This window comes from Delphinus delphis, chromosome 17, assembly GCF_949987515.2.
Source record: "Delphinus delphis chromosome 17, mDelDel1.2, whole genome shotgun sequence".
NCBI lineage: Eukaryota > Metazoa > Chordata > Mammalia > Artiodactyla > Delphinidae > Delphinus > Delphinus delphis.
Genome location: NC_082699.1, coordinates 39591879 through 39663967, shown reverse-complemented (window position 1 = coordinate 39663967; position 72089 = coordinate 39591879). Strand labels below are relative to the sequence as shown.

Below are 72089 nucleotides of genomic sequence, written 5' to 3'. Positions count from 1 at the left end.
GCAAGAAGCTGAATGTGCTGGCTGGTAAAATGGTTTATTGGCTGAGAGAAGGTGTCTCATCATTTTCATTCAGTGACCCTCAGTTCATTAGTTTCATCATTTATTCTTCATTATTCATTTATTCACATTTATTGAGCCAGCCATTGTATTAGACACTGGAATTACAACAGAGAACAAGAAACAATGCCTGACCTCAAGGAGCATACAGTCCAGCGATTGTTCCCTCCCCTCATCACTCTCATGAACTGTAAACTGCTCCCTTTTATTTGACCTTCATGCACAGAGCTGTAAGCAGCTCTGCCTCTCTGGTCTCTATAAATGCCAGTTATCACTGGAGAACTCTTTTAGTATATCAGCTCCTAACTTAAGGAAATAATGAAGTCTAAAATTAATTATCATTGTATAGTTTGACATACTTTTCTTATTTATAAAACAACTCATTTGAGCCTCGCAACATATCTGAGTTGGGTAGAAATTATTGGTTCTTTATTTTGCTTTTTTTAATAACAGCTTTATTGAAATATTCACATACCATACAACTTACCATTTAAAGTGTACAATTCAGTAGTTTTTAGTATATTCAGAGTTGTGAAAGCAAACATCACCACAATCCATTTCCAAACCTTTTCATCACCCCAGAAAGAAACCCCATACCCATTAGCTAATATACTAATCAACTTTCTGTCCTTATAGATTTAGCTATTCTGTACATTTCACATAAATGGAATCACATAATACGTGATCTTTTGTGTCGGGCTTCTTTCACCTAACATAATGTTTTTATGGCTCATCCATGTTGTAGAATGTGTCAGTACCTCATTCCTTTTTATGGCTGAATAATATTCCGTTATATGGGGCTTCCCTGGTGGCGCAGTGGTTGAGAGTCCTCCTGCCGATGCAGGGGACATGGGTTCGTGCCCTTGTCCAGGAAGATCCCACTATGCCGCGGAGCGGCTTGGCCCGTGAGCCATGGCCGCTGAGCCTGCGCGTCCGGAGCCTGTGCTCCGCAACGGGAGAGGCCACAACAGTGAGAGGCCCGCGTACCGCAAAAAAAAAAACAAAACTCTATTATGTGGATATTTCACATTTTATTTATCCATTCATCTTTAGATGCTGTATTTCATTTTATATTTGAAGAAACTAAGGCAAAAAAGTGGCTGAGTTGAGATCATTCAAAGCCAGGTCTCCTGGCTCCTGATCCAGTGCTCATTTTATTAAATCCACTGGGTCCCATAACTAAAAAGTACATGTTCATTTCTATTTTTAAAATACACTTACCTAAGAAATTCTAAAACAGGGAATGAACCTCAGAAATGAAACATAGCTTCTAGGACTGCCTCCTAGGAAATCTAGGAAGTCTCCTCGTTATTTGTTATTGCTAGTTAAAGGCTTTTCCCACTTTACAGGGAAAGAAAGAATTTTGAGAGTGAAAAAGAAGTCAATAAAAAATGGTTCTTTGTAGATCCTAACCCCAGCCGATGCCCCCGTCCCTTCCTCTGATTCTATGTCTCTCTTCTCTGTTGTCTGTGTACAAGTCATAGGTCATTAGTACAGGCTTGTGGGAGCTGAGAGAAGAGGAGTCAGGTCCTCATTAAAAAGGAGTACACCAGAAGTTGACAACCATCACCCCTCAGCTTCAGTGGCTAACACACAGGCTCCAGAATCCACAGGCCATATGCAAATATGATGAAACTCATCCTGATTACTTTTGCCTCTCTAATAGTTTTACACACTTAGATAAGGCCCTTAGCAGGGGGATATCCTAATGGAGGCTACTATAATTAATCATTTTTTTCTGTATAGAGATTTTTTTTTCAATTTTAAAAGAAAATGACTTTAAACAAAGCAAATCCATCTTTAAACCGAATTCCAAGAGCAGCCAACTCCTAGTTTTCAGCAGCTGCCAAGAGCACACAATGTGCTCCACTGACATTTCTTTTTCTTCATCCCATGTGGTATAAAACAAAACCAACCTAGAGTCCTTGATAAGCTTTATGTGGTCGTTCGAGTTTTACAAATGGTTTCCCTAATGGTATGCCAAAATCATTTTTGTGTTCTCTCCAGACAGCTTTACTGTAACACGCAGCAGTGTTTAGCCCGGTGATGAGTCTTCTGTAAACAGTTAACCAGTGTTGTATGTTATGGAAACCAATCTATATATAAATGAAACAATCCACAGGCTCTAACCTGGAAATACTAAGAAAACAATCTGGGTGCATTGATCACAGCACCGTGAAGATATGTTCAGGCTGCTGTAACAGAATACCAGAGACCTATGGTATAAATAACAGAAATTTATTTTCTGTGGCTTATAAATAACAGAAATTTATTTCTCACAGTTCTGGAGTCTAGGGAATCCAAGATCAAGGCGCTGGCAGATTCAGTGCCTGACGAGGATCCAGCGTCTGGTTCATACATGGCCATCTTCTCATTGTGCCCTCAGATGGCGGAAGAGGGCAAGGGAACTCTCTGGGGTCTCTTTTATAAGGGCGTTGATTCCATTCATGAGGGCTCCACCTTCATGACCTAATCACCTCCCAAAGGCCCCACTTCCACATGTCATCACATTGGGGATTAGAATTTAACGTATGAATTTGGGGGGACACAAACAGTCAGTCTATACCATATACTAAGGATAATAAAGGTGAACAAATTAACACAGAAGATTCAGAATTAAATACCAACCTAGTAAGCCAGGCTAAGGGAAGGGGACTGATAAATTAAACAAGAAAACATTGTCAGACCTTTTTATGCAGAATACCAGTTTGAGGTTTCAACCTCACTGAGTTCTTTGCAGTTCATCTCTCACTTCCTCTTTTGCTTCCAGCTTTCCTCTCTTCATCGGAGAGATTGGAGCTTCCTCTTTGAGGACCCCAGTTAGCTAACCAGCCTAAAACTAGGCAGATCCACCGGCCAGGACTGTTCCAGCCAACAGTGGCCACTGCTCCTTTTATGAAAATGTGTGTACTAAGATCTAATTCTACACCTATTCTGATTCTAGTGCGTCTCCTAATGTAATGCTCTGTCCTGGCATGGCTAGGGACCCCCTGCGTCCCACAGATAAGCACCTCTGGACAATGGACCTCCTTCAGGAGGGAAACTCCAAGGGAGAGGAGAGAACGGTATGTATGGGTCGGGGGTTGTGGGGAGGTTTGCGTGTCTAAAATGAAAAACCCAGTCTTTTCCCCCTGTTTTAAGGGAAAATCCCAGTTCAGTCTGTCTCCTGTGTATTTCTCTTACTACTCACACAAAACACTTCACTTCTGACCCTTCTGGTCACCCAATGTGTGTGTGGTTTTCTCCACAACAATGAGAAAGTCTCCGACGCAAGCTGGGTGCCCTACAATTTAACTCAACTCTGACTATCTACCCAGAGAGAGCATCAGATCCCACAGGTTAAGGGCTCAGTCTTACAAGACTGCCCCCCTTCCCCACCCTACGCAAACACACACACACACATACACACACATACCTATACCACACTCCAGTTGAAAGCCAGCTGAAAGCCCAGGTGCTTTCTGTGTTTCTGACCAACTGGCTGTAGACTGGAAGTTTCAATGACCCTCTCCTTGGGTTCAATTAATTTGCTGGAGTGACTCACAGAACTCAGAAACACTTATGTTAACCAGTTTATTAAAGATACAGATGGACAGCCAAATGAAGAGACACCTAGGAAAAGGTCTGGGAGGGCCCTGAGCACAGGAGTTTCTGTCCCTGTGGAGTTGGAGTATGTCACCCTCTCTGAAGCCTGTCCTATTGGAATTTTATGGAGTCTTCATCATGTAGGCATGATGGATCATTAACTCCATTTTCAACCCTTCTTCCTTCTCAAGAGAATGGGGGTGGGAGGTGGGCCGGGCTGAAACTTCCAGGCTTCTAATCATGGCTTGATTTTCTGGTGACGATCCCTCAACCAGGAGCCATCCAGGAGCCTATCCAGAGTCGCCTCATTATAACAAAAGACACTCCTTTCACCCAGGAAACTATAAATATTTCAGGAGCTCTGTGTCAGGAGCCAGGAGCAGAGACCACTGTATATTTTCCATTATCTCACAGTGTTCCACTGTAATGTCTGAAAGGAACTAGAAGCAAGACATCAAGGCATGCTACTTAAGTACTTGTAAGAACTGCGCCTCTGTTTTGGGAGGGATGAATGACCAAGGGCACCTGTAAGGGTGAACGAACCAAGAATAACCAATAAAATTTACTGCATTGGCTTAAAAATGTTTAACTATATGTCCACCGAGATATACATAAATTTTAAAAAAACCATAAAGAATGATGAACATCAAATCCTGAAGAGTTGTTACTTCTGGGTGACAGAAGCAATGCATTCAGGGAGAGACACACAAGGGAATTCAACGATATTAGGAGTTTTATCTCTGAAACCGAGTGGTGGGTACACCAGTGTTAGTAGCACCATCTGTTCACAACAGTGTCTGTTTTTTTAAATTTCTTGGTTTTAATGACTAGTAAACATTAATAGATATAACCCACATAATAAACAAGAGCTCTTTTCAGTCCCCAATTTGTTTGTTTGTTTCATGTGCCAGGTTAGTCTTTTTTTTTTTTAATTGTGGTAAAATATATATGACATAAAATTTATCATTTTAACCACATTAGGGTTCTTTTAACACCACTGGCTCACATGGGATAGATGCATAGGGAAGGGTGTCAACATAACACAGAAACCAAGTTGGTTTACGTGCGATTATTCCAGTATGTTGATATTTTGAAGTCATCGAGGCAAGCTTTCTCACAAAGAGAAAGCCTTCATCATATTTGAGGATCATAGGCGGAAGCTGAAAATCCCACAGACGTGCCTTCCTTAATGCCTGATTTAGTAGCTTCAAGATCCTCTACATTTTTCACTATATTTATCTAGGGAAGTTCAGAGTACAGATGAGAAATTATGAAAACTCTTTTCCTTAGGTTTAAATAGAGCAACTTAAGAAAGCTCCCTCTAGATTGTATTTTTCGTTTTGGGGAAAACAGTCCCTTTGGAAGCAAATGTCTTTAAGGACCCTCATCTCTAAGGAGGAAACAGGCTATAAGGCTACAAAGAAAGGCCTAGCCATGTGGTTGGCTGCAAATGCTAATGGAGAGTAAACTGTGCCAGGATATTTATCTGAATGGTTATCATTTTTATCAGGGCTAGGCTTACAAACCTCTTAAGATTTTGAGTGGCCTGTTCCTAACTCTATTTTTTCCATAAGCCATTTTACTTCTTATGCACGATTTGGCTAGACATTTTTCAAGAATATAAAAGAATGGGCTTCCCTGGTGGCACAGTGGTTGAGGGTCCGCTTGCCAATGCAGGGGACACAGGTTCGTGTCCTGGTCCGGGAGGATCCCACATGCCACGGAGCGGCTAGGCCCGTGAGCCATGGCCGCTGAGCCTGCACGTCCGGAGCCTGTGCTCCGCAGCGGGAGAGGCCGCAACAGTGAGAGGTCCACGTACTGCAAAAAAAAAAAAAAAAAAAAAGAATATAAAAGAATTGTTATTACTCTCTATACATACTTGTATGTTCTAAATATTTAATTTAAAAAATTAAGGCTGCAAAGGAGAAATAATCTAAGTTGGGGAGTTATTTACAGTCAGCCTTCCATATCCAAGGTTCTGAAGCCACAGATTCAACCAACCGTGGAGCAAAAATATTTGAGAAAAAATTCCAGAAAATTTCAAAATGCAAAAATTGAATTTGCCATGCACCAGCATTTACATTGTATTAGGTAATATAAGGAATCTAGAGATGATTTAAAGTGCACAGGAAGATGTGTGTAGGTTATACACAATCTGAGTATCCTCAGATTTTGTTATCTGTGATTGGGGAGGTGGGGGAGTGGCAGGGTCCTGAACCAATCCCACACAGATACGAAGGACAACTGTATTTTCTTTCCTGATTTCTGGGCTGATGTTAACCCAGGGATTAAGCAAATCAAAACAGCTTAAGGAATAAGGAAAATGTGTTAATTTCATACAACATAAAGTTCCAAACATAGGGTGGCATAGCTAGAGTGACATAATGATGTCTTCAAGGACTGAATCACTTTTCATCTTCCTCCTCTGCCATCTTCAGTACCTTGGCTTTCATCCACAGCTTGTGCCCTCCTGGTCACAGGATGGCTGCCACAGCTCCAAAGCTCACACTGTCATACAACTCTGTTCAAAGGCAAAAAAAAAGTTTTTGCTTTAGAGTCATTTTTTACTAAGAGGGAAACTCTTTCCAGAAGTCCCCTAGTCCAGAGTCTGTGCTCTGCAACGGGAGAGGCCACAACAGTGAGAGGCCCACGTACCACAAAAAAAAAAAAAAAAAAAAAGTAAAATGTTAATAATTGTTGAAGCTGGATGAAAGGTACATGGGAATTCATTACACTATTCTATTTTTGTCTATGTTTAGAACTTCTATAAATAAAATTAAAAATGAATGGTTCTCGGGCTTCCCTGGTGGCACAGTGGTTCAGAGTCTGCCTGCCGATGCTGGGGACACGGGTTCGAGCCCTGGTCTGGGAAGATCCCACATGCCGTGGAGCAGCTGGACCCGTGAGCCACAATTACTGAGCCTGCGTGTCCGGAGCCTGTGCTCCGCAACAAGAGAGGCCGCGATAGTGAGAGGCCCGCGTACCGGGATGAAGAGTGACCCCCGCTTGCCACAACTAGAGAAAGCCCTCGCACAGAAACGAAGACTCAACACAGCCATAAATAAATAAATTTTTAAAAAATTTAAAAAAAAATGAATGGTTCTCCATGTTCAGAAACTTTGAAGCCAACGTTATGAATTTAGGAGAAAGCACAGTAAACATTCAAATGGGATGTTACACATGGGAAATTAATTTCCATTCAATCTAGACACAAAATCTGCAGGCCCTTTGGTAGGGTTTTCTTCTTTGCTTCCCCAGACTCAATGAAGCTTCAGTCTTCCATTTACTTTGGACAAAAGAGTGCCAATGTATTGTGGGAACTTATCACAGCTCATCAGTGACGGTAAAGTTCATTTCTGATATGCACTTATTTTCTTTTGATTACATATTCAATACTTGCTTGGTTATTTGGGTCTTTGTCAGGCGGGTTCCACATTTGCTCAAATAAGCCACAGAACATTCATTTTAAAAACTAATAATAACTTTGACTCAGCTGACACCAAAATTTGCCAACAGTAGTTAACCAGGAACGAAATTAAGCAAAATTGTTTTAGTGAGATAACTGCTCAAGTGATCTCAGTAAAATGCATTTTCAGTTCATAAACAGGGAACTGCAGAGGTTGCATTTTATCACATTTTTTTGTACAAGATATACACAGTGGAACTTCCTCCCTTGTTTCCTCTTTGAAAAGTTCTGTCTGTTCTCCATGGCTTAGTTTAAATTCTGCCTCCTTTGTGAAACCTTCAAGATTGAGGTTGCTATTATCATAAAAACTATTTTTATTACAATCTTAGCCAACCTGTATTGAACCCTTATTATATGGAGGCAACAGGCTGAAAAGCAATTATCTGCTTACTCACCAAATTCATTTGGGAGGAATATTAAAAATAGATTCCCATTTGGGATTGACATGTATACACTGATGTGTATAAAATTGATGACTAATAAGAACCTGAGGTATAAAAAAATAAATTAAATTAAATTCAAAAATTAAAAAAAAATAAAAAAAGATTCCCAAGTCCTTTCCCTAGAGATCGATCCTATTTTGGTAGCTCCGTGGTGAGCCCTGAATCTGCACTTTAATAGGGTTTCCTGGTGATTCTTCAACCCAGGCAAGTTTGGGAAACCAGGTAAAACCATTAAGCCATGGACCGTAGACACCCTTGGATGCAGACTGCCTGGTTTGAATCCTGGCTCCACCACTCACAGTGTGGTCTTAGAAAAGTTACTTAATAGCCATAAGCCTCAGTTTTCTCATTTGTAAAATGATAATAACAGCAGTACCTATCTCATAGCATTGGGGTGAGGTTTAAATGGGATAATACCAGTACAAGATTTGGGGGACCTGATTTAAGATAAATAATTGCAAACATATCTTAAATTTGCAAATGTTATGAAAACATATGACCATGTGAACACATTACCAGAGTCCCTCCCAGGGCCCTGAAGTTTTATGAGCTTCCTGGAAAATCAGTTGCTAAGTACCTATTCTTTTATTGTGCTCAGGCTTTGTGTATATCGCTCGATTTAGTTTTTGCAATGACCCTTTGAGAAAAGTATTATTGTCTCCACTTTAGAGTAGAGGAATCAAACAGAGGTTTAGGGGGACGGTATCCTGCCCAAGACTATACCAAAATCAGGGGCAATCAAACCCAGGTTTACCGTGTCCCAGAGCTCACTCGTATTGTCAGGACCACATACTGGATATGCACAGTCCGCCCTTATTAACCCTCTTTTTATGTGAATGACCTTGTCAAAGTTAAAAAGAAATATAAAAAGACTTTTTTAAATTTATTTTTTATTGAAGTATAGTTGATTTACAATGTTGTGTTGATTTCTACTGTACAACAAAGTGACTCAGTTATATACACATATATACATTCTTTTTTATATTCTTTTCCATTGTGGTTTATCCCAGGATGTTAAATATAGTTCCCTGTGCCATACAGTAGATACAAGGAGACTTAAGTTGATTGGCTTCTCTGTGTCATGGTGGGACACCATGGACCTGGGACTGTTCTCAGCCCTGTAGTCAGAATCTCAAGATTAAGCAACTAATTGCTTAACCAAACTCACGGGAGGCTGACCAAGCACACGTCATGCCAGTGTGTTCATGGACAATGGGAGGGTGCCTACCTAGTCATCAACCCAGTCAAGGGGTAAAGGACAGGTCAGAGGACAGTTTAGTAAATCTGGAATCAGAAATAGGAGTTGAGCGCCATGGTGAAACATTTTCATCAAGCTAGACTAACCGAATGTATGACTGTTTCTCCATGGGAGAGATATTAATGCATCTGCCCAACGAATAGGAGTGGAGGCCAGGAATCAGAGCATCAGCTCTGTTAAGAAAGCAGTGGATAAAAGGCAACACATTCTTATTCTCTAGCCCTCCTTTTAAAGTGAATCTCAAGGGACTTCCCTGGTGGCACAGTGGTTAAGAGTCTACCTGCCAATGCAGGGGACATGGGTTTGAGCCCTGGTCCGGGAAGATCCCACATGCCGCGGAGCAACGAAGTCTGTGTGCCACAACTACTGAACCTGCGCTCTAGAGCTCGTGCTCTGCAACAAGAGAAGCCACTGCAATGAGAAGTCTGTGCACCGCAAGGAAGAGTAGCACCCACTCACCGCAACTAGAGAAAGCCCGCGAGCAGCAACGAAGACCCAATGCAGCCAAAAACATGAAACAAAATAATAAATTATTTTTTAAAAAGTGAATGTCCATAAGCACAGTTTGTAGAACTATTTTGGTTATAAGTGTCTAATAGCCCAACTCAGCCTGACTTAGGAAGTGTGTTGGCTCACATAAATGAAAAATCTAATGGCAGAAGACCTGGCCTCACCAAGGCCAGACTGGGGTTCAGATCATCTGCTCCTCTCCATATGTTGCTGAATTCTCAGGCTCCACATGAAAGCAAGACGGCTACAGCCACATCAGGCAACAAGGTGCAAATTCAAGTACATGAAAAAAAAAGAGCATCTTTGTAGTGCCTTCAATTTAACTGTCTTACTTACTTGCTCACTTTTGGCCAATCATGAGGCAAAAGGAATGTAATGTGCTGACTGCTGTAGGCCTAGATCATGTGCTGTGGCTCTTGAGGCAAAGGTGGAGCCCAGACACTTCATGGGTTGTTGAGGGGTTGGATGCCCAAACAACTATAAGTCACTCTTGCTGGAAAAATGGGGAATAGAGGTGAACAAATATCTAAACCAGGGCTTCATACCTGATATATTACAGCACTGTTGACAGTGTTCGTTTTCTTCTAACAATAACCACATTCCATGTGCATCTTCTTCTTCCTTCTTCTTCTTCCAGGCACATCCCAGTCAGCTTCTTTGAGCCCAGGTGTCTCCCACAAACAATTTCTTAATGTGGACATCTTCTGCAGTTGACTAAAGTCCTTTAACATGAGTGGTTCAATTTTCCCACCCATTATGAAAAAAGTATGCTTTTTTCAAAAAAGTATATATATATATATATACTATATAAATATATGAAGAACAAAAAAGTAATTATACAGTCTCACCATGTAAATAAAACCACTATTTTTATGTATTTCATCCCACTCTCTCTTCCACGAATAAAGTTTGGTTTTTGTCATTGTCTTATTTTACACTGTTGTCGTCCTCCTGCCCATATTTCTACTTTTTTCCTTAGCATTTCATCATAAACGTTTTTCCAGATTATTACCTAGACTTTATGAATATAATAACTTTTCATAAAAATTTTTTTTATTTATTTATTTTTGGCTGCATTGGGTTTTCATTTTTGCATGCAAGCTTTCTCTAGTTGCAGCGAGTGGGGGGCTGCTCTTCACTGTGGTATGCAGGCTTCTCATTGCGGTGGCTTCTCTTGTTGTGGAGCATGGGCTCTAGGCACGTGGGCTTCAGTAGTTGTGGCGCACGGGCTGTAGAGCACAGGCTCAGCAGTTGTGGCGCATGAGCTTAGTTGCTCCGCGGCATGCGGAATCCTCCTGGACCAGGGCTCGAACCCGTGTCCCCTGCATTGGCAGGAGGATTCTTAACCACTGCGCCACCAGGGAAACCCCATAAAAATATTTTAAAAGATATTACAAAAGTAATACCTATGTGGGGAAATAATTCAAATAACACAGAAGTGTATACGTTTAAAAAGTAAAATCACCAGATTTTAAGAATGTGGACTAAACTCACGCTGAAATCCACTTCCTCATAAGACCCTGAGAAGAGATTTTTAAAGATATGAAAAGGAAGGAAAGAAGGAGGTAAGGCAGGAAGGGAGGGAAGAGAAGGGAGAAAACTGAAAGATAATATAGTCACTCTTGAAAGTGAGAAAGGGCACTCTCCATAATGGCTGGAGACGGAAACCACGTGGTAAGCCGAGACACCCGTCTCATAACATCCACATGGGAATAAGTGCAGCCAGGCCACAGGAAAAGCCCGGGGTGTAGGTAGAGGTGTAGCCCAGGTGGCAGAAGGTGAGCTCACTCAGCCTCTGAAAAAGGCCAACACAAGGAGGAATTTGCACCTGAGAAAACATTTACCAGATCAACGAGAACTTGAAAATTAGGGATTTCAGATCCTCATAGGCAATGGTCCTCAGTCCTAGCCGCACGCTGGAATCACCAAGGAGCTTTCACAAGTCAGGTGCCCTCTGATCCCCAGACCAGACTGCTCCCCAGATTTCGCTAGCCCCAGTTAAGTCAGAATTTCTTGGGATAGGATCCAAGCATCGGTATTTTTAATGTTCCCAGGTGATTCCAGTGTGCAGCCAAGATTGGTTTCAGCTCTTCAGTCGGGAATCATTTCCATGAAATGAAAACAAGAGGCTATAACACAATACATGATCATAAGAAAGAATCAGCTAAAGATGATGAAAATAAAATATAAATCATTGTTGACAAAAAAAAAAATTGATAATGGCCTGAATATCAGACTGGACATGACCTTGAAGGCAGTCTCTTCAGATGTGTCACTTCCCAGAATTCATTCAGCTTCTTTCCTCCCACACGCCCTCTCTCCCTCACTTTCTCTATTCCCAGCCCTATCACCTGTAAATGTAGTCAAAGAGCACCATACAAAAGTCTACAGAAAAGATCAACAAAGAAACTTTCCAGGAGACCAGCAGTTGCAGGTCACGGGAGTTCTGTGAATGTGCTCTTTCTGACTGCCCTGGCTCATCTCTGCCTGAGCCTTGGCAGGATTTGAACTCAGGGCCTGGGAGGCACACCTGGAACTTTCTATGAGGGTACACCTGGAGAGGGGGACCTTGGAAGAAGGAATAGTTCAGTAGACATCTCACTGTGCCTTCTTCTCTCTTTTCCTTCCCCAACTCCCCCCTAGGAAGGTAAAATCTGGCTGAAACGATCAATTCGGACAGCTTGCGAAGGAAAAGTAGACTCAAGAAAGCCACCTGCAGAGTGTGAATGAAAGGGGCCCTCCATCCCACCCAGCTTCCTGTCTCTGCCTGACCCCAGCAGCTATGGGAGGACAGAGAAAGACTTGCCCTCTCCTAGGGGCAATTCAGCATTTGGATGACACAGCTGGGGCTGCCAAACACCACAAGTGGTGATCTTGGTAGGCCAGGAAGGGTAGCAGCAAGGAGCTGGCATTTTGGAGACAGACCTAGATTTGACTTCCTGGCTGACTTACTCCTTTTTAGCCTATAATGCCTTGGGTTTGAATCTCAGGTCAATTCTTGAGGCAAATGTCTTCACGGAGGCACTCAGAGACTCAGTGTCTGCTCTGGGGGTAATATTGCCCACCCCCTAGTATAGGGCTAAAGATTAAACTGGATAATGTAAAGCCCCTAGTGCAGGGGAGGTGCTCAACAGATGGTCACTCAATCTGCCCTCCTAAAGGAACCAGCCACTAAAACCAAGTCTCAGTTACTAACCGGAAGCTGCTCTTTCTCTCTCTAGGAACTGAGAGCTGAAACTCACAGGTGATATATTCTCCAAGCTATTTTATAAACATGCGCTCTTGCTACATACATATACTTTGCATATTTACACTACCCTGTTGATAACCACTTTTAGGGCTGTAAAATCATCTGGATTTATTCAACTTTCTCCAGATATTTTTGGATTTAATTTTGCCAATGATAAAAGGAGTAAATTTAGTTTTGGAAGGCCATTAGCACTTTCAATCTACCAAGACCTTCTGAAAAAGATAGTTCCATCCACCAGTAAACTGGCATCTGGGGGATCCTGGGCCGGGACCTCACTGATAACCTATTAATCTGCATGAGACTTCTATCTGAAAGTATAGCAGACATTCCTTGCAATATTTTTTTTTACTTAAACTTTTAAATTTTGAGATCACAGACAGTTTTAAGGAATAATACAGAGAGATCTCAGGTACCCTTTACCAGTTTCCCCCAATGGTAACATCTTACAAAACTATAGTACTATATCAGAACTGGGATAGTGACATTGAGACAGTCAAATACAGAACATTTCCATCACCATAAGTAAGGGTCCCTCTTGTCCTTTTAAATCCATACCCACCTCCATCCCCTCCTTAACTCCTGGCAACCACTTATCGGTTCTCCATATCTATAATTTCATTCTCGTCATTTCAGGAATGTTTTACAAATATCATCAAAAACTTACAAATAATAAATGCTAGAGAGGGTGTGGAGAAAAGAGAACTCTCCTACACTGTTGGTGGGAATGTAAATTGGTATAACCATTATGGAAAACAGTATGGAGGTTCCTTAAAAAACTAAGAGTTACCATATGATACAGCGATCCCACTTCTGGGCATATATCCAAAAAAGATGAAAACTCTAATTTGAAAAGATACATGTACCACAATGTTCATAGCAGCACTATTTACAGTAGCTGAGACATGGAATCAACCCCAGTGCCCATCAACAGACAACTGGCTTAAGAACATGTAGTATATGTAGTATATATATATATGTGTGTGTGTATATCTATATATCTATCTATATATATATATATATATACATATACACAATGGAATATCACTCAGCCATAGAAAAGAATGAAATATTGCCATTTGCAGCAACATGGATGGATCGAGAGAATATTATACTTAGTGAAGTAAGAGAAATATTAATAGTATATGATATCACTTATATTTGGAATCTAAAAAATAATGCAAATGAGTCAATATACAAAACAGAAACAAATTTATGGTCACCAAAGTAGGGAAGGAGGGACAAATTAGGAGTATGGGATTATTAGATACAAACTACTATGCAGAAAATAGATAAGCAACAAGGATCTACTGTATAGCACAGGGAATTATATTCAATATCTTGTAATAACCTATAATGGAAAAGAATCTGAAATATATAGATATATAATTGAATCACTTTGCTGCACACCTGAAACTAACACAATATTGTAAATCAACTATACTTCCATTTTTAAAAAGGAATGTTATATAAATGGAGTGATACCATGTGTAATCTTCCGGGGTTGGCTTTTTTTACTCGGCATAATTCTCTGGAGATTCATCCAGGTCATTGCCTGTTTCAATAGTTTATTCCCTTTTACTGCTGAGTAGTATCCATGGTATGAATGTACCACAGTTTGTTTAACAGTTCACTCATCGAAAGACATATTCATAGTTTCCAGTTCTGGGCTATTAAGAAAAAAGCTGCTATAAAGGATCGTGTCCAAGTTTTTGTGTGAACATAAGTCTCCCTTTCTCTGGGATAAATGCCCGGGAGTGCAATTGCTGCGTCATATGGTAGTTGTATGGTTTTTGTTTTTTGTTTTTTTAAAATTTTTGGCTGCATTGGGTCTTCGTTGCTGTGCGCGGGCTTTTCTCTAGTTGTGGCGAGTGGGGGCTACTCTCCGGTGCACAGGCTTCTCATCGTGGTGGCTTCTCTTGTTGCAGAGCGTGGGCTCTACGCGCGCAAGCTTCAGTAGTTGTAGCACGCAGGCTCAGTAGTTGTGGTGCACGGGCTTAGTTGCTCCGTGGCATGTGGGATCTTCCCGGACCTGTGCCCCCTGTATCGGCAGGCGAATTCTTAACCACTGTGCCACCAGGGAAGTCCCAGTTGTATGTTTAATTTTAAAAGAAATAGCCAAACTGTTTTCCAGAGTGGTTGTACCATTTTAAGTTCTCACCAGCAATGTATGAGTGACCCAGTTTCTCTGCATTCTCACCAGAATTTGGTATTGTCACTATTTTTTATTTTAGCTATTCTGAAAGGTGTGCAGTAAGTAATATCTCACTGTGGTTTTAATTTGCATTTCCCTAATAACTAATGAGGTTGAACATCTTTTCATGTGTTTATTTGCCATCTGTATATCCTCTTTGGTATATCTTCATGTGTTTTTCCATTTTTTAATTAGATTTTTTTTTTTACTGTTGAGTTTTGAGAGTTCTTTATATGTTCTAGATACTAGTCCTTTATACAATATGCAGTTTGCAAATACTTGCTTTGATTTTGTAGCTTCTCTTTTCATTGTTTTGTTGTTGTGGGTTTTTTTGCGGTATGCGGGCCTCTCACTGTTGTGGCCTCTCCCGTTGCGGAGCACAGGCTCCAGACACGCAGGCTCAGCGGCCATGGCTCACGGGCCTAGCCACTCTGCGGCATGTGGGATCTTCCCGGACCGGGGCACGAACCCGTGTCCCCTGCATCGGCAGGCGGACTCTCAACCACTGCGCCACCAGGGAAGCCCTTTTCATTGTTTTAACAAGGTCTTTCTCAGAGCAAGTTTGTAGTTTTGATGAAGTCTGATTTATCCATTTTTCCCTTTATGGATCTTACTTTTGGTGTTAAGTCTAAGAACTTTTTGCCTAACCCTAGAGTCTGAGATTTTTCTCCTATGTTCTTTTCTAAAAGTTTTGTCGTTTTACATTTAAGCCCATAATCTATTTTGAGTTAATTTCTGTACAAGGTATGAGGCATAGACCCAGGTGTTTTGGGTTTTTTTCTTTTTTTCTCATTATGTCCAATTGTTCCAGCATCCTTTGTTGAAAAGGTTATCTTTCAGCAATTGAATTGCTTTCTCATCTTCGTCACAAAAATCAGCTAGACCAATTTGTCTCGATCTGTTTCTGCATTCTCTGTTCTGTTTCACTGATCTCTGTGTCTATCCCTCCACCTGTACCATACAATTTTGATTACTGTACCCATATATAAGCCTTGAAGTTGGTTAGACTGAGTCCTCCTACATGACTCTTCTTTTTCAAAATCGTTGTAGTTATTCTAGTTCCTTTTGCCTTTACATATAAATGTTTGAATAATCTTATTTGTATCTATAAAACATCTTGCTGGTATTTTGATAGGAGTTGCATTAAACCTGTATGTCAACTTGGGAAGAACTGACATCTTTACTAGGTTGAGTCATCCAATCTATGACCATGACGTGTCTCCATTTATTTAGATCTTTGAGTTCTTCCATCAGCATTGTGTAGTTTTCAAGATATAGGTCCTACACGTGTTTTGTTAGTTTATTTCTAAGTATTTCTCTCTTTTTTTTCTTGAGCATTTGTAAATGATATATTGTATTTTTAATTTTGGTGAATAATTTGAGTAATCCTTAAAAAAAAATAAAACCAGAAGAGAGTAAGATCTTACTGACTGTTCTGAGAATGTAAGGCTCAGCATGTCTGCAATGTTCTATCCACAGTTCTATTGAGAAGAATCCTTAGATGGTTCTTCACACGTTGCTTACAACTGTGACCACAGAGGACTGGGCCAAGGAAGGCACAAGAACTACTGATCCCCAGGCAACCAATGGCTGATGAGGTCGGCACCAATGAGAGCCTTGCCCAGTAGGGACAAGTTACTAAATGAACCTTTTAGATTCTTTCTCTCTGAAAGTTAAACCGGAGATATGTGGAAAGAGTTTCCAGGCTATAGTAGAAGCAGAAGTGAAGAAACACACAAAGAAAGAAAACAGAAGCTAGGAGGCATGCATGGGAGAGAGCAGTTGGTCTTGGGAACAGAACCCAAAAGACATGCAGAAAAGAAATGCATTTGGCTCCAGGTGGGCACCAACAACTCCTGGTGCAAAGGGGCGAGGAGGTGACCCAGTCAAGAGAGCTGAGCATTGTCCCAAGTGACCTTCTAGTTCCTGACCAATGACAGCCTCCACAGGGTACAGAGCCGCCAGTGTTCCTGTTCTAACCCTGAGGACTGATGGAAGGGCTTTCCAGAGTTCCCATGAAGATATTTGCTTTCCTCACTTCCATGAACACCCTTAAAATAAATCTTCTATTAAAATAACTGCGTACACAGGACTTCCCTGGTGGTCCAGTGGTTAAGAATCTGTCCTGCAATGCAGGAGATGCCGGTTCGATCCCTGGTCGGGAAACTAAGATCTTACATGCTGCGGGGCAAATAAGTCCACGTGCCACAACTAGAGAGCCTGAGTGCCACAACTACAGAACCCATGAGCTCTGGAACCCACACACCACAACTAGAGAGAAGCCCATGCACCGCAACTAAGACAGAATGCGGCCAAAAAAGAAATAAATATTTTAAGAAATAACTGCACACAGCCCAGCCCAGGTGTATAAGAAATAAATCAACATCTACAAAGTCTAGTGTATAAGAAATATCACCTTCTACATCCCCTTTAAATCAATCTAAATCTGATTCCCAAACCCTGTCCCGCTGGGTTGAGAGGAAATCCCAACTCAAGCTTTGCTTGTCATCGAGTTTTTTACTGTCTGTCCCGCCAGCGCACCCACCACGTAAGCTCCACAAAGCAGGATCTTTGGTTTTGTGCACCAGGCATCCCGGGAGTCGACATGAGCACCTGGTACAGTGTTTCCTGACCTTCTCATCACCCCTGGTGTTTCAGCAGATTTTTCATGGAGTTCCTAGGCCAAAAGAAATACCTAAAAGTTCTGTTTTATTAAGTAGTTAGGTCCAAACTATAAGCATTGTATTCTAAAAACAGCAGTCGTTTGAAAGAAACCATCACACAAACTAAAAGAAAAATATTTTTAATTCATTCTTTTTTAAATTTTTATTGGAAAATAGTTGATTTACAATGTTGTGTTATTTTCAGGTGTACAGCAAAGTGATTCAGTTATACATATACATGTATCTATTCTTTTTCAGGTTCTTTTCCCATTTAGGTTATTACAGAATACTGAGCAGAGTTCCCTGTGCTATACAGTAGGTCCCTGTTGGCTATCTATTTTAAATACTGCAAGGTACACATGTCAATCCCAAACTCCCAATCTATCCCTCCCGCCCACACTTCCCCCCTGACAACCATAAATTCGTTCTCTAAGTCTGTGCGTCTGTTTCTGTTTTGTAAATACGTTCATTTGTATCATTTTTTTAGATTCCACATATAAGTGATATCATACACTATTAATATTTCTCTGTCTGACTTACTTCACTAAGTATAATATTCTCTAGGTCCATCCATGTTGCTGCAAATGGCAATATTTCATTCTTTTTATAACCACCATTACTTACCAATAGGACATGCGTACCAACCAGGCACTGCAAACTCCTCCAACTTTGGAGTTAGATTGGACGTTGCCACCCTCCTTTCCGTTCCACATTGATTTTCCTGTAGTACTTGAGCTTTTATCACAGCAGCTGCTGGAAACCCAGCTTCGCAAAGATGAACAGCATCTAAAGAGGAATGTAGCTTGGCCTAATATTGAAATTGATCCTCCTTGAGTTAGCAGTGCCTGGTGTTCAACACATGCTTCCCTCAAAAATGTAGAACACTCCTTGAAGCCTCTGTGAGTTCACTGCAGCTAGGATGCCTTAACACACATTTTGAGAATGACAGCCCTAGCACATGGTAGGCGTTCCATAAATATTTGTTGGGTAAAAAGTTCGGAGTCCCCTTTCCCAGTCAGAGTCACACTAGAATCCAGGAAGGCTATGTACAACCAGGAAAACAAGAGAAGAGCCTCTAGCCTGGCCTGTCCAATATGGTAGCCACCGGCCACGTGTGGCTATCGAGCGCTTGGAAATGGGGCCAGTCCGAGTGGAGATACACTGTTAAGTGTGAACTACATTCAAGCTTTCATAGACTTGATACAGAAAAAAAGTAAAATACCTCAGTAAGTTTTTATATTGATTACTTGTTGAAAGGATAATATGTTAGACATAAAATATATTATTAAAATTAATATCACCTGTGTCCTTTTATGGTTTTTTTATGTGGCTACTAGATTCTAGTAGCTAGAAATTTTGGAATTCCAAATGTGGCTCAAATCATACTTCTTCTTTTTTTTTTTTTTTTTTTTTTTTTTTTTTTGCGGTACGCGGAGCAACAGGCTCCGGACGCGCAGGCCCAGCGGCCATGGCTCACGGGCCCAGCCGCTCCGCGGCATGTGGGATCTTCCCGGACCGGGGCACGAACCTGTGTCCCCTGCATCGGCAGGCGGACTCTCAACCACTGCGCCACCAGGGAAGCCCTCAAATTGTACTTCTATTGGTCAGTGCTGCTCTATCCATTGCATTCTCATAGTCAAGGCTGACCGTGTCTTAGTCCATCTGGAGCTCCTTGCTTCTGGGCCACAAGGCATGGGAAGATGGGTGCTACCTTCCTTAGCACACAGCACAGCCATCCCTCTGAGGGGCTGCCACCACTTGGGGCCCTGCACGGGCTCCCAGCCCTAAGCCTTTCTCAGGAACGCTCCCCGTCTCTCCTCTCTTCTTATACTCGTGGGCCTCACCCACCTCCTCCTCTCCTGGGACACTCAGCATCACTTCAACGGGCTTAGGCTTGCCTTAAAGACTAGAAGAGCCCCTGGCTTCAGGCACCTGCTCCTCCCATGGGCTTCCTGCTTCAAAGGAATCCCTCAAGACACAGACACAAGACAGCATGGCTACCTGCTTGAAAGGGGGAAAACAGGACAACTAGAGGAAGAAGAAACCTAGATGAATACTTCAATACATTGTCACTATCGAACTATTTCATGTGCTTGTTTTTACTGGTGGTGACTGCTTTTTTTTAACAAGTGATAGCAAGAAAAAATAGCATTTACTTTTAGTTTATTCATGGTTTTATTTAACAAACACTTAGCGGGTGTCACATACCAGGTACTGCTGAGAGCTGTTTACAAAATACGATCTCATCTGATTCTCATTACAACCTTATGAGGTAGGTCCTATCATTGTCCCCATTTTACAGGAAAAAACTGAGACACAGAGAAATAAGTAACTTGCTCAAGGTCACACAGCTAGTAATTGGAAGAGCCAGGATTTGAACCCAGGCAGTCTGTCTTTAGACACTGCAGTCCTACTTACATGGTAATTACTGAGAGTTCCTTTTGAGAATTGAATGTTTTAAATGTAACTTATTTTTACAATCAAAAACTCATTTTCCTTTAGGTTGACCATTAGGATCTCTTTTAAAGATCATGCCTTTGCTCTCTAAATCAGTCTTGCTATGCCATTGACCAAAACACCTAACCATTTGAAAATAACCTCTTTCACCTTTTCAGAAAACAGCTTTCCAGGAGAGTTTTCTCCCTGATGCTATCAGAGCCATTATTTTTCTTCTTTAGCAGTTGTCAAATAGTTGCAATTTGATAGGTGAAGGACTCAAGGTTGAGGTGGCCCTGCCAGAAATTAAATAACACGGTTGGTTTCACAGCCAATGACACCATTCTTCAATTTGCTGGTGAGTTAGAATTTCTTTGAAATATATGTAAAGGACTCTAGAAATAGAAGTTATGGTTCTCTGTCTTCTCCATTCATGAGAAACTTGAAAACAGAAGCATTCCCAGCAGGAATGACCCTGACAACACAGCAGGAACCTCCAAGCCAGTCTTTGCCAAATAGGTGGGATGGAGAAGCAACCCCAGAGGGAAGAAGAATAATGACTCACCTTTGGTTTCAGGTGCTCCTGGGCACCGAACCTCTTACAGCAGGAAGTTAGATCACAAGTCCTGTTAAGAAACACCAGCTTCATTTTCCAATTCCATTAGCTATTCCTTGACTTTCGTTCCTTTGGGGTCAAGGCCACATCAACTCCAGCACTGGGGTCTCCATCAACTGACCACCCAATGCCCTGTCACCTTTGACCCTGGGACTGCAGGTGTGGACAGGGCCATCAAAGGCCCAGCTGTGCGGCTGAGGTTCAGTTTGTGGCTGGGCTCAGTTTTGCTGTTTTTTGTTTTTTTGTTTTTTTGGTCTTTTTTGGCTAAGTGATGCATCTTGTGAGATCTTAGTTCCCTGACCAGGCCAGGGATCAAACCCAGGCCCTTGTCAGCAGAAGCACAGAGTCCTAACCACTGGACCGCCAGGGAATTCACTCAATTATTTTTATATCTTTTGAGATTTTTAGAACAGTTTTTCAAATTTTATTTAGATGTAAATTCTTCAAGGGCAGAATTTTTGGAATTATCTTTGTAGTCCCCAGATTTGGCACAGAGAGATCAGCATGGAACTCAGCAAAGGTGTGCTGCAGGAAAGAAGGTAGCCAGTCTTCCTCTGTGACCTGCAGGGAACACTGTGATGGGTTTCCTTTTGTCTATAAATATTTTTCCCTTAGGTGAGAATATAAGACACCATTTACAATCCTACTTTTTTTTCAGTTACCATGATATAGGCATTTTCATGTGTGCTACAGTCTGAATGCTTGTGTCCCCTCTCCCCAAAATCCATACATTGAAAACCTATGCTCAAAGTGATGGCATTAGGAGGTGGGTCCTTTGGGAGGCGATTAGGCTCTGAGGATAAAGTCCTCATGAAAGGGCTTAGTGCTCTTATAAAAGAGGCCCTGAAGAGCTCTCTTGCCCCCTGCACCATGTGAGGATACTATGAGAAGTCTGCGACCATAGAGGGCCCTCACCCAACCATGCTGGCACCCTGATCTCAAGCTTCCAGCCTCCAGAAATGTAAGAATTAAATTAAACTACTTAGTCTCCAGTATTTTGTGTTAACAGCCCAAATGGACTAAGACACTGTTACCGTAAATTCTTCTCATTTTTGGTATTTATATGTGGTTGATTAATATTCCATTTATGAATGGAATTTTCAAACCAAAAATTTTCAAACCAAAATTTTCTAAGCCATTCTTTTGATGTTCAGCATTTGGATTATTTCCTCTTATTAACTATTATAAATAAATCTATGGCCAGCTCTTTCATCTGCATTTTGGCTTAGTTTCTTAGGATTCCCTGAACTGGAATTACTGGGTTAAAGGGTATGAACAGCTTTTTGCTAATTTGATAGTTTAAAACATGTCATCTTGCTGTTTTAATCTGTATTTCTTTCCTGGATAATGGCACCAAACATTTTTCTTTATCTTTGTTTACTAGTTGTACTTCCTCCTTTGTGAATTGCCTGCTCATGTCCTTTGTCCTTTGCTATTCGGGTCTTCGTATTTTTCTTATCAATTTGCATGAGTATTTTTCCATTATGAAGATTCTAACTCGTGCTATATTTACTAAGAACAGTTTCCCTCTTTCTGTAGTAAGGGTTTTATTGTTAGAGTGTTTGTTTATTGATACAGACATTTACCAATTTTTTTATAACTTAATAAGTGTTTTCCCGCATGCTTTTATTGTTTCTAACATTGAAATTCTTAAAAGAGAGGCCCATACCCACTAGGTCTCTTTCTAAACTTCATTCTCTCCAAAATTCACCATCATCCAGCTCTCGACTCCAGGACGCTTTGCAAACTGCCCTTTCTAGCGTCACCAATGACCTTCTACCACCTTTCAAGTCCCATAGCCCCACTGGACCCTCTGGAGGCATCTGGGAGGTGGAGAGCACCTCTCCCCACGGCCTCAAAGGTAGAGCCTGTTGCCTGCCTCGCCGGCACCATCCACTGTTTCTTGTTGGCTGTTCCTTCTCAGTCCCCTTCACCAGCTCTTCCTCATCCTCCCATTTCCAAAAGTTCTGAGAGATGTCTTCTCTTATCCATTAAGACATATTCCCCAGGTGAGTAATCACATCTAGTCCTTTGGCTTTAAATGTCAACTTGACACTGATGACTCCCAAATTTCTGTTGCCAACCTGAACCTTGCCCCTGAGCTCCAGACTCCAGCTTCCTCTGCAACATCTCCACTTGGATATCTTACAGGCATCTCAAACTTAATGTGGCCACAAGACCAGAGTCAAATCCTTGATTTACTCTCCCAGATTTGCCCTGCACATCCCAACAAATGGCGACCTCAGCCTCTCAGGTGCTCGCGCTAGAAGCCTGAGTCGTCTTTGACTCCTCTCTGTCATACCCTAAATCCAGTCTATCAGCAAGTTTTATTAAATATGTCTGGAATCCTATCCCTTCACTTCCACGCAATCCAAGACTCCATCATCTCTCCCCTGGGCTACTGCTGTAGAATCCCAACTGGTCTTCCTGCTTTCACTCTTGGCCCTTGTATCATCTGTTTCCCACACCACAGCCTTTTAAAAGTAAGGTAGGTCGGGGCTTCCCTGGTGGCGCAGTGGTTTGGAGTCTGCCTGCCGATGCAGGGGACACGGGTTCGTGCCCCGGTCCGGGAAGATCCCACATGCCGCAGAGCGGCTGGGCCCATGAGCCATGGCCGCTGAGCCTGCATGTCTGGAGCCTGTGCTCCGCAACGGGAGAGGCCACAACAGTGAGAGGTCCGTGTACCACAAAAAAAATAAATAAATTAAAAATAAAAATAAAAATAAGGTAGGTCATGTCACATCATGGCTCAGAACCTTCCAATAAAGACTTCACTGTGTCCTATAAGTCTGTACATAATCTGACTCCCACCCCACCTCCCTATCTCCTCCCTTGCTTACTCTGCTCCAGCCATTTTGGTTGAGTGTTTCCTTAAAGACACCAAGCGAGCTCCTGCCTCAGGGAGTTTGCACCTGCTCTTCTCGCCACCTAAAATGCTCCTTCACACATACCCATGGCTTACTGCCTCATCTGCTTCAGATATCTCATGAGAGACACCTTCCCTCACTCTGCTTTATCTTTCTTCATAGCACTTATTGTCACTTAACATATGATATGTCTGTCGTCTGTTTCCACTGACTAGAATATAGCTCTGGGGTAGAGCGCCTCAAAGTGGTTCCCCAGGGCCCCCGCCTCCTGGTATACATGCCCTGATGTAATGCCCTCCCCTTGGGTGTGAGCTTGACCTGGCAGCTTACTTTAAAACAAATGCAACCTGGAAAAGGTGATCGAATGCCACTTCCAAGATTAGGTTACAGAAAGACTAATTTCTATCCTACCTCCCCGTAACCTCCAGCCAAACGGTAAGGCCCACATGGCCATGAATTGATGTCTCTGGCCAACAGCCAGTGAGGACCTGAGGCTAACAGCCACGTGAGTGAGCGGGACACAGGTCCTCCCCAGAAGGCCTTGGTATGATGGCAGCCCCAGCCGATATCTTAATTACAGCCTCAGGAGAGTCCCCAAGTCAGGCCATGTCCAAATTCCTGACCCACAGAAACTGGGAAATAATAAAGGTTAGTTGCCTTATGCTGCTCAGTTTTGGAGTAATATGTTACGCAGCAATAGATGACTAAAACAAGGTCCAATGGGGGAAGAATCCCTGTTTGTTTTATTCACATTATCCCCAAAATCTAGAAAAGTGCACATAGTATTACCCAGCGATGTTTCTGAGTGAGTGAATGAATGAATGAATGAATTTCAGGACTTGTGCTAAGTCCTGAAATTGCTTGCTCTGGACAATGTGGCTTGCATATATGAGTCCCAGAACTACTTCAGCCATTTTACTACCATTTGTGAAGCCAACCTGAAGGCAAGGCCAACACAGAGGGGGCAGAGCCAGGAAAATAGCAAAGTTGCAAAACCGGAGCCCCAACTAACACACCTGCCCTACCTGCAAAGTTTTTTGGTCATCTGAGCAAAGTTTAAGCTAGCTTGGGCTAAATTTTCAATAACTTGAAACTAAAAGCATACTAACTGTTACATTTTTTATGGCATCTTTTTCTCCCCTGCCCCCATATGTTCTGCTTTACCTTTTTCTTTCCTCTGCCTACCCCATTATGGTGGAGATTACAGCTGTCAACCCAGGTTCCATTCTCCCTTCTTCTCTATCAGAAGAACCACGATTTAGTTGGAGCAGTAAGGGGCCTAGCTAAAGAACTACATCTCCCAGCCGCCCTTGAAGATCAGTCATGTGACTAAATTCTGGCCAATGTAAGCAGAAACTATGGAGTGGGTCTTCTAGAAAGACTTCCTTCAAAGCAGGCTCACTTGGCGGGCAGATACACTTTTCTCTTGGCCTCTTCCGTTTTCCTTCTGCCTGAAATGGGATGGTGGGACCTAAAGTGACCATTCTGTGATTGAAGTAAATTTGAGGAGGAAATACATACACTAAATATGGTGAGGAAAAGAGCCTGGCTCTCTAATGAAGCCAACATACTAACCCTGAGGACCCCACCTCAAAACTTCTGTGATGAGAGAATTACAAGTCCTAAGCTTATTCCTTGTTTTTTCTGTTACCCGTAGTGTAACTGATGTAACCCTTAAACCCAGAGTCTGTCCTTGTCTTCTCTTTTCATGCCACACACTTCTCCCGGCTGATCTCATCTGCTCCCGCAACTTCAGGAACCATCTACATAATAAAGACGCCCAGACAGATGCCTGCACCTCCTGCCTGTCCCCCAAGCTCCCAAAGTGACTCCTAGATATCCCCACTGGGTGGCACTTAAAAGCACGTTAGGGGACAGCATGGACTGTGGAGTCAGGTAGATATCGTTTCCAACCCTGACTCTGTTACCCTCCAAGAAACCTGGGGTGAGCAACAGCACCTCTGAGCCTTACCTGTGAAATGAACATAATAATACCACCTCATAGGGCTTCCCTGGTGGCACAGTGGTTGAGAGTCCGCCTGCCGATACAGGTGACACGGGTTCGTGCCCCGGTCTGGGAAGACCCCACATGCCGCAGAGCAGCTGGGCCCGTGAGCCATGGCCGCTGAGCCTGCACATCTGGAGCCTGTGCTCCGCAACGGGAGAGGCCACAACAGCGAGAGGCCCGCGTACAGTAAAAATAATAATAATAATACTTCATAGGGATTTTTTTTTAGAGATTTATTTTCTCTTTTTGTAATTTATCTTTTTTTCATCATCTTTATTGGAGTATAATTGCTTTACAATGTTGTGTTAGTTTCTACTGTATAGCAAAGTGAATCAGCTATATGTATACATATATCCCCATATCCCTTCCCTCTTGCGCTTCATAGGGTTTTTATGACAAAAATATATGTGAAAGAGTGCCTGGCATATAACCAGTGCTAAATATGTTTAGTTCTCTCCTCCCATCACCCCCTCCACCCTCTCCTCTGTCTTTTGTTCTCTCACCTTCAGGTAAATGGCTTTACCAACTACCACATCTCTCAAGCTAGCAATCTTGGACTCTCAGCTTCTCTCTCTGTCGTTCCCCATAATTCCCTCATAGCCAATCAATGACCAAATTCTGTTGCTTTTATCCCAGAACTGTGACTGTGCTTTTCTATCTATCTCCATTATTACTCCCTGGTTTAAACTCTTTTCTCACTTCTGTGGCCTCTCCCGTTGCGGAGCACAGTCTCCGGACGTGCAGGCTCAGTGGCCATGGCTCACGGGCCCAGCCGCTCCGCGGCATGTGGGATCTTCCCAGACCGGGGCACGAACCCGTGTCACCTGCATCGGCAGGAGGACTCAACCACTGCGCCACCAGGGGAGCCCCCTGGTTTAAACTCTTACTAGCCCTTGTCCAGCTTATTCCTATGGTCAACCACAGGCTCTTCACAACTTACCCTCTATCAGAGTTGCCCCTTTAAAAAAAAAACAGGACCTTGTCTAAACATATCATATCAACCTTTCCCGAATTCTGTTGCCTACAGAATAAAATCCAAATTCTACAGATGATTATCAAAGCTGTCCCCTCCAACACCTTGCTCCTCCCTCCCCAGGTACTCACCATTCTCCAAACATATCAGGCCTTCCCTGACTCTCACTTCACACCTCTTGGGATGTGTGTGTGCTGCCCCCCGTCACTTAGACCATACCATCGTCATCAATATGTGGCCCAGTAGTTTAAACTTTTCTCCCTGCATTTCCCCTTTTGCCTTCACCCATTCTAAAAGGATCTGTTCCTAATCTCAGGGGAGGTGGACAGCAGCGTTGCATTGGAGACACTTCCCTTCCTGGCTTGTATTTCCCCAGCCCTAAGCTCGTTGAGCTGACTAGGGCTTGAGGTGAGGGAGTGTATCTCTGGTGGAAACAGGACCAGAGAGAGATATTTCCCCCAAACCAAGAAGAGATGTCTGGGTCTGGGGAGAGGAAAGAGAGGCCTCTGGGGCCCACCAGAAGCAGGGACTTGAGGCCTGCTTTCTAGAAGCACCAGAAGATATATCAGGCAGTTGGTGGAAATAGCCATGATACGTCAGGGTGATGGGATCCTCTAGCCAGGGTTGCTGTGTCAGAGAAAGTGGCACAGGGGACTGCAAGGCCCTGCAGGCTGAGTAACACACCAGAATATTAGCACGGCCTTGGGGGCAGCCGGAAGCCCCAGGAAGGACTAAGACTGAATTTCCTGCAAGCCTAACAGAATGGGGGCTGAGAGTGAAAATGAAGTTGAATAACAAGAAATCATGAAATGGGGTATATAGCGCCCTGAGTCCCTTACCTGCTTGAGAAACAAGTCTCCACCCATCTTCTTGGGCTCCTGCCCTGCTCCTTCCCATGTGCCCTCTGATCTCTTGCTCTTGTCTTTCAGCCCCAGATTTCTGCCTCCCTGGACCGCTACAGGGAGTTCTTGCCAATCCTCACAACTTCCCTCCTGGTTCCTTGGACTTAGAGTCTCCTGCATAGCTGTTGACTCTGCTGGCTGCTTGTCCCAACATGCCCCCAGCCAGGCCAGCCTCTGGCCCTCCAAGGGTAGGAGTGAGAAGGGACACAGTGAAGAAAGCTTCTTTTTTCCTCTTCTCTATCTGGCAACTTTATTCATCCTTCAGGACTTTGCTAAAATGTCACCTCCTGGGAACCTTCCCTGACCTCCCTAGGTAGCGTTTCCTTCTCTGGGTTTCCACAATATTTTGCTTCTACCTTTGTCCTTGTCACATGTATTATTATTTGTGTATCTACATGGTGGCCTTTTCACCTTGACTATGAACACCCTAGGGGCGGGAACCATGTCTCATTCACCTGGCACAATGTCAGCTACAGAATAGGGTCTCACAAATGCTTGTTAAGTGCCACTTCTCATGCACCTTTCTATCCTCCTTTTTTCTCTGTATCAGGTGGGCATGTATTTGGCTGCAAGTAACAGAGAACCCAACTACACTGGCTTAAATAAAGATTTACTTTTTTCACTCGAAAAGAAGTCTGGAGGTAAGCAACTTAGGGCTGTCAGAGACCCAGCCTCTTCCTATCTTCCTATCCTGCTAGTTTCAATATGTTGGTCATAGATGCTGTTGTACCTCCAAGCATTACATATGAGTTCTAAACAAGAAGAAGTGGGAGGGGTGAAGAGCCAACTATGTCCCTTTTCATCAGGAAAGCACAGGTTTTCCCAGACTTCTGCTCACATCTCACTGGCCATAATATGTCACATGACCACCCGTAGCTGCAAGGGAAGCTGAGAAGGGGAAGGCGAAGGAGAAAGTGGAGGAGCCTGGGTGTGAATGAGAACATTTTGGGCCCGAGCCCAGACCTACTGAAGCAGAAATGTTGGGGGTGGAGCTCACAGTCTGTGTTGTATCAAGCCCCCTAAACAATTCTGATTCAGCTGAAGTTGGAGAACCATAGTCATATATGGTGGCCAGTGTTCTCAGAGGGAAAAATCCTAGACTAGAATTCAAATCACCCATTTTTTACTATAAATTTTGCTACTGGCCAGCCAGGAAATGTTGGGTTTTTGATCACTGAGTTGTTGTAAGGACCAGTTTAAATATCGTAGATGAAAACATCTTGAGAGCTGTAGGTCATTGGACAATTATACTAATTTTGAAATTATAAATTTCTTAGTTCACAGTTTATGTAGCTGGCATGTTCAGCAGACTGTAAATGCCTGGGAAAAGAAAAACTACCCATAAATGGTATGAAGAGATTGAAAAGTTACGACAGAAAGGGACAAAAATAGAAATTGAAACCACAGACGTTCAAAATACACTGTTATCAAAAACAAATGTTTGCAGCAGCCCCAGTGGTTGCTGCTACAGGTGGTTTCCATGAGAGGAAGGAGGACATACGTGGTTTCAAAACAAATACTTTGGAGGATAATGCAATGGAGCATTTAGGGGAAAGGGTTGGTAAGAAGATGTGGAACAAATACAAGGGATTTGGTGTTCTGCCATTTGGATTAAACATACTAAGACCCCATTGTCTGAGTTCCAAGTAGAGTGTCCATCCCTCACTGTAGTAAAACCTTCTCACTCGGTCTATTTACTCCACAGCAGTCACCCAAGTAACAGACACTGAGTGGTTTTCACTGGTGAACTTGGCGGGTTCATCAGCTACTCACTAGGCCCCAGGGAAGTCATAGTCAGATCTACATTTGCCTTCAGATCACATTCTCAGGTTAGGAACTGGCCATGACTGAAATAGCAGAGCTCTACCAACACTGGGACCGTGACCTGTCTGCTCAGGTGAAAACCACAGTGTCGAGAAGGAAGTGCTGACAACTCTGTGAATACACTAAAAATCAATGAATGTACAATTTAAATGAGTGGATTTTATGACAGCTGAAGTATATCTCAATAAAGCAGTTTTAAAAAAAATGAAGTGTTTGCAGTCAGAGACCCTGTGACACAGAGGCAGTGAGCAACTCAGAGACTGTGTGTCCATGTGTCAGTTAACTTTGTACAAAATGTGAAGCCAAGGTTTATTTACTGATTGATTTAACATCTGGGCTCCAACACACACGTGCTGTGATAAGAGAGCTTATAGAAGCAAAATCACAAAGCCACGTGCTCCTTGGCCTGGTGAAAGAAGGTAGCGATCTGCATGTGAAAAGTTGATGATGTAACCAGCTGAAACCGGTGGTGACCTGGAGCCCAGCTCAGTTCAAATAAATAGGCCAACGCTGGGTCACAGATTCCAAATATTCCACCACTTTTGGAACTGGACTTCCTGGGGGTGTTTCCGTTCACCAATCAGTCAGATAGAGCCTCACCTATTTCTCCTCCTTCCCCTTCCGTGGACCCAAGTCTTCCCTCACCCCAGCAGAGCCCTGAGTGCAGTGCTAGTAGGTAGCCAGGACAGCTGTAATTCCATATGTGATCGTGTTTCCTCTGCTTCTTTCCTGGGGAATTATTACAGTTATTGCTGGTATTGAAACGGAGTTGGTGAGACAGTGAGTCTCAGGGTCAAGTTAGTGACCTGGTTACGTTAGTGACCTGACACTTTAACACCTCTCGATCCCATACCTTCTCAGTCTTCTTGGCTGAATAGTCCTTATCCTTCTACCTTCTAAACGTCAGAGGCCCAGGCTGGCTTTAACTATTGGTAAAAAGCTGACATGTCACACATTTGCATCAGCAGCCCCCAGCTGTCCCTCGAGCTCCAGGCTCAAATATTCAATTGCCTGGAACATTTCTCCTGAATATCCCAAGAGCATTTCAGACTCAACACGTCTGAAACTCCAGGTTCTAATTTCCCATCACATTTAGAATGAACTCCAGGGCTTCCCTGGTGGTGCAGTGGTTGAGAGTCCGCCTGCCGATGCAGGCGACACGGGTTCGTGCCCCGGTCCGGGAAGATCCCACATGCCGTGGAGCGGCTGGGCCCGTGAGCCATGGCCGCTGAGCCTGAGCGTCCGGACCCTGTGCTCCGCAACGGGAGAGGCCACAACAGTGAGAGGCCCCCGTACCGCAAAAAAAAAAAGAAAGAAAGAAAGAAAGAAAATAAAAAAGAATGAACTCCAAATTTCTCGTCCCTGCTTGCACGTTCCCTCATTACTCTTTGGATCTCATCTCCTTCCGCTGCTCCCTCCCTCACCACCCTCCAGCCACACTGCTGGTCCTCTACGTACAGCTGGGGTGGACTTTACACTTACTGTTCCTTCTGCCTCTCCTACGAGTCACTGGTTAGAGCTTCACAGAGCCTATTTTGTCCTGTACATCACTCAGGGCTTGACTCAAAATTCACCTTCTGGAGAGGATTTTCTTGACCCACTCTCTCAATATCACTCTCCTGAAGGTTGTAGAACCCAATGTTACACTAATAACATTTAATAACATGTTATTAGGTTACACTAATTATATTTTAATAAGCTCATACTATAGTACCCAGCATTATATTAAATGCTTTACATGCATGATCTTATTTAATCTTCAGAACCACCTAATGAGACATCCTTATCATCCCCATTTTATAGGAGAGGAAACTGAGGCTAAGAGAGGTCAAACCCAACATCATATAGTTTGCACTAAGGTCTGATTCCAGAACTGTGCTCTTAACCATTAAATTCAGTTGCTTCTCTCTTTAAATGCTGTTCTTTATTATGGACAATATGGCTTCTAGGAGTTTACTTTCCAGGATTAATTAGTTTCAATTGCACTTGTGTCTGAGGAGGTAAAGTAACTCTGGTGTATCAGTGTGTACTAGGGAAGGGTTTATTTTCCAAACTCTGGTTTTAAACATTCAGCTAATACAAAATGCAGGCTTCATAGGGACAAATTCAAACATGGGTTCAGACCACCTCTGTGGTTCTTGCTTATAGACTTATTAAAGAAGATGAGGGTATTTGGCTCTGAACTTTGTTGTTTGGGGCCACTCAAGTTCTCCAAAGCTATTAATGCTTTTAAGCTTAGGTTTTTTCTTTTTAAAAAATCTTATTTCTACAAGGTGATTATAAACAAAATCCTTAAAGTAAAATCCTTAGAAAAAGGTCAATGTGCTGATGAGAACAAACATTATCAAAAACTTTTACGTGTCCCAGGCACTTTCCTGCTTTCACTGTGTCTTACGTAGGTATTATTTCCCCTCTTTTACGATGGAGGAAACTGAGGCACTCAGAAGATAAATAACTATCCCCACTACAGCACAGGAAATCTGCAATTTCCTGTTCCTTCCTTCTTTACCAGACAGCACATGCCCCAAAGTGGTTTTGCCTTCCCAGGATGCCACACAATTGACTACCTGAGAGCCATTCTCTGACACTTGTTCTTAGGGCTCTGAAATTTAGTTCTGTGATATAATGATAAACACAAAAATTTACTTCTCGGGGACCTATATGCCTTTGTGGAAGTGTGGCCAAAACCCAAAAGACTACAGAGGAATTTAAAGTTCTGGGCCAGTCCTCTTCAACTCAGGTAACCATCAGATACCAGATCGTGCTAAATTCTCAGTGACACTGTTTAGTACGAGAACAACGCTATTCCTTGAGCACAAGGACTCTCTACTTGCAACCTTTGCACTGGCTCTTCTGGCTGCCTGGGCTGCCTCTTCCCTCATGTCCTTCTGTCCTCAGAGAAGCCCGATGACCATCCTGCCTCCCCACCAGCCTCTCTCTAATCCTGTATCCAGCTTTGTTTTTCTTCACGGCACTCATTACATTCCATACTTATCAGCTGATTGTATCTCCTCCATTAGAGGGAAGCTTCCTGAGGGCTGAGACTGTTCACTGCAGTATCTCCAGTGCTTGGCATAGAGTAGGTGCTCATTAAATAATTACTGAATGGGGGCTTCCCTGGTGCCGCAGTGGTTGAGAATCTTCCTGCCAATGCAGGGGACACGGGTTCGAGCCCTGGTCTGGGAAGATCCCACATGCCGCGGAGCAACTGGGCCCGTTAGCCACAGCCGCTGAGCCTGCGTGTCTGGAGTCTGTGCTCCCCAACAAGAGAGGCCGCGACAGTGAAAGGCCCGCGCACCGCAATGAAGAGTGGCCCCCGCTCGCCGCAACTAGAGAAAGCCCTCGCACAGAAACGAAGACCCAACGCAGCCAAAAATAAATAAATAAACTAATTAAATTAAATTAAATTTTAAAAATTTTAAAAATAAGGTGATTAAGAATGTAGGTTCTGGAGTCGGTTACTGAGATCGTTAGCTGTGAGTTCTGGGGAAATTTATTTCATTAAAAAATAATTATTATGATTACTGAATGAATGAATGGATGTTGTAAACACCGCAGGCCTGAATGAATGGGTGGGTGATGTTCAGTCTTTATGGGGCTATACTATTCACATCTCCCTTCTGTCTGAGCTACAAAGGGAGAGATATGACTACTCCTTCCAGAGGAGTAAACAGGAAAAGAGACCCCAAAAGAACAGAAATCAAAAACCCTCCTGCCTCTGATGAGCAAGGTTTTCATGGCCAAAACCATAAAAAACGTGGCCATTTAAGAACACGAATTAATCTTGCAAAATGTAATGGATCTTTAAGGTAGTTAATTCCAGCAAAAAGAATAACCCAATAAACAAGTTTTCCTTAAACAGGCAGACTATGCAGGCAGTGTGCGGCTTACATAAGCAGCAATCCCATTGTCTGCATCACCCTTTTGAGAAAGGCAGCAAGACACGTTCTGCTCAAGCTGTCCCCAAAACAGAGTGATTCATGCTTACAGACCCCACCTGGGGCTGCCTCTGGCACATGCAGGCTGTTGGGCAATGACCCAGAAGTAGCCGTGTGAGTGAAGAGGTAGCTTTAGCAGCAGAAGCTACAAAAGACCTCTGCTCACACACTTCAGATAACGGCTGCCACTGCCCTGGGACTGGTCGTGACTGCCCCACCCAGAGGGTCTCTTCAGCTTCATGGCTCCCTGGGGTGTGTGCTGGCGTACGGAGGGCCATTCTAGATCATAGATCTAGGCCACATCCATGAAGGGATGACTCACCTTCTGCTCTGCTGTAAGGATGAGTTTTAATATAATTTTAAATAACTGGACACTTTTCTGTGCATTCACCTAGAAAATAAAAAGCCTTTAAAGTCAGGACTTTACAGAAACTGGAGAAAGCACACTAGGTCTGGGGAACTGTTGTCAATCACTCACAATCCAGCACATACCACCACAGCTCTTGGGAGCTCTTCTCCCCAAACACTGGCTGCTGAGTGAGGTGGTCCGGCCTCCCTTCTCCTTTCTGGAGCCTCAGCCAGAACACAGACCCTTTTCATTTTAAGGATTTTATTTCTAATCACCATGTGGATACAGGGTTTAAAAAACCGAATCTGCCAGAGTTACAAAGGTTCCAAAGTCTTGAAAAGCTAGGACACAATGGCCCTAGTATCATTTCTGACTTCTTCCTGAGATGGCAACTGGCAGCCCAGTTAGATTTCTGTTGCCTGTTTTTATTTCAGAAAGCGGAGTTCACCAAACCTCTCGCTTTCTTCTGTTCCAGGCTTTCTGGAGACCAAGACAGACCCTTTTTTTCTTTCTCTTATGACAATAGATTTCACTGGAATTCCAAATGATTGTTTTCTCCAAATTCACCAAAAAAAAACCCCCAAAACAAAAAAAAACTTCTGTCTTTCCCAGATACTTGACAACATGCTGGACGGATGGTAGAAGCCCAGCAGACCATATGTGTTGATGGACAGACTGAAAATTACCTGGGCACACTTCATTTTTGGAGTCTTCTCAGTACAGACTGAACGACTTGTTGCTTTGTTGCTCCAAGGTTGCCCTGAGCAGCCAGCCTATGGGGTTCTCCATGTGCAGCTTGGTAGGAAACAACGTTCTTCAGCAGCCTTGATGCAACTGGCAGGGTAATGGCCATAGACTCCCTTTGTTAACAGGAGGCAGGGGTATTAGCTGTACTGTTTCTGGATGTTGGCAGAAATGTGGTCCTGCCCTGTGGTCCTTCAGAGCAAAACTTGAGGTTGAATCTCTTTTGTTGGGGTAGATAAGGCAGTGTATTGAGCTCCATGGAAAACAGACAGGAGGACTCTGACAGATGGGGAAAGGGTCACGCCCACAGCAGGGGGTCAGTCTAGAAGTGGGTACTATAGCAACCCACTGAGAATTACCCTGTGGATTAAAGGATGGTTGGATTCACTGGGTCTTCCCCCGCTGAGTCTTTGTCAGCCAACAGACAAGAGGCTGGTTTGCAGCTGTGTGATTTGACAGTTTGGTTGGGTTCAGACAGCTCTGTGCTGTGGAGGTGACATTACCCCTGAGTCTCACTGCATGTATGTATGTAAACCAGGGGCACACCAAGGAGAAACGCAATGGGAGCCGCCCACTCTACATGCAGTCAACAAGCAGTGAATTTCTGTGTGTGTGCGTGTGTGCCTCTGTGTGTGTATAGAATTTAAAAACAACTAAAAAACTGACTAAAATTCAGTTTGCTTTTTATTATTTTCATGCTCCAACAGTTCCAAACAATGTACAGTGATAAAATACTCCTCCCTCATAGAAGCAGACTTCTTCCACGCCCCCTCCTCCCACCCTTGGTATAGCACTGGGATAAACAAGCACCAGGTGGGACGATTATAAATCAGCAAGAGAGTAAAAAGAAAGCAAATGACTCCTGAGATAAGATAACAAAATTATCCCCAAAACTCTGCTTTGTGAAGTTTACAGAAGGTTGATCTGTATGCTATGGGCCTTTCTCTTGTTTTGCTTTGTGTTTTGGTGTCCTATTGCTGCTTTTAAACCACCCCACCCCCAACATTTAGTGCCTTAAAACAACAATCATTTATCTGCTCACAATTCTGCAGTTTTGGCGGGGCTCAGTGAGGATGGCTCATCTCTGTTCCATGTGGTGTCTGCTGGGCTTGAACCTTCCTGGAGGGCTTTTTCACTCACAAGTCTGGTACCTCAGCTGAGACAGGCTGAACATCTAGGGGCTAGTCGGGCATCTCTCTCTTTCCATGTGGTCCCTCCACATAGCTTGGACTTCCTCACAACATGGTGGGCTCTTCTTATGTGGTGGCTGGCTTTCCCCAGACTGCAAAGCAGAAGTTTTCAGGCTTGCTTAATGTCTGGTCTTGGGAGACCTCAAACATTATTTCTGCCACATTCTATAGGTCAAAGCAGTTACAGGGCCAGCCCAGCTTCAACGGGAAGAAAAGATAGACTTCACTTCATGATGGTGATATTGTCGTGACCATCTTTGGAATCATCTACCTCACATTGTTTTCTCTGTCATAACAAGGCATTGTATGCTTTCACATTGTCTTTAATGGTGATACATTTTATCAAGTTGGAAAAAGGTAGGTCTCAATGTGACCTCTTAAAAATTAGATCCTTAAAATTATCATCATGCCTGGGTTCTGAATGGGAAGATGGTCTCTTCACGAATTGCTAAGAAGAAACAAGAGACTATGGGGCTCCTAATGTAGCAGTGACATTTGAGAGAAAATACTAGGATTAGCCAAAACCTAAAATCCAAGTTAAACGTTTGGTCTACTTTCTGAGAAAAAGTCAAATGGCCCCCGAATTTTGGTTATTACTTCTGGGTATCAGACAATCCCCCGCACTTTGATTTACACCCTTTAAAACCAGTATTGTTGGAAGCAGACTGACCACAGAATACTTGTGAGGGCCAGAATGTGAGAGTCAGATACTTTCAGATACTTAATGTATGATAAACCTGTTGAGGGTCGCTATAAATTTCACCCTAGGTTAGAGAACCGCATCTCAGTCCAAACAAGATCAATCTAAGAGTGGAGACACATCAAAATGACTCCCTTGCCTTTGCCAGACAGTGAATCCATCTATACGGGTACAGAGCTTTGGTTTGGAAAGTATTTTCAAGCCCACTGTCTTACTTTCCTCTCACTATAAATAACCCGGTGAGCAGGTAGGCAGTCGTGTGAATGCCCACAGTTTGTACTGCGTAAACAGCAGAATAGAGGTCATGGGCTCCCTAGGTCACAGGAGAGCCTGGATGCAGCCACGCTCCTAACTCTTCTTCCTCCAGGATGCTCCTCGTCTTCCATAGCAAAGGGCCTCCAGGCTCCTGACGTCTCTGCCTTCAGGTCTGGTCTGATGGCCTCTTCTGCCTCGCCGGCCTCTGGGTTGAATCCTGAGCTTGCAGGCGAGTTCAGTCAGCTCCCAGTGTCAGTTACCACAGCGAGGTGGGGCCTGGCTCCTGGTCTTAAAAAGGAGGTTGGGTGGGAGGCATCCCTGTATCTGGAGCCCAGACTTTCTCTCCTAAGAAGACCAAGAAGTTAAGTGGGCCTGCGTCACAGTCTTTGGCCTCCATCACCCTCCTCAATGCCCTTAATTTTCCTCTCAGAGCAGAAAACACTTTGTGTTCCTTTACGCCCCAAACGCTCGGCCCCTCACTTGGCCAAAGGGACAGCTGGGGCCGGGGCTCTTCCTCTCCCCTTCCAGTTCCAGTTCGTCCTCACACTCCAGTGGGTTCCCATTTTTGTTCGCCCCCAGCCCCTCCTCTCCTCTCTCCCAGGCGCCCCAGTACCAGCTCCCACCCCCACCCCCTCTACCCCCGCTTCCGCTCGCCCCTCTTCTATCCCCTCGGCGCCCGGGCTTTGTTGCCCGGGCTTGTTTCTAACTCGAGAGCGTCGCCCGGCTCGGCGCCAGGTCACGTGCGTTAGTGACAACCTCTAGCAGGGCGGCCCCGGGGCCCCCGCGCCGCCGATTGGTGGGCCGGGCCTGGCGCGGCCCCGGGGCGGGGCGGGGCGGGGCTGCCCGGCGGGCGGGCCCGACGGGCGGGCGCAGCGGCCGATCAGCTGTTCCGAAGCTGCACAACAACAAAAGGAACGAGACGGGCCGGCGGCGGCCAGTGGCGCGGCCACAGGAGGGCTGGACCGGCCCCGCGCCCCGAGCCCCGCGCCCGCCGTCCGGGAGCCGCAGCTACCTCAGCCGCCCCGCGCCGCCAGCGCACCGGTTCCCGCCGGTCCCTGCCAAGCCGGGCACCCGCTGCCTTCGCCGCCCGTCCGGCTGCTGGTCGGGCCCACGTAAGTGCGGGCGGGGCCGGCGTCCAGGGCCGCTCGCGCCCGGCCGCCCCGCGGCGTTGCCCGACCCGCGCGCCCTGCCCTCGGGTCGGCCCGCGAGCCGCGGTCAGTGCGCTCCCTGCCTCCGCTGCCTCCGCTCCCTCCGCTCGCCACTGCGGGCCTGCCGTCCACCCGCTCGGCAGACCCTCGTTGGTCCCGGGGTGAGGGCGGAGGCGGCGCCCGGACACGGGCCGGCCAAGCCCCGGCGAGGGGCGGCGGTTGGGTGTTCGGTTTCTGCCTCCTCCCCAGAGTGTGGCCTGTTTTCTTGGCCGCGGCGGGACCTCCTCCTCTCTCTCCTCCTCCTCACTCCCCTCCACTCCTCCTCCTGCCCTCCGCCGTTGGACTGCAGCTGCCCGCTGAGGACTCGGCGTCGGAGCCCCCGGCTCCGGAGGAGCGAGCGCGGCCGCCGCCCCGGGACGCATCCCCCCCAGGCCCGCGGCGCCGCCGCTGCTCCTCCCGCAGCCCTCCCAGCGTAGGGTCGCGCTCGGCAGCGCAGCGGCTCAGTTACCCGGCGACCGGCGCCCGCCGAGTGTCCGCCTGTCCCTTGCATGTTCCTTGACCCTGCTCGATTTTCCACATCACTGTTTGAGGTTGCACGTGTGGAAAGAGCAGTTTCCCTGCCCATCAGAATTAAAACCCTCATCGTTTTGATCACTCGCGCTGATTGGGTGCTTCTCATGTGCCATATACTATGTGAGGACTTTACTTGCGTTATCTCAAATTGATTCCCACAGTAACCCTCTGAAGTAGGCTGTATTACGCATAGGAAACCTGAGGGCCCAGAGAGATTGAGTAACTTACTCAAGACTACACAGACAGTTAAAGGGAATTGGTTTTTCTCTTTAAAAAGTTGCAGATGAATTTTACTTAGGGATTCCTTGTTTTTATTGTATTTCCTAATTACACCTGCTCATTATCTTCTATGTTAATTCCAGTTAGAGTAGATTTAGGAAGAGCTCCCCTCCCCCCTTCCATCATTCGGAAAAGAACCTTTTCTGAATACAAAGTAGTTTTGGGAAAGGGGAGTGGAAAGCGACCCATGGGATCATTGAACAGAGGTAATAATGAGGTGCCCCAAGATCTTGAAATCACTTGCTTGGTAATTGAAATATATATTTCATTGCAGATGTGAAAAGCATTAGGAAGCTTTTGCTTTTAAGTCACAGCCACTGTAATCCTGAATTGGCAGCATAATTTTCAAAGGCTCCTGCCTGGAACCAGGACCTTACTAATTTCTATGACTAAGGTCTCGTTTGTTTTTCCATCCTGTCTTTTGTTCTTTTTTGTGAATGCTCCATCGCTTGCTCATAGCTCTCTTGGGAATGGTCCCACTTTCAAATTTTAAGGTTAACAGGCTGTGAATTACCACTTACTGCTGTCTTTGTCCGCTGTCATTCAGCCTTCAGAGCCAACCTGGTGGATCCTGGGGAGAATAACCCCCTTGTAGCCAGTTGAATAGGCTAGGTAGAGTGGAACAAGCAAAGACAACTTTCTTCGCTTGGTTTTAATGCAGTTTAAAATTTATTTAGAATCACTCGAATCAGAATGTTTATTTTTCTAAACTAGTGAGAGAACGATCATTTTGAGGCTGCTTTTTGATGACGATGTGTTAATTTAGCCATTTGATATTTCAAAACTGTCAAGAAGCCACAAGTGTACACATAGTTAGAAGTTAAATCATCAGAGTATTTTTTGTTGTTTTTTTTTAATTTAAAATGTTTTGGAGCCGCCTACTGGCAGCCAAAAGCAACGGAAAAGTGCTGTTCTCTGAAGTTCGTAGAGCCAGAGTTGAGGCTGGAAGGAGCCTGAGAGATCCTGTGCTGGGGTGGGGTGGGGGTGGGGGGGCAGGGGGGAGCAAGGCCCTTGGGACCAGACACACACTCTAACGCTGGCCCTAGCGCTGACCAGCTCTGTCGCTTTTGAGCAAGTTACTTAATTTCTGAGCCTCAGTTTCCTTATTAGTCAAATGGGACAAATAAGTACCTCAAGTCTGTCACATATAAGCATTCAGTAAATTGTAGCTCTAATTTTTTTTTTTTTTTTTTTTTTCCGTATGCGGACCTCTCACTGCTGTGGCCGCTCCCGTTGCGGAGCACAGGCTCCGGACGCACAGGCCCAGTGGCCATGGCCCACGGGCCCAGCTGCTCCGCGGCACGCGGGACCCTCCCGGACCGGGGCACGAACCCCCGTCCCCCGCATCGGCAGGCGGACTCCCAACCACTGCGCCACCAGGGAAGCCCTCTAATTATTATATAAACATTTTGTCGATAAAGACACTCAGACCCAAGGATGCTAAGTGACTTGCTCACAGTCATACAACTGGTTTGAAGTGAACTTGTGGTTAATACTTACTAGGTGCCTGCTGTATGCCTGCTTTTAAGTGATACATACTTAATCCTCACAATGGCACTACCCTGAGAAAACTGAGGCACCGAGAAGTTACTATATATCCTGAGTACACACAGGTTCCGGGGAGCTGAGTCAAGATTCCAAACAAAGCAGGCCAGCTCCAGAGCCATGCGGCCCCTAGGTTGGTTGCTTGTCTCAAAAATGAGAAAATAAATCGCACGAACAAGCTCTTCCAGACTAGTAACTCCTTTTCTGAGTTCTCAAACTAGAATCCTGTACCCCATAAGTATTAAACTCAGCCATCTTTCTCTGCCCACAGAACATTTCTACTCATGAAATATGAAAACATTGATGATAAAAAGAAAGAAAACATTGATGATAAAATGTTAGGTAATAAAGCGGGATACAAAATTGTGCGTGCATTAGCCTACAATTGTGATAAAAAGAAACTGTGTAGAAGAAAATGTACAATATGTTAACAATGATTGCAACAAAGCATGGAATAATAACTAGTTTCCTTATTTACTTTCCAAACTTTCTAAATGTGGTTTGGTTCATTTTATAATGAAAAAGACATTTTTTAAAAGGGAGGGAATGGAGGTATTTTGAGCCAAGCAGAAGAGGGACAAAGCTGCCTTCTTGAAATGCTGGGGACCAGACACTGTCTCTTTTCTCCACTGGGGTGAGACTGCCAGGCTTGCAGGTGCCCCAGAGAACAGCAGCGCCACCTAACCTAGCCTTCATTCCTCTACCTGTTTCCTAAATTGCAGAGCTGTATTTGTAAATTTGTCCTCTTAGGACACTTGCTTTCTCTGGAATTTTTCACTTTAGTTTTATCATTGTCCTAGAGTTGTGAATACGAAAAAGTCAGTGGTATGTGGTGAGGAGTGAAGTCTGAAGTTCTGCTGTGCCTTTCAGCTCCACATAGAACCAGCCCCATGGAGAGCCTCCATTCCTGGGTGGGAGCCAAGGTCAAGAGTAGCAGTGCCTCGGTAGGGACAGTCTCTGGGTCATTGAGAGGATAGGCCATCAAGACATTAGAAAGATTTTTCTAAAACAGTATTGTCCAATAAAAATATATATGCATGTTTAAATTTTTAAGTAGCCACATTAAAAAGGGGCAAAGAAATAGGTGAAATTAATTTAATTTATATATTTTATTTAACCTAATATATCCCAAATTAAATAAGATTACAAATTTAGTTTCTCGGTCACACTAGTCACATTTTAAATGTTCATTCACCTAATATCCCTGGCAGCCACCTCACTGAACAATTTTAGTGTATTGGGGTCTCTCCAACAGCTCCTGGTGCTTTGTGACAGCTATAGAAAGCAGGGCCAAAGGAACTTTGCAAAGTTAGACCAACCTCACTTCAGGAAACCGAAAGAAGATTGACTTGTGCCGTCCCATGGAAAGCTCCTCCAGAGACCCCTTTCCTGTGGCAGAGCTGCATGTGTTCCAGGCAAAACCTGGCTTCCATGTTATGGTTTTGGAGCTGCAGCCAGAGGGTGCAGTTTGCAGTTGGGAACTTGCAGCTGCCCAACCATAGTGGCCCCAGCATGTTTTCTGCCTTGTAGCTGCCACTTAAGTGGCCTGGGCCCCAGTGACTTACCTCATGTGGCATCACATTTGGGGGAGAAGGGCTCACTCAAGACGAGCAAGGTTTTCCTGTGGGGTGCTCCCTCCCCACCCAGCAGCTCTCACTGGGGCAGGGGCTGAGTCCAGCCCTGTACTCTGGAGAATTGGCATTATTCTCCCAACCGGGTCAGCAGACACAGAATTGTAGTTGGGGCCGATACATGCCTCCATAATTTAAGAGAAATGGGGAAAAGATTTTGAAAATATCTTTTTTCCCTCCTAGCATATATGCTCAAAACCTTTATTTACATATCAGCTCATCAGCTCATAGGCTGTTTACCCATGGGATAGATCATCTTTTGGGATATGTCAGGCCAATTACACAGCCCGCTTTTCTTCTAAATTCTCTTACATGGAACAGAAATCTGACTTTGTGTTCTCGTACTAGAGCTCCAGACTCCTGGCCATGTTGCTTCCCAGAAGGGTTTCAGGAAGACTGGTTATGCAAGTGATACTTCCTGTTTACCCGCTTTTCATAATGGATGGCCGAGGATGACAGATTGTGGCCACAGAAGTATTCCAGTGCTGTCTGTGCACACATCTGTAGTACTGCACATGGGCAGTAGCCTGCAGTGTGCACATAAAGAACTGAACCAGGAGCCTCATCAGCTGCAGAGTCGAACTACATTTACAGCTAAAGATGACTGTCTTGAAAGTGAAATGTCAAGAGTCTGAAGTTAGGGATTCAAGACTGACACTCCCTGGATGTGCTCACCCACTCTTATGGTTCCTGTCATCCCCTCTGTGTTGATAACTCTCAAATCTGTGCCCCCAGCAGACACCACGCTCTTGGACTGCAGAGTCCTGTACTCAGCTGCCTTCCAGACATCCCCGGTGTGGGATTTGCAGATTTCCACAATTCCATGTGTCCAGAGTGCACAGCCTGTACCTCTGCAGTGTTCCTCTTCCACTGAACTATCCCACCATCCCCCCAGTTGGTCAGGCCAAAAACCTGGGGCATCCTTGACCTTTCCCTCCCCTTCACTTCTGGCTTACAAGGTCCTGCAGGATCTGGTCCCCGCTTAGCCCCCGAGCCTGCTCTCAGGACCGTCCACCTGGATCTTGAGCCACACCGAAGGCGCCACATTCTCACTTATCTGCACATTTTCACAGTGTTCTTTCTCCTCCTTCCTCCGTTCTTGAGCTTCTCAGCCATTCACGATTGAAGTCATTGATTTCAGGTGTCCTTGCCTGACCTCTGCCTGTGTGGATTTGAGGAGCACTGGTACTTCTCCTCAAGTGGCACTCATCACGCTGGGTTGTTGCACTTGCCGTGGGAGGGCCTTGTCTACTGCTGCCTCCGCTGCACTGAGCGCTCGGCCTGACCCGTAATAGGCGCTCAGCAAATATTTGTGACTAATAGTTGACGTTGACTGAGAATCTTGTACCAAGTGCCTTGCTAAGTAGGTTGCCTGCACTATCTCATTTGACAAGAGTAGGATCTGGGAGACTGTGTAGGAGTGGTGATTGGCAAAGTCTGGAGAGACACCAGTTGGCTTCAACCAGGGTGAGAGTGGTGGAGAGAAGTAGGTGGATTCGAGCCAAGTGTGCAGCTAGAGGCAACAGGACTTGCTGGGAGTTTGGTTGAGGGGTGGAGCACGGGGGTAAGGATCAAAGGGAGTCGAGGGTAAGGGCAAGGCTTTTGGCCTGAATAACTGCTGGATGCTGCTGCCTCTCCTTCCTGAGTAGGGGGTGAAGGGCAAGTGTGCCTGAGTATGTTTGTAGGGGAAAATTAAAAGATCTCTTTGCTATTTTGGGGGTTTGATACGCCCATCGGGTAGGCAGGCAGAAATGGATATATAAATCTGGAACTCTGGAAGAAGATCAGATGAGGCTGGAGTTCCTCATTTAGAACTCACGGGAACTCCATGAGGTAGAACCACTGCCTCCTGAAATATTGACTTCCTTACTCTTAGGGCATAAACCACAGAGCCAGCATTTGAACCCAGGCACAGTGGTCGTTTCCGGTTCTAGTTGCTGTTCACCTGAGTTTTCTACAGTTTGACTTTCTCCATGCCAGCTGCAGGAATTGTTTTGAAGGTCAAAGTACTTACAGATTTTAAATGTAATTAGGTGTGCTTAACGATCATATGCAAAAACAGAGCGGAGAAAGGGTGCCAGGGAAAGGTGAGGGCCTGGCGTGATAGTGGTCACTCACTGGTCTCTACTGCGGGCTTCATTTGGCAGCTTCTGGCCAGTTGACCATGAACACCCAGTCTTTGCTCTACTTACAGAAAAGTAGTATTTCAGTTGACACACGTTGTTCAAATTTATCCCTTATTATGAAAGCACAGGTGTGAAAAAGAACCAACCCCTTCTTTTGCACATTTTGAGATATTTACAGGTTGTGTTTGAGTACTTGATTCATAATGTTTGTAAAAGAGATATTGCACATCTTGTGTTTGAAAGAAGGGAAGAGCCATAGCTGTAGGCTAAGGCATGTGCTTTTTTCTAAGGGTGGGGATATGTGTGTGTATTTTAAAACCACATACACGTATTACATAAACGTGCTGATTTGAAATAACCTTCTTTTTCTCTTTTATTTTAGGGATAATGACTCTTCTTGCTTCTCGCCTAAGTTGAATAAGCAACTTGTGCACTTTAATCCCCTGTCAGTGCCATCAGGCTGACAGAAGACAGGTTTTTGAAATCTCAGCTATAAAGACATCCAGCCAAAGTCTCAGTCTTGCCTTAACAATGTTTCAGAGACTGAATAAAATGTTTGTGGGTGAAGTCAATACTTCTTCCAACCAAGAACCAGAATTTAGTGAGAAAGAAGATGATGAATGGATTCTTGTTGACTTCATAGGTAAGGGTGTTCTTAGCCGTTAATCATCACAGCAAAAGTGGAAACTCTTGCATCTAGTTTTTGCATAAGTAAACCAGTAACTCTGAAGGTTTTTAAGCCTTAAAAGTAAATAAACAAGAATTTGTCTGAAAAATTTGCAGGAAGCATTCTGTGCCGGATGATCAGTCAGGGAAATTGTTTGATGTCAGACTTTGCAGTTTTGCAGCTCTTACACCCCGATCAAATCAGAGGCACTTTAATAGAAAATCCTCATACTAGACAAGCAGTAACCCATTTGGCGCATTATGTGTTTCCTCAGCAGAAGAGAAACAGCCTTAAAAACTGTTCCTGCAAAACCAACATAATCCATCCCTACAGTGATACACACCCCCCAACACACACACACACACACGCACACACATACTAGGTGCTGAGAAATTATAATCATTGTGAGTGAATATGAATGGTTTTGTTTCTGACCTAAGTAAAGGGAGGAATGTGAGCATCAGCTAACAGCATCATCTCTTCTTTTTCTGTGCTCTGATGTGATATCAATGTGATACTCCTATCCCGTGGGACTTCAACGACATGTGTGGACTACGATCTAGACACTTGCACTGGTTTCTCAGCAGCAGAAGACGAGGAAGAAGAAGACATCAGTGAAGAGTCACCTACCGAGCACCCTTCAGTCTTTTCCTGTTTACCCGCGTCTCTCGAGTGCTTAACTGATACAAGTGATTCCTGCTTCCTCCAGTTTGAGTCCTGTCCGATGGAGGAGAGCTGGTTTATCACCCCTCCCCCGTGTTTTACTGCAGGTGGATTAACCACTATCAAGGTGGAAACCAGTCCTATGGAAAACCTTCTCATCGAACACCCCAGCATGTCTGTCTATGCTGTGCATAACCCCTGCCCCAGCCTCAGTGAGGCCCACTGTGGGACTGAGGAATTTCATAACCCAAGCAGTCCCAGGTACGTTGCTCTCTCCACAGACAGTCTGTTTAGTATGCATTTTATTTATTTCTACTACAGTTCAAAGCTGAGTTTTTAGAAGATGCAAAGCAATCTTATAGAGATTCATGAAAGTCTATGCCTAGTGCACAAGGCAGTTGATGGTATGAAAAAACTTATTCCTTTTAGATTTTCAAAAAAGTGAGTTATAGCATGGCCCCAGTTACGTAATGGAGAGCTGTGTCATTTATAAAATCATTCTACTGAATGGGAGGAAAAGACTGGCCTTTCTGCTCAGTATCTTAGAATATAACTCTGGCACTTTATAGACTGGATTATTTGGGGCATCAAATCCGACAAGAATAGTATATCTTAAAATAAATCTCTTATGATCTTCCAAGTAGTCCTAACTAGGTCACATCAAATGGCGCTGAACCTTAAAACCTGAGGAATCTCAAGCATGAAGTAAAACGGCAGATTTACCAGAACATTTTGCTCGGAGGGTTGTTATCTGCCTTATGGAGGAAAGATTTCATACCCAAACCATGTTTTGCTGTTACACGGGTGTCCCAAGTGCTCTGAAAGGCTCTGTTCGAATGGCAGATAGGTTGAGGGCCTGGAAAGGTTCAGGGAGGGTGCCTGGTCAGTGATGTATTCCAAAACAAACTCACAGTCTGTGGCCTTCATTCAGAGACTATACTCAAGATCGCTCCCACCCACTAAAATAAAACCCATGGCCACGTTAATTAGCTCAAAGTCCAGCTAGTCCGTGATGCATGTTAGTGGAAGGTTTCCTATGGTAATAAAGTATTTGCAGGATGCTGGTACTGACTTAGTTCCCTTAGTACCTGTCAAGGGAACAGGTGAATTGTGGTTCGTGCTGTCATCCAAAAGGCCTCTTTTGGGATTGTCCAGCCTCCAACTCTACTAACTAGACCACTGTATATATCTTCTATTTCCTGTTTGCCAAATATAAACAAAAGCCCAGGCAGCTCCTTAATTTGTTAACTTTACCAGAGTTTGCTGCACTCTCAAGTCTCAATATTGTAGATGATCTTGAATGAGGATAAACATACACTTATACCAAATTGAAAAACAATTTGCTTATATAGTTAACCCAGGCTTTATACTGGGTAAGATCTTTGATGGGAAATGTTACTTTAACTGGCACTGTATTCCACACTATAAATTTATCAAGAGGTTAATGTTTCAGGCATTCCAACAAAAGTTTAAAATATAATTTTTTGGAAGTGGTATTGATTTAATTGCTTTACAGTTGATGCAAATTAATTTCTTCAGTTCTTAGAAATTTTTCCCACCCTGATTTTGATCTCATCTTTGAGGAATTCCACTTGAGAATTTACCGTGATTAATAGCCCCTTTAAATTAGTAACATTTGCATATTTACGTTTCAGTATTTTGTTTTAATTGTGTGTGTATACATGTATGTATTCAGCAGCTTTGTGGACAACTTATTATAGAAGCAGTACATAGGCACTACAGAAAATTAGAAAATGCAAAAAAATTTTAAATGACGTTCTCACTACCAAGAGATGAATACTGTTAAGACTCTAGGTCATATCCTTCCAGATTGTTTTTTCTGAATGTGCCCATGCACAGGTACATACACCATTTTAACCTAAGTGGCATCAAGCTGTATGTACTATTTTATAATCTGCTTCCTTAGGCAATGATCTCTACCTTTTTTTCCAGTAAAATTTTACTTCGTCAACTACACAGACCATTCTCAGATTTGCCCGCTAGAGTCCAGAATATTTCATCTAGTTTGTCCAAACCAGCATCCAGTTCAGGACCTTGCGCTGCATCTGGTTATGTGTTTGCAGTTTTGATGCAGTGAGAATGTTCATTTTTTTATATCTTGTTTGTTACTGTATCTTGTTATATGTTTTGATATAATGTTGATATAACACATAGGGTAGTTAAACATAAAGGATCAAATGAACACAATTTTATATGAATTCTTTTTGAACATAAGAAAGTACTGCAAATTACTATAGTTTTATAATAATTAAAATTTTTTTAACATCTTTATATTTGGATTTGAAATTCTTATAAGAAAGGCCCACTAAATCAAGATAGTGATAAGATGTCACCAAAATTAGGAGGATGGCTCTGTAGTAAATATTTGTATTTTCTGAGCAAGAAATAAATCATATATCTTTCAAAAGTTAGATTGTTTCCATCCTGTCTATCCTTGAAGAGATTACCATAAAGCACATAAAAGTAAGGTGCTTCATAATTAAAGATGGGCTTCAGAGTATGTACTTTATTGCATTTTAGCCTTTATAAATATTGTTTTTGAAGGTTTATGTGCTATCATAATCTTGAATTAAGTAATACATGTGCCTTTAATGACCCATAGTAAACCAGTTATAATAAAGAAAAGTTGACCACATACTAATAGTAAAATTAAATAGCATTTTAAACCTTACTAGTGATTTAATAGTTCACCATTTAACATTTGTAGGGCCAGGAAAAGCTGCTTATAAGACTCACTGGCACAGAGTAAGTATATTCCCTTTGAGACTGTGTGATATGTGTATCAGTCTGAGCAGGGAGGCGAAGGACTCGAGGCACCCACCTTTTAGAAACCACTGTCTTTATTTTCACTGCTCTCTATTAGTTTCTTAATGTGACCTGCTTTAATTCTACCATTTAATAAAAACAATATATTAAAAGATCATTGTGTTTTCCTCTAGTGGTTATAGGCAGAATATATAACTGCCTTTCCTGTGTAAAATAACCCTTAAAAATCTTGAAGTTCTTCATTATGTGTACATATAGTTTAGATCTATTGATTAGCTTTTAATATAGAAAACATATAATAATTATGTGGTTTGTAGCCATATTTTAAGATTGTGTTCTCCCTAAGGGTTTTTATAACATTGCTATGCAAATGCCGTTACAAAATGTGCCCAGTTGTGATATAAATTTAAAACTTAGAATTGTTTTCTGTAATAAGCAGGTAGCTTCTTACTGAGAATTTTAAATGAGTAGAATTTCCTTATGCATGTTTCTAGTAAATACAGATTTAAAGCTTGTTACCTAGAACATTTTACTTATAGACAGAAAACATCTGTGAAGGTGCTGTTGGCGCAGTGCATCAGTATCAACCCTGCCTCATAACCATGGTCTTTGGAATGTGACCTATGTTGGAATATTGGTTGAGTCAGTTAGTAATTGTGACCTTAACGTCTCTGAGCCTGAGTTTTTTGATCAGTAAAATCTGGGAGTTAATACAGTTTCCTTTTAAGGTTGTAGTGAGAATTAAAACACATGTTAGTTCCCCTCCTAGGAAGCTTATATAAATGTGTTTGTGTATAACTGAAATTCACTCAAAGCGTAAAGCATTTTTTAAAAAATACAGCCCACTTAATTAACCACCTGTGGGTTCTATGGCGTATTTCGATTGAAAGTTGGCTTCTCCTTTCTACCATTATCAGTCAGTGTGGTCACTGACTGATACAAGCTTGTCTGTCAGCCATGAGACACTAAGCTCTCATTCAACCATAAACAAATTAGTGTCGCAAATTGAGTTGCCAGGTAGCTTTTGCAGTCTCATTAATAACATACTCTGTTGCTTAATACATCCCCATTTTTTTCTGTTTCAGAGTGGAAGCTCAGAATGAAATGGGGCAGCATATTCATTGCTATGTTGCAGCTCTCGCTGCTCATACAGCTTTTCTGGAGCAACCCAAGAGCTTTCGCCCTTCCCAGTGGATAAAAGAACACAGTGAAAGACAGTCTCTGAACAGAAATAGCCTTCGTCGCCAAAATCTTACCAGGGATTGCCACTCTCGGCAAATCAAGCACAATGGCTGGGCTGTCCATCAGCCCTGCCCACGTCAGTACAATTACTAAGAATTTCAAGTGTGTTTGGTTGGTTTCTCTTGGCTTGTGCATATGTGTGTGCATGTGTGTGTATGGACGATGAATATGCTGTCTCTTTACAGACAACTGATGACCAATCACACAGTTTTATCGGTATGTTTAGACACTATCTTGAAGACCAGATTTACATGTTGTGTATCACGTAATGCCTTGCTCTTAACATTTACTTTTTTGTAAATCTTTTCAGAATATTTTTGGAAACATATCAATACAGTTACAGTGTTTAGTGTTTGGGAATGTCTTTAAATCTATTACGGTGTACACAAGTTAGCAATTTAAAGAGATTTCTTCCCAAGTACGAGAATAGGCACCTTTCAATTTCATTTTATTTGGTATTAATCAATCTTTTGAGTAAGCAGAAATTTATTCTCAGGGTCAGCCGTACACTTTATTGACCAGTACTTGATAATCTTTTCTGTATATAGTGAATACATTTTTACACACTAACACGAGCATTAACAAGTGATGTGGTTGCCGCAGATATAATGGAATTATGGCTGAACTTTCTTTTGGAAGAAAACTTGATATATTTCTGTGTGTATGGGTTTTTTATTTCCCAGATTAGCCATACAGTTCATTTTGGAATTCAGGTACATTAAGTGTTAGCGAACAGTACATTCAGTGATTCCGATGTGACTGTGTGACATGGTACAGACATTACAGGCATCGTGGGACAACAGCACTCGTCTCACATGCAGAGGGATTAAATTAGACCTGTGAAATTATATTTGAAAAAATGTGTGTCCATAACTAACCCATTGGTCTACTGTTTAAGTTGTTTGGATTCTTTCCTGCCAGCTCTGGCTACTCGCCACCTCACATCAGCTGTAAATTCAGAAGTACTTGTCCTAGCACTTGAGTGACTTCCTATTTATATGTGCCCAAGGGAAGAGAGAGGCTTTATATTTCTGATGCAGTGATAGATCCTCTGCCACGGAGACTATCCTGCCGAGTGGCAAGCAAGGGTGAAGGGGATCCCTGGTGACATCTCTTCATAGCATCTAAATGAAGGGTGACAGGTTGGCTTCCTTGAGTTTTCATATTTTTGTTTTAACTCGTTCTTCGGGCAAAATCTTTAACCACTTTGGCCTCTGTTTCCTCCACCAGTGGGGGAGCAGTGGTACGTTCCGCCCTCACAGTTGTTGGGGGGACTGTTGGGAGGACTGTATACTGACTTGAAGGGGGACTGCCGAGAACTGATCCTTGCGTGAAATTCCAGGGGCCTCTCTGCTGAGACTGGTGATGGGGGTGGGGCTGCGGCAACTCCTCTGCCACAGCTGCTCCTCAGAGGCGATGCTAATGAAGCCGGGGCGGGGCTTCTTTCACACAGAGGCCAGTTCACTCAGCGCAGAGGAAATCGAGTTCCTTACCTCTAGCCACTCACTTTTATCTTTTAGCAGCTGTAATGGGTTTCGCTGAGCCATCTGCACGCTTCACCAGCTCCCTCTGAAATTAAGTTCAACGTATTTACAATCCAAAGCACATTCTACATAGACAGAGCAGTACAATCACCTTCATAATCAAATAGCTTATTTTTCCATCTCCTCTGCAACCCTAATTAAATAAGTACACCGCTATACAGTGTTGTCAAGGGCAAAAGCAGCATATAGTTATATGAAGTATTAGTATATTCTTCAGTAACCCTGTAGCAGTTGGATGCAGGGAACCATGGGAGATTTTTTTTGAGCGAAGAGCTGTGCTCTTTTCTGACTAGACTGGGGTATGTGGAGTCGGGAGAGGTTCAAATAGCTTAGTTAGATGGTGGTGGTAGGTTGTTCGTCCACTGGCTGTGCTGAAGGGCCAGGAATGTCTCTTTAGAACAAGAGTCTAGATCCCCCTTCCCTCCTTAGTCCCCTTCCATTTCAGCTACCCCTTTATTTATTTGTTTTCTAATAAGAGGCCAAGTCTGTAAACTTTTGTCAAACTGAGCTAGAAGTTATTTTGTTACTACTTGTGTTTACCAGAGTTGGGAGATAAGGTAGAGTTTTCATGGAGGTGTGTATGTTTTCTACCGTGACTGTTAAAGGGCCGTATGTTGCTAACTTGAGCATAGATGTAAGCCTCTGAATACATGGGGGTCTCTTTTTTCATATATTAAATGCAAGTTGTTAGTACCTCACGAGTTAAAGAAGTTCAGCCATGAGAATTTGTTTGGCAGCATGAACAGATTTGTATATAAAACTGCAATGGTCTTTTTTTTACTATTATTTTTTCAGATTTCCTAATACCTTAAATACATTTACATCTCTATCAGTTACTGACTTTTTGTTTGCCTTATTTGGGCCAAGTTTTTTTATGCTTTGTACCTGGAAAACAAATGATTTCAGTCTTTGCGATGTTTTTTCAGTGTAAGGGTTACCACACACCATCCGTGATATCATACTGTCGTTTCTGTATCAGTATCTAAGGTTTCTGTCTAAAATTGGCACATGTAAGCATTAAAGAAAGTGGTTATATGATGCAGTTGAAGTTCTTGGTCATTAGATGTTTGTTAGGGATCTACTATGTGCGAGACATTAAGACCAATAATAACAGAGAGTGATGTTGACTGTTTTCTTTGAAACATGGCTGAAATGCAGCTTATTTATAAGTTTATTATTTTTGCTATTGTAAATATTAGTGGTTTACAATGTGCTTTAGTGCATATTCCTTAAACATTTAAGCAGTGAGAAATAAGACCCCTCTGAATTTAGTGCTCTGTTTCTAAACTGATAATATAGAATGTTACTTGGAAAAGTCTGGACTATGTGGTGCACACAGCAGTGCTTCATGAACGAGTTTCTTAGTTTTTATAATGCACCATGTTTCTCAAAGTTTGTGTTTTTTGTTAATAAAACATTTTATAATGTATATCCTATGTTTATTACTTTTCCTTCTTCACTTCGTTTGATTATGTACTGCACCGTAAGTTGAAGATTAACCACCCGTTATTTATCTTCTGTGGCAATTTATAATATATGTTTGGGTGGGTGGGGAATTTTTGGCAGAAGGTGCAAAGTGATTGGATTTTTTACTTACTGTTCCAGGGAGCTTTTTTAACATTCATTTCCTGTGCATGTTTTCAGTTCCCATGCAAACTGTTCCTGTTTACGTACCTTCCATGTTGTATCAGTACTTTGATTCTAGTGAGATGACAGTTTACTTAAAACTTGAGAGGGCCATTCAGCATTGCCTAATGTTTTTACTTCTCAAATCTGTGTGGTACACTGGTTTGTAATCTCTATGTCTTCCTTGAATCTGGGTGTCTTTGCTATTTCTCTTCCTCCTCAAGGAAATATATTGTCTTCTATACTCTTTAAGAAAAGAGAGCAAAGAAGGGTATCTTTCTTATTCTCATTTTCTTTGAGTTGGAAACAAACAAACAAAAAAATTGAAGGACTCCAACTAGAAGATAGACATTTAAATTTAAATAGCTTAGTGGAGAAAGTTTAAGAGTTTCCAAGTATTAGTTTTTGTTTTTAGAATCAGTTAAGAGACTGCTCCTTGTACTGGAGATACTAGCATATGTTTGTAATGTTACCTTAAAATTATCTTTTTATTTTATAAGTCCCATACATACTGGTTAAATTCTTTAAAAAGTTGGGCTACTATCATGGATACGTTCACTGCCATCGGCCCTGTTGATTATTATAAATGGCATCCTTATCTACTTAATGCTTAAAGTTTTATATAAAATGCTTTATTTAGAAAACATATAGTGGTGTCAGCCTTGCCATGTACCAATTTCACTTGAAATGTGACACCAATTAGTGGTTTGGGGTGGAGAAAGAGGTCCTGGAAAGCATACAGATAAGGATATCTTTTCCTATTTGCAACAGTATCCTTTATGTGGGAGGAGAAGTTACTATTCCAAGGAAGGCAGCTTAAGCGGATATTCTTTTGTGTGTCACTGAGAATTTTCCTTAAAACATTTTTTTAAATTGTATCATTGTTAAATGCCCAATTTTGCTCAGTATTTGCCTGAAGTTTTAGTATTTGTTTTCTAGGAGGGCTTCTAAAAACCAAACCAGTACTTGGGGAGGTTGGATGTGTGTGTTTCCAGGCTTGCTGTGTATGAGTGGTTTTGCTTGCTTTTTGGTTGTGCTTTCCTCCAGAGGTGTGGAACCTTAATCAGTAATTGTGTGTGTGTGTGTTTTAAGTGGCTTTGGTTTTTTGTTTTTGTTTGTTTTTTTCTCAAGTAAAATTGTGAACACATCTGCTTTTCAAGGGCAGGGCATCAGTTCTAGAGACTGAAGAGTATTTGTAGGTTGTACTATGTGCCTTCTTGATGTGTTTCTGGACACAATTTTTTTTCGACAACTTGAAAACTCAAAAGGGACATTTGATTAGGTTATATACTGTACATCAATCTATGCACAAATGGCAGCTTGTTTTCTTGAGCCACTGTCTAAATATTTTTTTCTGTTTTTATAGAAGGTTTTTATACTGATTAGTTCATAGATTGTCAGTTTTCTACACAGACTAAACAATACAGCACTTTGCCAAAAATAAGTGTAGCATTGCTTAAACATTGTGTATTAACACCAGTTCTTTGTAATTGGGTTCAGTGGTGTATTTTGCACTACCTGGAGTTATGGATTTTAATCTGTCAGTAAATAAAATGAGCTTTAACTTCACATTTGTCAGATTCTCTTATTTTTGTCTTTATGGTCATTAGTCTTAAAACTACATACAACTTACGTAAAATACTTGCTTTTTAGTTTTACTTGTCCAAAAGATATATTTAATATGCACTTTAAATACTTTTTTTAAACTAATTTTTATTGGAGTATATTTGATTTACAATGTTGTGTTAGTTCCTGCTGTACAGCACTTAAAATATTTTTTTAAACTTGCATAAATTAACATATTAACATTTTTCATCTAAAATGAATAATCATTTACGTGAACATGAATTTGAGGATGACCCGCAGCCAGAACCTTTTCCCTCCAGCCAATCTGTATTAAAAAACAAATATAGAGGGGCTTCCCTGGTGGCGCAGTGGTTGAGAGTCCGCCTGCCGATGCAGGGGACACAGGTTCGTCGCCCCGGTCCGGGAAGATCCCACATGCCACGGAGCGGCTGGGCCCGTGAGCCATGGCCGCTGAGCCTGCGTGTCCGGAGCCTGTGCTCCGCAACGGGAGAGGCCACAGCAGTGAGAGGCCCGCGTACCGCAAAAAAAAAATATATATATATATAGAATTTAATACACTGGTTCTTAGCCTTTTTAAAGCAAGCTTGGTGAATTCTTAATAGCTCCTTTCTCCTCTTCCAGATAAACGCAGACACAATCTTACATAAACATTTCAGGACAATATGGACATCCCTGAGGTCCACTGATACCCCCTATTGTGGCACTGTAGTGTTTTTTGGTTTTTTTGTTTGTTTGATTGTTTTTGCCACACCACTCGGCTTGTGGGATCTTAGTTCCTCGACTAGGGATTGAGCCTGGGCCGGGACAGTGAAAGCGCCGAGTCCTAACCACTGGACAGCCAGGGAATTCCTGTGGCACTGTAGTTTAAATAGGCCAGTAAACATTCAGAATACTTGAATAGGAAGCACAAAGAATAACTCCTATATTAATGGATCCTTGGGGAAGATAAGCATTCTAGAACTATAGCTTATTATTTCAAGACATTTTTATCATCTCTTGAGACTCTCAGCTGAGATGAAAAGATTGGAGGCAGGGGTGAAGAAGAGGGGTCACTCCAAAGATGAAAATAAGGTCATGAAAGTTGTCTTGGGAAGGAGCAGCTTGAAATGAAAGAGCCTAACCTGGAGTGGCAGGTGAATGGTTGTTGCTGAGAAGAGTGTTTAAAAAGGTCCACTTACAAGGTGGCTGGAATGTCAAAGGAATCTATTAGCAGCTCCATCACATCTCAAGGGCAATGACTGCGTGGAATCTAACGTAGATGAGTCAGAAGCAACTGTGGCTTGTGGGGGATGGGTATGTCGGGGTTTCACAGTTTGACCTATGGCCTAAGATTATCTGCTCCTTTGTTTGAATCTGTACTGACCAGAAGAATATTCACTGTCTGTACAATGTAAAATATTAGGAACCACCAAATGTTTACACACAGGAGAATAGTTGAAAATACTGTGGTTCATTGCACAATGGAGGTCAATGCACATCAATAAAAAAAAAAAAAAGAACAAGATCTGTGAACTGATTTGGAGTGATTTCTGAGGCTCTGAAGTGTAAAAAAGCAAAGTGCAAATGAGTATCTAGAGTAAGATACCCTCCATGCAAGGAAGAAGAGGTAAGAAAACACGCATGTATCTGCTCATTTGTACAAAACGTATGAAGAATAAACCAGAAATGAAATCTTCAGAGGGCAGGTAAAACAGGTTCATGGGGGTGAGGAAGGAGGAATACTTGAGTATCACTTTTGTATAGCTTTGGCTTTTAGAACCATAGTAATGCTTCCAACACCTCCCAAAATAAAAAATGAAAATCAACCAGGGTGTGTGTGGGTGAAGGAGGAACCCCAAATAGGAACCAATTACAACTGGACCTATTACAAATGATAACATAACCACACTAAAGGGAACTGGGACAAAAAGAATTAAGTAACTGGAAATTAGTATTTTGACTGGGTACCATAAGGCTAAGATGAACTGTGCACAAATAATCTAGTAGTAATCTGTTGCTCACAGAGGTATGAGTTAATAATTCTGTCATTTTGTATAATGTCATTGTGTATATTAGGACTGAACACACCCCATGAGGCAGACACACCCTAAAGTGACCCCTAGTGAGTCACAGCTTCTGTAATGCCTTTTCCTTCAGTGAAGGCTGAACCAGTGCAGTGGTTGCTTCTAACCAGTAGAATATGGCAAAGGTGAAGGGACTTTGCAGATGTAATTACAGTCCCTAATCAGCTGATTTGAAGATGAAAATAGTCTCCTGGATGGGACTGACCAATCAGGCAAGCCCTTTGAAAGAGAGTCTAGAGGTCATGGACTTGAAGCTCTCTTTCCATTGCTGGGTTTGAAAAAGCAAGCTGCTAGGAATTCTATAGCCACAAAGAAATGAATCTGCCAGCAACCCAGAGGAGCATGGAGACAGATCCCTCCTCAGCCAAGCCTTCAGACGAGAAGGCAGCAGAGAACCTAGTACGCTGTGCCAGACTTCTGACCTACAGAAACTGAAATAATAAGCGGATGTTGTTCTTAGCCACTAACTTTGTGGTAGCTTATTATGAAGCACAGAAAATGCATTAAACTGTTGGAGAAAGAAGTTACAACTAAGGAAATGGGGACGACTAGAATGGGCTTTAATGGTGTTAGAATGGAATGGAAGGTGTCAGGGTGAACTGATTTTTCATAGATGTACAGATAAATATAGAAATAAACACAGATGTGTATGTGTGCTCATGTACACACACACACACACACGCACACACAAACACTTCCTTGAGAGGGCCCCTGAGAGTAGCTATGATAACACCTAGCACCCAGAACTTGGTTCTTACACTCTTTCTCCAATAAGAGAAATCAGAGCTCCTTGAAGAAGTGATTCATTCCAGGGCTGCACAAGGAATATTAAAGATGATCTTGGGGAGCCAGGAAATAAATCCTTGTAAAAGGATGAGGGTATGTAAAGAAGAATGGAGGAGCCAACTGAGGCAGCTCCTAATGGTGAAAAGCTGGAACAATTTGAACAAAAATTTTTTAATATTTAATTATTACTCATAGAATGAAATAAGTATCCATGACTCTATATTGATAAAAATAAATGGGGGAGAAGAGTGAGCTCTTCTATATGGAAGAATTCCAGTTCACAAACAGAGTAAGCAAAATACAAAATCATCTTTAGGCAAACACCGCAGTAGTAACTGTCACAGGCAAATTATTGTGGGCAGAGATTTGAAGATTTGAAACGTGGCATCATAGTCTCAAAGTATCTCCCCCATTATATTTATCAATCATTGTACAAAGGTAAAAATAGTAACTCAATAGTGGAGATACCCAGTAGACAACACTTAGCCAAGTGATCAAGGTTAACATCACCAGTAATAGGACATATTAACAGCAGGTACCCCCTTAATGTGATACACTGAGAAGGACACATCACTTCTGTGGCAGTCTTGTCAAAAAGACCTAATCCTGATCCATGAGAAAACATCAGACAAACCCAAACTGAGAGACATCCTACAAAACACCTGACCAGTACTCATCTCAAGTGTCAAGGACATGAAAAATAAGGAAAGAATGAGGAACTGTCACAGATTGTCAGAGGATTAAGTAGACCCAACAACTAAATGCAATGTGGGGTCCTGGAATAGAAAAAGGACATTAAGTGAAATTCAAATAAAGTTGTAATCTTATTTAATACGATATTAGCATTTATGTCCTGATCATGATCATTGTACTGTGATTATATGTTTTTAACATTAGGGGAAGCTAGATGAAGCGTATTATTTTTGCAGCTTTTCTGTAAGTCTGAAATTACTTCAAAATAAGAAATGCTCCAATGAGTGAAGAGAAAAGCCACAAAGTGGGAGAAGATTTTCAGAACACATAATCAACAAAGAAATACATAAAGAATACATAAAGAAATCTGACAAAACAGTAAAAAACAAAAAAGTTCAAAAATGTAATAGAAGACTTCCCTGGTGGTCCAGTGGGTAAGGCTCCACGCTCCCAATGCAGGGGGCCCGTGTTCGATCCCTGGTGGGGGAACTAGATCCTGTATGCCGCAACTAAGAGCCCGCATGCCGCAGCAAAGATCCCGCGTGCTGCAACTAAGACCCGGAGCAGCCTAAATAAATAAAAGTAATTTCTTCTCGGAGTGTACTAGGTATAAAACTTAGTTTAAAACAAGGTAATAGAAAAATGGTTAAAAGCCTTGAACAGGCACTTCAAAATAGAGGAAACTCAAATGGCCAACTAATATTTGAAAAGATGCTAATTAATTATGATGGGAATGCAAACTAAAAGCATAATGAAATACCATTATATATTCATTTGATTGGCAAAAATTCAACACTGACAATACCAAGTGTAGATGGTCTACTGTTGATATGCATACCCTGTGTCCTGGCAATTCCATTCCAGGTGTAGACCATACAGAAATGTGTGCTTCTGTGCATCAGGACTCATATACCACAACTTTCATTTCGGCATTTTTTTTCCAACAGCCAGAAGCTTGAAACAACCCAAATGTCCACCAGTGGTAGACTGGATAAATTGTGGTGCACTCGTGCAATAGACTACTATATACTATATATATATAACCGTGAAAGCAAACAACCTGTAGCCATGCACATCAGTATGGATGATTCTTAAAATGTGTGAAAAAAGAAAATCACAGAAGAATGTCTGCAGTATGATTTCAACAATATAAAATTCAAGAGTTAGGCTGAGCTAACAACACATCATTTGGGAGAGCATTCACAGCTGCACAGATATGAAGAGCAAGTGAATGATTACTACCCAGATTAGGATGGTGGTTACCAGGCAGGGCAGAGGAGGTGTGTTTGACAGGGCCCAGTGTAAGATGGGCTCCCAAAACCCTGGCCCTGTCCTATTTCTTCGCCTAGGTATAAGACTGTAGTTATGTGTTATACATCGTTATACACGAATGGATGAATATCTCACAATTCTTTTTTTTTTTTTTCTTTTTGGCTGTGTTGGGTCTTCGTTGCTGCGCGCAGGCTTTCTCTAGTTGAGCCAAGCGGGGGCTACTCTTCGTTGGGGTGCGCAGGTTTCTCACTGCGGTGGCTTCTCTTGTTGCAGAGCACGGGCTCTAGGCGCGCGGGCTTCAGCAGTCGTGGCGCATGGGCTCAGTAGTTGTGGCGCACGGGCTCTAGAGCACAGGCTCGGTAGTTGTGGCGCACGGGCTTACCTGCTCCACGGCATGTGGGGTCTTCCCGGACCAGGGCTCGAACCCAAGTCCCCTGCATTGGCAGGCAGATTCTTAACCACTGCGCCACCAGGGAAGTCCCCTCACTATTCTTAAAAGATATATATGCACATACTTATTTAATACCTCCCAAAGGCTAGACGTGAAACTTCCTCTAGAGAGAACTGGGGTCTAGAAGCTAGGGTTGGAGAGAGAGATAATTTTCACCGTGTACATCCTTTTCTATTTAACACTACTTAAATAAAACTAAATAAAATTTTTTTCAGTTTCTTGGTTCTATTCCAGACCTACTGAATCAGAATTTTGGAGGATGCCTGGGAATCTGGGTTCTTCCAGCTCCCTGTGTGATTTTTAGGCAGCTGAGGTTGAGAACCCCTGGTGTCAGTAGAGGGAAGTCAGCAGACTGTGCTGTCAGGAATTGCTGACATGGGCTAGAATCCAGTCCTCCTCCTTCCCCGGAAGTTGAGAGCCCTAACCCTCTCCTTGGGAGAGGAAATCCCAGACACGAGTTGGCTGAGTGGAGGAAGCCACGGGGTCCAGCTCTTGAAGGCTGCTTGTTCACGTTGCTGCTCTGGACATAGGGAGACACTGGCCCACCCACCATAAAGTTCCTTCCTGGTCTCAGGGGGCCAGCCAGAAAAGAGTGTGACTGCTCTCTGTGCTGTTTTCTGTCACATCCTTCTTTTTTTCTTTTTTCTTTTTTTGCAGTACGCGGGCCTCTCACTGTTGTGGCCTCTCCCGTTGAGGAGCACAGGCTCCGGATGCGCAGGTCCAGCAGCTATGGCTCACGGGCCCAGCCGTTCCGCGGCATGTGGGATCCTCCCGGACCGGGGCACGAACCCGTGTCCCCTGCATCGGCAGGTGGACTCTCAACCACTGCACCACCAGGGAAGCCCCACATCCTTCTTTCTTGATCTCCTTTCTTCCTTTAGTGGTACTGCCTCAGTCATCTGGCTCATCAGCTCATGGATTATATGCAATGGAGAAGTAGTATGACTTGAGTTCTGTGTCTTTGGGTTAATTTTAGGTTTAAAATATTACGGTATTGGGGACTTCCCCGGTGGTCCAGTGGTTAAGACTGCCCTTCCACTGCAGGGGGCGTGGATTTGACCCCTGGTTGGGGAAGTAAGATCCCACATGCCACGGGGCCAAAAAAAAAAAGATAAAATAAAATACTAACGTATCCTTCTTTAGCATGCAAATTCATACTTCAAACAAAAACTTCTGCCTGAATTTACAATTTAGGATCCCATAATACTGCAGATCTAGACCTGGCCTGTCTAGTATGGTAGCCCCTAGCCACATGTGGCTATTTTAATTAAAATCAAATAAAATTTAAAATTCAGTTCCTCAGTCACACTAGTCATATTTCAACTGCTGAACAGCCACACGTGGCCAGGGGATACTGTATTAGACAGCTCAGATATAGAACATTTCCATCATCCATAAAGTTCTATTGGGCAGTGTTCTCTAGACCTATCAACAGTTCCACAGCTCCTACGTAGCAGTCTTAGACCACTACTCTGCCAGGCAGCTTTCCTCTCCACTTTACCTGCTTCGAGTTACTAGAAATATACAGGCTGTCATCCCCTTTCTTCATGACCACCCTCCTTCCTATCCAGCCTTGACGCCATTCTGCACCATTTGGGCCATTCTGATGATCACATGCTCAACTGTGAATCTTTTCTCTTTCAGACATGCCTGCTCTGCTAATCTCCAACCTCCTGTCAATCCGAATGCAGGACTTTGTTTCTATGCCTGAGCTGCCTAAGAGCTACTGGAGGAAATCACCCAACTGTGGGGATCGGGGCCATGAGACACTCAGGGGTACAAGCTCAAGTGCCACAGTTGGCCGTTCTGTTGTGTGCCCCTCGTCAACTCTATATAATTCCCCTTCTCTACTCTCCTCAAGACCCCTAACCCAGTGCTATCAAACTTTAATGTGCACGCGAATCACTTGGGAGACCTTATTAAGAATGCAGATTCTGATCCAGTAGGTCTAGGGTGAGGCCAGACATTCTGCACTTCTAACAAGCTCACCTTAGAGAAGTTTGTAAAGCTGAAAAATGAATTAGTAGTTAAAGAGCTGACCAGGCTTTGTCTATGATAAACGAAGCCTCTAAAGTAACAGCAACAGAGTCTCAAGTGGTGGCTTCCCTGGACAGCTTTTTTCTCAACCAGCCTCCCAGGACCCACCCTGTCACTATTACCTCTGAAACCCTGGGAGGCCCCGGCCAAGGTTCCCTGCTTCAAACCAAGCCTGGGCCGCAGGAGAGAGGAAGAGCACCTGGCTTTGTCTCCCTGATGAGCCCAGACTGTGTCAGTGGCACTGCCCAGGAAGGGAGTCAAACTGGTTAGTACATTGCACTTAGAAGTTCCTGAGTTTTACAAGTAGGCAGTAGTTTTTCTGGGGAAAAAAAAAATTACAAATATCTATGCAGAAATCCAGAGCAAGTTAGAAAGTCTTGGAACTAAGGAACAGCTTACAGTTGTTCCTTAGTTGATCAGCAAAAACAGTTTTGCTGATCCAAAAATATGTTGCATTTGGCAACACGGGCTGGAGAATGAATTTGCAGCCCCAGAGTTCTGCAGAAGTACCTGAGGGACTATTAGCATAACAAAACTTCCGTTAATACTCTTGCTCTTAAAAAGCAAACCTGACGAGACTTCCCTGGTGGCGCAGTGGTTAAGAATCCGCCTGCCAGTGCAGGGGACACAGGTTCGAGCCCTGGTCCGGGAAGATCCCACATGCCGCGGAGCAACTAAGCCTGTGCGCCACAACTACTGAGCCTGTGCTCTAGAGCCCGTGAGCCACAACTACTGAGCCTGCGCCTAGAGCCCCTGCTCCACAACAAAGAGAAGCTTCAGCAAGGAGAAGCCACCGCAATGAGGAGCCCGCACACTGCAACGAAGAGTAGACCCCGCTCTCTGCAACTAGAGAAAGCCTGCACACAGCAACAAAGACCCAACACAGCCCCCAAAAATAAAATAAATAAATAAAATAAAATAAAATAAAAAGCAAACATGGAGAAATTGCCATATTTTATATTCTTAAAGCAATGTGAATAAACTTAAGAATCCTTCCTTGTATATCCTGTCATAAAATTGGATTGGTAAAACATTAATGCATGAGGCCATAACATTTAGGGGAGGACTTGACAAAGTGAGATGACATTAGTTTTAGGTTCCAACTAAAATTTTTGCCCCCCCCCCTTTTTTTTTAATAGACTGTACACTTATTGACATCTTCTAAAATCTCTGTAGTGTTGTAGTTTTACAACCAGTTTTGGGGGGTCCCATTGCCATACACTTATTGGTAATTCAAATACCTGGTTATTACATAAAAATAACCCATTTCAGACCCGAAGTTTTACTGTCAGTTTTGGCAGAACTTACTTTCACTTCTATTTTCCAATTGTTATATTGGGAGGAAATATCCTAGTCATACACTGGGAAACGTGGGTTCTGGTTGTATCACACAGCAACACCCGTGTTGTAGTTGAAATTCCAGTAAGTATGTGAAACTACCACAAGGATGTAAGGCTAATTTGAAGATGTTAGTAAGTGCCTCCGTAGCTGTCACATGAGGATCCTTGGGAACAGGTAGAAACCAGAGGACTGCAATCCTTAGGTTATTGTAGTTTTTTGTTTGTTTTTTTAAAAAAATTTTTTTTGTCTGCGCTTCACGTCTCACAGGATCTCAGTTCCCCGACCAGGGATGAACCCATGCCCCCTGCAGTGGAAGCACAGAGTCCTAACGACTGGACCACCAGGGAAGTCCTGATTGTAGTATTTTTATTATAAGAACTTGTACACTGATACCACCCTTTTCAGTGGTTTGTCTTCTATCTTTTGTGGCTGTTTGTTTTGTTTTGTTTTGAATAAGTAAGCTAAAATTGGGCCTACTCTGTAGTAATTCCTTTACATGTAAATACTAAATACACTTAAGTGGCTGATAGGATGACAATGACGGCTGGGATGTAAAAGGAACCGGGCCATTGATGAGGTGTTAAAGGCAGAGCACTGGCCTTTCCCCTCAGATGGATGGACCAGTGGACAGTGGCTCTATTAAGGGAGTTTCTTGCTGTTGCGTGGTACTGAACCCACAGGACAAGGATCTGGCTGGTCTCTGCGTTACTTGCTGTGTTGATTCAGTGTTGAACCGCTATTGAGAAACAACAGAGGGAAGAGTATTGCATCAGGCTCTAAGAACTTGCACAAGGCTTTATTTCTTCTCTTTTCTACGCCATCTTGCTACTCTCCAGCTACTCAATGCCCTTCAAACTCACCACACGTTCATGTCTCACTCCCTAAATTGTATACACCATTTCTGCTTAGGTGCCACTGGCTAAAATTCAGTCAGTGGCCTCTCCTAGCTGCAAGGGAGAATAGGAAGTTTAGCCTTTCCTTCAGCCAAATAAGATCTACTACTGATGAAGAGGGAGGGCACAGATATCAGGGTGGGGGATGTCTACAAATCTCTCCCACTCATCCACTAAAGTCCACTCATTCTACAAAGTCGAGGATAGGCAACACTTAGCTCTGTTAGGTCTTCCTATTTCTTCCCTAACCTCCCGAGGCAGACTCCTAGTCACTCATTCCTCTGAAGTCCCACTTCTACTTGTGCTTGCTTTTTCGCCTTGAGTACAAGATCTATGAAACTTCCCAGCGCTCATTCTAAATTGTAAGTCCTGAGCCATGGACACCTACGGCTCAGCTTCACATGGGGGCTCCATGTTACTCACTTTGTACTTCTAAGAACTGTACGTTTACTTTTGTGTGCAGAACCTGGGACATATGTGGCAGTTAGCAGCCTGAGACCCTTGGACTTCGAAACTATGCTGTTTTCAACATATATTTAAACTACAATATATATTAAGCTAATAAATTTTACGCATAGCCTGAATTATTATACAAGTCAAAATATTTGTTGTTTCTATAAATGACATTTCAGTTTGGTTAAGCTGGTTATCCATACTGATCAGAACCTGTGTTTGGCAGTTGTATATATAGAGCTCCAAGGCTAACGGGGTCTCTGGTTAAAAACAAAAAAACTGGGAGTCAGGGCTTCCCTGGTGGCGCAGTGGTTGGGAGTCCGCCTGCCGATGCAGGGGACATGGGTTCGTGCCCCGGTCCGGGAAGATCCCACATGCCGCGGAGCGGCTGGGCCCGTGAGCCATGGCCGCTGAGCCTGCGCGCCCGGAGCCTGTGCTCCGCAACGGGAGAGGCCACAACAGTGAGAGGCCCGCGTACCGCAAAAAAAAAAAAACTGGGAGTCACTGTCCTAGGTGCTCAGGAAACATTTTTTAATGAATGTATGAGGAAACTGTTATTTCTTTCACTACATAAAAAAATTTCTTCCAAAAACTTAGGCCCGTATTCCTTATTGGCAATTCTGAAGTCTGAAAGCTCTTAAAACCAAAAGTTGTTCCATAAGTTTGGCACAAAACTTATTTTGCAGCAAAACCTGGCTTGAACTGACCTAAGACTCAGTTGTGTCATAACATTCCTCCCAAAATACCTGCTGAGCGCTGGTGTTTTGTTGCTTTTTTTTTGTTCTTTGTAACCATGAAGACGTCAAACAGTCAAAGATACCCCTGTTGTAACAGTGAGAAGATAAACAGAAGAAAAGAAGCGTCTCTCATTAACAACAGCACAGACAGTGAAGTTATTACAGAAGCTTGATCCTGGTGTCTGTGAGGCATTTTACTGAAGATTATGGAGTAGAATAATTGTTAAATATGACTTAAAGAAACAGAAGTTGTTTAAGGTATATAGTGCTAATTAACAAAAATTAATAAAAACAAGAAAATGCTGCATAGGACAAAAATGTAAGATCTGGACCATGTTTTGGTTGAGTGGATTCCACAAAAGGGAACATATATCTAGAATATAGCTAGACTGTGCCATGAAGAACAGAACCTGAAGGTATCTGTGAACATTTATTAGAACTGGCTACAGATATTAAAGAAGCATCATTGTGTAAAATAATCTGAAAATCAAGTGGAACAAGCTTCTAATGATCAGAAAACATCAGAAAATTGTGTGGGTACATTTGATAAAATCATATCTGGTAAAAACCTTATTCTTGAGCAAACTGACACTGCTGATGAAACAGCTCTTTCCTGGAGATACATTCCTGGAAAGACATCAACCACTCTGAAGAGGGAGATCCACAGGTCTTGGGTGTGCCACAGCTGCTGCCCACGCTAGACAAAACTGGCAGTGACTGGAAAGAGCAGCCTCCAAGATGTCCAAAAGGTGTACGTGCCTTACCTGGGCTGCACTATGCAACCAAAACATAGGTAACCAGAGAAATACAGTAAGTACCCTACATGTGAACCTTCAATTTTCGAACTTTTAAAAAATGCCATTGGTAGTTTGATAGGGATCGCACTGAATCTGTAGATTGCTTTGGGTAGTACAGTCATTTTCACAATATTGATTCTTCCAATCCAAGAACATGGTATATCTCTCCATCTGTTGGTATCATCTTTAATTTCTTTCATCAGTGTCTTACCGTTTTCTGCATACAGGTCTTTTGTCTCCCTAGGTAGGTTTATTCCTAGGTATTTTACTCTTTTTGTTGCAATGGTAAATGGGAGTGTTTCCTTAATTTCTCTTTCAGATTTTTCATCATTAGTGTGTAGGAATGCAAGAGATTTCTGTGCATTAATTTTGTAACCTGCAACTTTACCAAATTCATTGATTAGCTCTAGTAGTTTTCTGGTGGCATCTTTAGGATTCTCTATGTATAGTGTCATGTCATCTGCAAACAGTGACAGTTTTACTTCTTTTCCAGTTTGTATTCCTTTTATTTCTTTTTCTTCTCTGATTGCCGTGGCTAGGACTTGCAAAACTATGTTGAATAATAGTGGTGAGAGTGAGCAACCTTGTCTTGTTCCTGATCTTAGAGGAAATGCTTTCAATTTTTCACCATTGAGAATGATGTTTGCTGTGGGTTTGTCGTATATGGCCTTTATTATGTTGAGGTAGGTTCCCTCTATGCCCACTTTCTGGAGAGTTTTTATCATAAATCGGTGTTGAATTTTGTCAAAAGCTTTTTCTGCATCTATTGAGATGATCATATGGTTTTTATTCTTCAATTTGTTAATATGGTGTATCACATTGATTGATTTGCATATATTGAAAAATCCTTGCATCCCTGGGATAAATCCCACTTGATCGTGGTGTATGATTCTTTTAATGTGTTGTTGGATTCTGTTTGCTAGTATTTTGTTGAGGATTTTTGCATCTATATTCATCAGTGATATTGTTCTGTAATTTTCTTTTTTTGTAGTATCTTTGTCTGGTTTTGGTATCAGCGTGATGGTTGCCTCATAGAATGAGTCTGGGAGTGTTCCTTCCTCTGCAATATTTTGGAGTTTGAGAAGGATAGGTGTTAGCTCTTCTCTAAATGTTTGATAGAATTCACCTGTGAAGCCATCTGGTCCTGGACTTTTGTTTGTTGGAAGATTTTTAATCACAGTCTCAATTTCAGTGCTTGTGATTGGTCTGTTTATATTTTCTATTTCTTCCTGGTTCAGTCTCGGAAGGTTATACCTTTCTAAGAATTTGTCCATTTCTTCCAGGTTGTCCATTTTATTGGCATACAGCTGCTTGTAGTAGTCTCTTAGGATGCTTTGTATTTCTGCAGTGTCTGTTGTAACTTCTCCTTTTTCATTTCTAATTTTATTGATTTGAGTCCTCTCCCTCTTTTTCTTGATGAGTCTGGCTAATGGTTTATCAATTTTATTTACCTTCTCAAAGAATCAGCTTTTAGTTTTATTGATCTTTGCTATTGTTTTCTTTATTTCTATTTCATTTATTTCTGCTCTGATCTTTATGATTTCTTTCCTTCTGCTAACCTTGGGTTTTGTTTGTTCTTCTTTCTCTAGGTCCTTTAGGTGTAAGGTTAGATTGTTTATTTGAGATTTTTCTTGTTTCTTGACGTAGGCTTGTATAGCTATAAACTTCCCTCTTAGAACTGCTTTTGCTGCATCCCATAGGTTTTTTATTGTCACGTTTTCATTGTCATTTGTCTCTAGATATTTTTTAATTTCCTCTTTGATTTCTTCACCAATCTCTTGGTTATTTAGTAATGTATTGTTTAGCCTCCATGTGTTTGTGTTTACGTTTTTTTTTCCCTGTTATCCATTTCTAATCTCACAGTGTTGTGGTCAGAAAAGATGCCTGATATGATTTCAATTTTCTTAAATTTACTGAGGCTTGATTTGTGACCCAAGATGTGATCTATCCTGGAGAATGTTCCATGCGCACTTGAGAAGAAAGTGTAATCTGCTGTTTTTGGATGGAATGTCCTGTAAATATCAATTAAATCTATCTGGTCTGTTGTGTCATTTAAAGCTTCTGTTTCCTTATTTATTTTCATTTTGTATGATCTGTCCATTGGTGTGAGGTGTTAAAGTCCCCCACTATTATTGTGTTACTGTCGATTTCCTGTTTTAAAGCTATTAGCAGTTGCCTTATGTATTGAGGTGTTCCTATGTTGGGTGCATATATATTTACAGTTGTTATATCTTCTTCTTGGATTGATCCCTTGATCATTATGTAGTGTCTTTCCTTGTCTCTTGTAACATTCTTTATTTTAAAGTCTATTTTATCTGATATGAGTATTGCTACTCCAGCTTTTTGATTTCCATTTGCATGGAATATGTTTTTCCATCCCCTCACTTTCAGTCTGTATGTGCCCCTAGGTCTGAAGTGGGTCTCTTGTAGACAGCATATAGATGGGTCTTGTTTTTGTATCCATTCAGCAAGCCTGTGTCTTTTGGTTGGAGCATTTAATCCATTCATGTTTAAGGTAATTATCAATACGTATGTTCCTATGACCATTTTCTTAATTGTTTTGGGTTTGTCTTTGTAGGTCCTTTTCTTCTCTTGTGTTTCCCACTTAGAGAAGTTCCTTTAGCATTTGTTGTAAAGCTGGTTTGGTGGTGCTGAATTCTCTTAGCTTTTGCTTGTCTGCAAAGCTTTTGATTTCTCCATCAAATCTGAATAAGACCCTTGCTGGGTAGAGTAATCTTGGTTGTAGGTTCTTCCCTTTCATCACTTCAAGTATATCATGCCACTCCCTTCTGGCTTGTAGAGTTTCTACTGAGAAATCAGCTGTTAACCTTATGGGAGTTCCCTTGTATGTTATCTGTCATTTTTCCCTTGCTGCTTTCAATAATTTTTCTTTGTCTTTAATTTTTGCCAGTTTGATTACTATGTGTCTCGGCGTGTTTCTCCTTGGGTTTATCCTGTATGGGACTCTCTGCACTTCCTGGACTTGGGTGGCTATTTCCTTTCCCATGTTAGGGAAGTTTTCGATTATAATCTCTTCAAATATTTTCTCTGGTCCTTCCTCTCTCTCTTCTCCTTCTGGGACCCCTATAATGTGAATGTTGTTGTGTTTAATGTTGTCCCAGAGGTCTCTTAGGCTGTCTTCATTTCTTTTCATTCTTTTTTCTTTATTCTGTTCTGCAGCAGTGAATTACACCATTCTGTCTTCCAGGTCACTTATCTGTTCTTCTGCCTCAGTTATTCTGCTATTGATTCATTCTAGTGTAGTTTTCATTTCAGTTATTGTATTGTTCATCTCTGTTTGTTCTTTAATTCTTCTAAGTCTTTGTTAAACATTCTTGCATCTTCTCGATCTTTGCTTCCATTCTTTTTCCGAGGTCCTGGATCATCTTCACTATCATTATTCTGAATTCTTTTTCTGGAAGGTTGCCTATCTCCACTTCATCTAGTTGTTTTTCTGGGGTTTCATCTTGCTCCTTCATCTGGTACATAGCCCTCTGCTTTTTCATCTTGTCTATCGTTCTGTGCATGTCGTTGTTTGGGGGTTTTTTGATAGTAGTTATCCTAATGGGTGTGTGAAATGATTTTAAATATAGTTAATCATGAGGATAACAGTGATGATGGAGACGCATTTGTAAACACAGGTGGTAAAAAAAAGTCCCTACGTGAGATGGTGAAAATGTGTGATCAGTCAGTGGCTAGCTTTGAACCATGAACATTTATCAATGAACATGAGCTTATGGTGGTTTTCATAATTTAAGAGGGACTGCTTAGATGGAAACCTAAATTAATGAAGCATTTGACCTGGGAAAAAGTGCTTAAAATGGTCCTTAGGGGCTGCCCTGGTGGCGCAGTGGTTGAGAGTCCACCTGCCGATGCAGGGGACACGGGTTCGTGCCCCGGTCCGGGAAGATCCCACGTGCCACATAGTGGCTAGGCCTGTGAGCCATGGCCGCTGAGCCTGTGCATCCAGAGCCTGTGCTCCACAATGGGAGAGGCCACAACAGTGAGAAGCCCGCATACCGCAAAAAAAAAAAAAAAAAAAATGGCCCTTAGTCCTGCTCCTGCAATCAGAGGTGCCACTCCAGCTGCTGCTGGTGACAGGCACTGAGGTTCCTCTAAGATGCTCAAGCAACCAGAGGAGATGGATGTTCATGGTTTGTGTATGCACCAGCACATTTAGCTGAAATCGAACCTGCATACATTTAAAGATTTATAAAATGTTTTCTTAGAAATAAGGTTACTAGAGTATTTATATTCTATATTTATCCCACTATTTCATTTAGTGGTTTGTTATTTAAATAAACTATACACTATTTGTCTTAATAAATATTTCACTACATAAATATTAATATGTTTGACTATCATGTGCTGCCTCAGATCCTGTTAGGGCTACTACATTACATTACATACTACTTCTCAAGAAATCTGAAAAATTCTGAATTCCAAAACTCACCAGGCCCCAGGGATTCTGGATTATAGATTGTGGACCTTCTTTTAGTCAAAAAGCAAATAACGCACTTGTGAGACATCATTCCACTGTTCCAGCTTAAAATCCTTTTTGAACAATTTCTAACATCTGCCACACTTGGCTGTCCAGATTTCTAACTATAGGCATCTACTCTATCTTTCCCTCATAGGATAAAGACCTCTGTTATATTCTGGCACTAATACAAAAACAAAACTTACTTTTTACACAATGAAACTGAAAAGTTTAATCATCTTTGGTGGTAATACTTCTAGACTGTATCATACTCTAATTAGGGGCCTTTATAAGATTATATGAAGCATGAATTAATTTCTCCCTAATAATCCAGCATCATCATTATGAAGATCAGTTATTAATTGTGAAAACAGGGCCTGGCCCCAGACCATCTGGCTTCCTGAGTACTGGTGTTTGCATTTTAGTCTTCCATGCACCCATGGGCTCAGACCCTCCTGGCTGCTCTCTGGGTAACTGCCATAGCATCATCACTGGAAAAGCTTGTTTGGGTTACCTAAAATAAGAATAAATGATCCAGCAGGAGCTTGAACTTCAGACGTCTGTTTTGGCTATTCAGAGGCCCTCTTCCCTCCTCCCTACTTTGCAGCTGGATTACTAATAACTGAGGTACCATGTAAATAACCCTGGAGGGCCAAGGCACCATTGTACATTATTCTTCGTCTCTATAAGGATTAAGGGGGCAAATAGAGTCACTAAATCACCCCTTTGGTAGGCCAATGCCACACTTTGCACATCAGGATAACACACACTGGTAGCACAGCGAACACGTTTTGCATGTGTTTTAATATTCGACTCCAAATTGCCTGTGTAGAGGGGAAAAGAAACTAACATTTATAGATGGATTACAGTGTGCTACATGCTTTGTATACTTTACTTCCTTTAATCAAACACAGTGATAGAGATATTATTCCCCTTTTACAGATGAGGACTGAGGTTAAGTACTTTACCAAACCTCTCACAACTATTAAGTGACAGAAAATAGATTATAACCCATCTATGTCTCAAACCCTCCAAATTTTTTCACTTTATTAAAATTTTTTTAAATTTTAAAATTTTTTTTAAATTTGCAAAATTTTTCACTTTATTTAAAAAAAATCACAAAATCAATGCATGCTCGTTATAACAAGACAATCAACACAGATATGCTGATGTCTGTTTCCCAAACCTAATTCTACCCTCGAGGCATACATTTTATTAGCTGTGACCAGGGATCAAACCTGGGCCTCCACAGTGAAAGTGCTGAATCCCTAACCATTAGGCCACTAGGGAACTCCCCGACTCACTATTTTTTTTTTTTTTTTTTTTGCGGTACGCGGGCCTCTCACTGCTGTGGCCTCTCCCGTTGCGGAGCACAGGCCCCGGACGCACAGGCTCAGGGGCCATGGCTCACGGGCCCAGCCACTCCGCAGTACGTGGGATCTTCCCGGACCGGGACACGAACCCGTATCCCCTGCATCGGCAGGCGGACTCTCAACCACTGCGCCACCAGGGAAGCCCCCGACTCACTATTTTTTGACTTTACTATAGTTCAAAAGTGACACGCAGTCAGTGAAACTGTACTCGAATTTTGTATGTTGATCTCTTCCCAGGTTAGCAATATGTGGTCTGATACTCTCGAGATGCTGGGCAGTGGCAGCAAACCGCAGCTGCCAGTCAGCCACACCATCACAAGGGGAAACAGCCAATATTCTGACAACCATTCTGTACCCTGACAACTATTCTGATGCTCACTTTCAATAAAGTATTCAATAAATGACATGAGATATTCAACATTTTATTATAAAATAGGCTTTGTGTTCAAAGATTTTGCCCAACTCTAGGCTAATAGAGTGTTCCGAGCACGTTTAAGGTAGGCAAGGCTAAGCTATGAAGTTCGGAAGGTTAGGTTTATTAAATGCATTTTCAACTTACAATGGGTTTATTGGGATGTAACCCCATCATAAGTCCAGGAAGATCTGTAATCACATATACACACATATGAAGATTTTCTTGCTTTTTCTAAAAGTAAGGTAATTCCATGAATGTTACTCTGTGACTTTATGACTATATGATATACTCTGTATTACAGATAAACCATAATTTATACAACATTTCCTGACAGAAATTCAAGGGGTTTTTAGGTTTTTGCAATTACAAACAGAGCTTTAATAAACTTTCTTGAACATATAACCTTACAAACTGGAACCTTGATTTCCACAGGCTAAATGAACAAAAATGACAGTACTGAATGTAATCTCTGTATTTTTTAATAGATAGCTGGCCTCATTCCCAAAAGGTACAGCAATTCATATTTACAGCAGCAACATACGAGCGCTCATTTTCTCACCCTCTTGCCAGCACAAAATATCAATCTCTCTACTTTTTGCCTATTTGATAGTCGAAAGGGTATTTCATTGCATTTCCTTGATTACTGGTAAAATTT

At 42.6% G+C, this 72089-nt stretch overlaps 1 protein-coding gene across 2 annotated transcripts; it reads left to right on the top strand.

The window, feature by feature from the left end:
* The first annotated feature begins 37125 nt into the window (after nucleotides 1-37125).
* TP53INP1 (tumor protein p53 inducible nuclear protein 1) lies at nucleotides 37126-53620 on the top strand. Of its 2 annotated transcripts, XM_059994925.1 has the most exons (5): nucleotides 37126-37337; nucleotides 43910-44170; nucleotides 44758-45118; nucleotides 47586-47623; nucleotides 48730-48842. In XM_059994925.1, exons 2-4 carry the CDS (start codon nucleotides 44059-44061, stop codon nucleotides 47605-47607), a joined length of 495 nt encoding a protein of 164 aa, XP_059850908.1. In that variant the 5' UTR covers nucleotides 37126-37337; nucleotides 43910-44058; the 3' UTR covers nucleotides 47608-47623; nucleotides 48730-48842. The 2 variants fall into 2 exon arrangements, with proteins under 2 accessions (XP_059850908.1, XP_059850907.1); XM_059994924.1 differs by lacking the exon at nucleotides 47586-47623 and having other exon boundaries at nucleotides 48730-53620.
* The last annotated feature ends 18469 nt before the right edge of the window (nucleotides 53621-72089 follow it).

Coding starts and splice junctions, on each gene's coding strand:
- TP53INP1 (XM_059994924.1), top strand. CDS start 44,059: ATGTTTCAGAGACTGAATAAAATGTTTGTGGGTGAAGTCAATACTTCT. Junction 44,171..44,757: donor GATTCTTGTTGACTTCATAG/GTAAGGGTGTTC, acceptor ACTACGATCTAG/ACACTTGCACTGGTTTCTCA. Junction 45,119..48,729: donor CATAACCCAAGCAGTCCCAG/GTACGTTGCTCT, acceptor TTTCTGTTTCAG/AGTGGAAGCTCAGAATGAAA.